The 72,089-nt window shown below is 36.5% G+C and overlaps 3 protein-coding genes across 3 annotated transcripts; all 3 read right to left on the bottom strand.

Moving 5' to 3' along the window:
* Nucleotides 1-33,122: 33,122 nt before the first annotated feature.
* Nucleotides 33,123-33,920, bottom strand: LOC139431315 (piggyBac transposable element-derived protein 4-like). The gene has a single exon (XM_071198963.1). The coding sequence runs from the start codon at nt 33,918-33,920 to the stop codon at nt 33,123-33,125; it is 798 nt and encodes a 265-aa protein (XP_071055064.1).
* Nucleotides 33,921-39,704: 5,784 nt separating this feature from the next.
* Nucleotides 39,705-51,843, bottom strand: LOC139431314 (uncharacterized). The gene is made up of 3 exons (XM_071198962.1): nt 51,720-51,843; nt 42,475-43,194; nt 39,705-41,452 (listed from the first exon to the last, which is right to left on the bottom strand). Exons 1-3 carry the CDS (start codon nt 51,841-51,843, stop codon nt 39,705-39,707), a joined length of 2,592 nt encoding a protein of 863 aa, XP_071055063.1.
* Nucleotides 51,844-60,290: 8,447 nt separating this feature from the next.
* Nucleotides 60,291-61,452, bottom strand: LOC139431168 (uncharacterized). The gene is made up of 4 exons (XM_071198797.1): nt 61,006-61,452; nt 60,643-60,947; nt 60,493-60,584; nt 60,291-60,435 (listed from the first exon to the last, which is right to left on the bottom strand). Exons 1-4 carry the CDS (start codon nt 61,067-61,069, stop codon nt 60,318-60,320), a joined length of 579 nt encoding a protein of 192 aa, XP_071054898.1. The 5' UTR covers nt 61,070-61,452; the 3' UTR covers nt 60,291-60,317.
* Nucleotides 61,453-72,089: the final 10,637 nt, after the last annotated feature.

Genomic DNA, 72,089 nt, shown 5'->3' with positions numbered 1-72,089 from the left:
GGTGGGATTCCAAAAAGAAATTAATTTGGAATTCAAAAATCTACGAAGTTGATTCCAAAAAGAAATTAATTTGGAATTCAAAAATCTACGAAGTCGATTTGAAGAGGCAGCTAGTGTTAGAAGTTACCTTCGGGTCAATCTTATTCTTCGGAGTCAAGAAACCGAAGAACACAGCTGGAAAATTCGATTTCTACTAGACAAAGACACCTTGGTATTGTTGCGTATACTTAAAGAAAAATCACTTTATTCAAGAAACGTTGAAGTCGTCAAAAGAAAATTCATCATCACGAGAGGTTCCTGTCCAATCTCCGGATCGTCGCATCATCCCCTGGATCCATAATCAAGCGTCCGAGTTCGCCGACTCATCTCATCTGTCTCAGACGATATCCTTCGTCTTCATACCACATCGTAATCGTCAAGAAAGTGCACCTGTGAAGTGTCAGTTTTATTAAAGTGTCGTATCCAAGTCGTCAAAATCGTCGTGGATTACCTGAAAAATAAAAATTCCGGTAAGTCTCTCTTGTTTTTTTCAAACTCTTATGGCAGAAAGCGATTCTCATGTCTGACGACGAACAAGCCCCTGTAAACGTAAACATGCCTTTAAAATCCGAATTTGCATTCAAAATTATTCCCGAATTTTCAGGAAATAGGGATGAATTTCTTAAATTTATTTCTTGTTGTGACATAGTAGCGCGTTCCGCAGTAACTGCTAACGACAAACAATTATTGCTTCAGATTATTGAAAGTAAATTATCAGGAAAAATTTATAGTTTAATTAAATATAGCACGTACGATTCGTGGGAAACCCTAAAAGAGATTTTAAAAAATCAGTTTCTTGAAAGGAGAACCGTTGCTCAACTTCAGACAGAACTCGTCAATTGTCGACAGTATTCTAATGAGGATGTTAGAACATTTGCAAATAGGATAGAATCCCTTTATTCAGATTTAAATGAGGCCTGTGTACAAAGCGAAGATGAAGAAGCAGCAGCCACTATCACTAGTCTTAACGGCAAAACCGCGCTCATGGCGTTTCAAAATGGTCTTCTCGATCCCTTCAAATTAATCATAAAGGCTAGTAGGCATGATAAGTTAACAGACGCGATAGAAGCCGCGATTTTGGAGGAAAGATCTTCAAAATGGGGTCCGGGTCATTTCGTGTGCATATTGTAAAAAACCGGGACACCACATTAAAGATTGTAGGAAACGGCAATATAACAATGAACATCGTACAAAAACAATCAACTCTGTTCCGGGAAACGGGAGCGCACCTGGTCCGTCGGGCAGCATGACCGGGGCAAACTTAAAAATGTCTGCCTAAGCAGTAACCAGACACCGATAGAAAATTCCTCCGTATCGTATGTACAAAGTTCTTCGAATTTGTGCAGAAATTCCTGGAAATCATTTCATTCGTCTCACGTAAATTCTAAATCGTCTAATGCATATTCTAATTCGTCTAATTCATGTTCCAATTCGTATTTTAAATCGTCTACTTCGTGTACTAAATCGTATCCTGAATCGTCTGAATTGTATACTGAATCGTCTAAATCGTATCCTAAATCGTCGAAATCATGTTCTATATCGTCAAATTCATATGCTAATTCGTATCCTAAATCATTAAATGAATATTCTAAATCGTGTTCGAAGTTATTATCCTCAACTTCAAAATCCTCGCATAATATTTATCAAATCGAACTAAAGGAATCTTTAAAGTCACCTTGCGTAAATCTCAATAGTTCAGGATTCCAAGAAGGAAAAAGTAACTTTCTTTTAGATACCGGAAGCGAAATTTGTTTAATTAAACTTCAATTTATTAGTGATGATCAAGTGGTTTTCGTAGATAATAAAATTCAGTTAAAGGGTATTACGACAGACAGTCAACCAACGTTAGGGGTAGCACATATACAATTAAAATTGGCAGATAATTATTTCATTACACATCCTTTCCACGTCGTTCCTCGAAATTTTCCCATAATGAGTGAAGGTATTATTGGGCATGATTTTTTTGTTAAGTACAAAGCTCATCTTAATTATGAATTGAGTGAAATTTCGTTTACTTCTGGACATAAAGAATTTTTTTTAACTATTTCAAAACCAATGCAAATCAAAGTTCCTGCCAGATCAGAAATCACTGCAAGGTTACCTATTAAACTTACAACGGATAAATTGTGTGTAGCCAAGGAAATTAAACCAGGAATACACATTGGAAATTGTCTAATCCGATCTTATGAAGGTACTTGTTTCATAAATATTCTAAATTCTACCCAAAATGAAGTTACTCTTGACGATATTCCCTTGGATCTTTTTGAATTGTCCGAATTTCATGTTTTAAACTTTAATACGCATGTTAGTGGTAATCGTAAACAACATCTTGAGTCCATTCTCGACACATCTCATATGAATCCGGAAGAAAGAGGTTCCATTCTTGAAATTTGCAGCCAATTCGAGGACATCTTTCATTTACCTGGTGATAATTTAACGTACACAGAAGCAATCAGACATAAAATTCCTTTGCTTGATAATGTACCACCAGTTTTCGTTAAACCATATCGGATACCTGAGCATCAAAAAGCCGATATTAATAGAGAAGTGGATAAAATGTTACAAGACGGCATCATTCGTACATCCAGAAGTCCTTACAACAGTCCTTTATTGATTGTTCCAAAAAAGGCTGATTCGGAAGGAAATAAACGATATAGGATAGTAATTGATTTTCGTAAACTTAATGATCTTACAATTGCAGATGCTTTTTCTCTACCCAATATTTCTGAAATATTTGATTAGTTGGGGTCTTCAAAATATTTTTCAGTAGTAGACTTAGCAAGTGGATTCCATCAAATTCTTTTACACGAGGGCAGCAAGCCTTTGACAGCTTTTAGTACACCCACTGGACACTATGAATACAATCGATTACCAATGGGGCTAAAAGGATCACCAGCCACTTTTCAGCGACTTTTAAATTGTGTACTCAGCGGATTGCAGGGTATAAAATGTCTTGTTTACCTTGATGACATTGTTATTTATGGTCCTAATCTTCGAGAACATAATAAACGGCTGATTGATGTTTTTGAGCGATTGAGAGAAAACAATTTGAAACTTCAACCGGATAAATGTTCCTTTCTCCGCAAAGAAGTCGTGTATTTAGGCCATATTATCGGTCAGGAAGGCATAAAGCCTGATCCATCTAAGGTATCCTGTGTTACCGATTTTCCGGTACCAAATAACCAAAGGCAACTTAAAGGATTTCTAGGTCTAACCTCGTATTATCGTCGTTTCATTGCAAATTACTCCACGATTGCGCATCCTCTTACATTTTTACTACGTAATAATGTACCATTTAATTGGACACCTATATGCGACTCCGCTTTTCAGCAACTTAAGAAAAAATTGACAGAATATCCTATTCTTAAGTATCCAGATTTTTCTCAAGAGTTTAATTTAACCACAGACGCTAGCGGTATAGCCATTGGAGCCGTGTTGTCACAAGGCGATATCGGAAATGACCTCCCTGTAGCTTATGCCAGCCGGAAGTTAAATAAAGCGGAATGTAACTATTCCAAGATTGAACGAGAGCTTTTAGCAATCTGTTGGTCAGTGGAACACTTCCGACCGTATCTCTTTGGGAAAAAGTTCACAATATATACAGATCATCGTCCCCTCATTTACCTCTTTTCTATCAAGAATCCTAGTAGTCGTTTAACCAAGTTTAGATTGAAGTTAGAAGAATATCAATATGAAGTAAAATATAAACCTGGAAGATTTAATAATGTAGCCGACGCACTTAGTCGTCAAGTTTGTCTTACACAACCCGAATCACTCGAATCCAATGAATTTAATAAATCATATGAGGATTATCTTAATGATAGATCTAGCGGCATTATTTTCAATTCCAATGTACACGATGTTGATACTTCTATTTTAAGAGTTCCTAAGGAATTTAGTCCAGTTGTTCCCATCACACGAGATGTTCACAATGCGAGTAAACTTACTCAAGAGTGTTTTACAACATATGGAAAATTGAATGAGAATGTAATTACTGATCTTCCACTTCATAGCGTTCTCCCTTTGCTAAACAAAAATCGTCTAGTTCTATATCTTTTACTTGGTGATAGCGTATATCAGAAAATCACATACGAGCAAATATTAGAATGTCTTCTTAATTTAAGGAAAACTTGTATCCAAGAAAACATAAAATCTTTAGCATTGCCGAAACACTCATCTCATAAAGATCAGCTACAAAATGATATCATTCGTTCTATCGTTAGATATGTGTTTAAAGGTTCCGACATTAAGGTTCAAATTCACCATAATAAGATCATCGAATCACTCACAAAGGAAGAAACTCAACAAATTATGAAGGATTTACACATTACGCCAACAGGTGGTCATGAAGGAGTGTTAAGAACGTACAAGCGCATCAAGATGTACTATAGATGGCGAAATATGTATGCCGATATAAAAACCTTCATAAAATCGTGCGATCTCTGTCAGAAAAACAAACAAACGAGACCGACACAGTGTCCTATGCAGGTGACCACTACTGCAACTGAACCATTCCAAAAAGTTTTTCTAGATAACGTTGGCCCCTTAACAACAACATATTCTGGGCATAAATACCTATTAACTTTCCAAGATGATCTATCGAAATACGCCTTAGCAATTCCTTTACAAAATCAAGAGGCAGAAACAGTTGCCAAAGCATTCGTCACCAAGATAATTTGTGTGTATGGTATTCCTAAAACACTCGTTACTGATCAAGGAACAAATTTTTGTAGCGAAGTGTTCAAAAATGTTTGTAAGTTATTACACGTAGATCATATAAAATGTACAGCGTATCATCCCCAATCGAATGGAGCTTTAGAAAGAAGCCATCGCACATTAAAAGAATATTTACGAAATTTTATTTCCAGTGATCAAACAGATTGGGAGGAATTCATACCGTACGCTATGTTTACGTACAACACTACACCTCATCAATCTACTCAATTTACACCGTTCGAACTCTTATATGGTCATAAAGCTTCTTTACCATCCTCTATTGCTAAACATCCAGAAATTTCGTATAACTATGATGATTATGCTAACGAATTAAAATCCAGACTCCAAAATTGTCATAGTCGAGCTAGAGAAACTCTTATTAAAAACAAGGAAATATCTAAATCACAGTATGACCGGTCCATTAACAATTTAGAATTGAATGTAGGAGACCTAGTATGGTTACGAAATGAAACCACTGGGCCCGGTACAAGCAAAAAGTTAGCACCTTTATTTACAGGACCTTATCCAGTAGTATCAATTGATTCACCCGTTAATGTCACTATAAAAGTTAAAAAGAAACATGTTAAGGTTCGTAAAAATAGACTAAAGCTTTACCATGAATAGAATAATCGTAGTAAATAGATAAAATTTAATAAATTAGAATTAGGGTAAATCATGGGTATTCATTCATTAATCATTCGTTCCTTTTCTTCTGCCTTGCAGATAATGACCTCATTACTACTTCTTTTCGCGATTTTCTGCAAGTTCAGCAACGTACATTCCTTTGAAGGCCAAGACCACGAATACATCGTATCCTATTACAACTACAGCGCCGGTTTATATTACGAAGAAATTGCGCAGGTCAAGATTTACAATGCTAAATGGACTTTAATGACCTATTACGATTATCAAAATTATAAACAATTAGTTTCAACAATCTTAGATTATTACGATCATCTACTGCTCTTTTGTTCAAAAGCGTTGGAAAAAGATATTCTCCAACACGAATGTAAAGCATTAAAACCTGTTCTTTCTAACATCCGTGCTGAATTAATACAAACCGACAATATCATTAGCGAAACCGTTGATTCTAAAGTAACTAATCGTGTAAAGCGAGGTTATTTCAATATCGTAGGATCTCTTTCTAAACAATTATTTGGCACTCTAGATGAAAATGATGCCATATTTTTCGACAAACAAATAAGCACATTAAACACAAATCAAAATCATTTGCTGACATTAATAAAACAACAAACTTCTGTTTTCAACATGTCAATGCAAGCTTTTAATAAAACAGGGTTTGAAATGCGAAATAAAATGTACCTAATTGAAACCCAACTTTTAAGAATGAAAGAATATTTAATTAATCTTACTCATGGTAGTCAATATGAAAAGTTAAATGAATTTCAACTCTTGGTTAACTTATTTTCGTTGGTTCTTAATGAGGTATCTAAAGAGCAACTGAATTTATTACAAATCGTTACAATGTCACAAAAAGGAATTATTCATCCATTTGTTATGAATCCTGTTAAACTTATTGAAGAATTACAAAAGATTCAATCCTACTTACCTATAGGCACTACCTTTCCTTTCAACGTTTCCTTGGAAAATGCTCATATCCTAATGCAAATGCTGAAACCAAATATATATGTACTCAATGACAAAATAACATTCATACTTACCTTACCAATTATAGAGTCAAAAATTTACGATTTATATAAAATCTCTCCAATGCCTTCTATAATTAATCTTAAAAGAAAAACTTACCAGTTCATTGCACCTCAGAAGCCTTTTCTTGTAATTGATAACGTGCACCAATATTATTTTCTTTTTGATAATGAATTAGAGTCTTGTTTTAAAATTCAAAATCATTATATTTGTAAACAAACTACACCGTTACTGTTAACTCGTTCTCATCCCTCGTGCGAATCAGAGTTGTTCATATCTCATGGACACTCTATTCCAAAACTTTGTCAAATAAGAATCATTAACGTTAACGAACCTTTATTTATCCAACTTGAACAAACCCATACTTGGATATTTGTTACTCCCGAACAAGTAAAAGTAAATTTTGATTGCAAGGAAAATACAATTTTCACTTATATCAAAGGTTCAGGCATTTTACGGGCAGGTGGTGACTGCAAAGTATTTTTAAAATCTATTATTTTAGCTTAATCTATTTTTTTTCTATTTTTTAATCTATTATTCTTCTATTGTTAGAATCCTCTAGTACGTTTGGACCGAGGGTAATAAATACAATGTTCAAAGCAGATAACATATTCGTTTTAAATAAAATAACAATGTCTTCTGTTTGTACTTTTATTAAAAAATGGAAAAATGGATTGTTTGTTTTTAATTCTGAATTAAAAACAAACAATCCATTTTTTAATAAAAGTTCTAACAATGTAGAATACAATTTGTGATATTTAACCATTTTTTTTCAGTTGCTTTTTAACTCATTATTAATAAATATTTATATAATTATCCTAGCTTTTCTAATCAATTCTGAATTAAAAACAAACAATCCATTTTTTAATAAAAGTACAAACAGAAGACATTGTTATTTTATTTAATGCTTTAAAATGGAAAGAAATAACGAATACAACAATATTCGTTTTGGCATCACATCAATGTCTGGTAAACTGACTTCTGCTCATATGAAAAATTGGCTACAAAATGTATATTTCCCAACCACCGGACCCAAATCATTACTATTACTGGATTCTTGGAGTGGCCACTGTCAACAGGTCAAATTCAACCCCTGGATGTATTTGGTTTTAGAATATGGAATAATTTCATTAGAAGATTTTCTGATCAAATTATTCTCTATCAGTACGATGTCAATTTGCATCAGCGAGATAATATTTTAAAATTGCAATCCCTAACGCATAACCAGTTGTCTTCTCCGCGATTTATTAATGTTTTTAAATACGCGTGGCTTGCGTCTGGATATATAGAGGAGAGACCAGAACAGGTGAAAATCTCGTGGAGGTTTGCTTTTCCAATGAAAAACCTACGTGCGATATCTGTAGAGAAATAGGTGTTATAACTTGTGCATGGTGTAAACAATCGTTGTGTTTAAAACATTCTTTCCATGATTTTCATTATTGCCAACAATACATTGAATAAGAAAAGTAGAAAGAAAGAAATTAAATTAATAATGTAGAATACAATTTGTAATAGTCAACCATTTCTTTGCTAGTTACTTTTTAACTTATTATTAATAAATATTTGTATAACTACACTAACTTTTGTGTTATTTAAATAGAGGAAGGATAAAAAACGTTTTCTGTAGGATTATGAAAATTATTAGCGAAAATATATTTTCTACCCCAAACTTCTAACCCTTTTAAGTTCTTTCAAAAGTACTACTTAACGTATAAAAAATCATCGTCGTAAATTGCACCAAAATCGATTTTTTCGCAAAAAAATTTAATTTTTGGAGTGGTTAGGATAGTTAACCCCAGCCGCCCCTAAATGTCGTATAGGGTTTATTTTACTGCGTAAATCTTAATTTACATCTAATTTATGCTTTTCTTCAAAATATTGTTCAACAGTGTAACAGTTTATCACATTATTCTTAAGATAACCCCTTTATCTATCATACCCCGTAACTTTGCAGGGGATGGTCAGAGGCAAATAAGAAAAAACACGTCATTGCTATTTTTAAACGTACTATAAGGACACATAATATCGCCAAAATCGACAGGGTAGTTTTTAAAATATTCCAAAAAACTAGGGGTAGTTTACCTCTGAAGCCCTCAGATATATGTGTGATACATCAATGGAAAGCTCTTTGAAAATGAATATCAGTTTACATTTACCACATTTCGATAGCTACTTTCGTTTTCAGCCTATAAGCGAATATATATATTACGCCCCGATTTCCAACCCTTATAACTCGCCCCAGGGGCTTTATTAGCACGTATAAAAAAATACGTAAACCTTATTTTTGGCCATACTATCGCTGTACCAAATTTCAACAAAATCGGTGAGGGACAGTTCTGATACTTCCCTTTTAAGTTAATAAGTGATTATTAATGGTCTTACCAGTGGTGCATGTTTGCACCATCTCATATCTCAAAAACAAATTTTTTTTCAAACGCCTGTGTTACGCCATTGTTGAGCAGGATATTCATTGAAGTTTGTTATTTCTACTAAGCGTTCGCAGTTATTAACGCTTACTAAAGCGTTTGGTATTTCTACGTTAATTCGCAATGGTTTATTAAAAATGGTCCTTCCTTGTTAGTTGCAGGTATTATAACAATTTCTCTTGTTGGTTGTGGTACATTAATTATAGTTTTATTAAAATAAAATGGTATATTTGCACTTTTAGTCTGTAATGTTTTTGTTTGATAATCCAATTTAGCTCCCATCATTTCTAAATGATCGCTCCATCGAATTTTTCAAAAAAATCTATTGTATTGAAACAATAATTGTTTTCATAGTCATTAAAAGTTTTGAAGCTGGGTAAATTCAACTTATAATAATGTTTTGTTAATCCATGCATAGTTTTTACTACATATGGTTCATAATAAAAATACTCTTGAAAATAATTTTTTGCCAACTTTGAAGATATAGCCGAATGTGTTGCAGTATCGATTAAAATTTTGACATTATCTAATTCTGGTAACATGATGTAAGGTAATTTTGAAGAGTTTTGAAAATTTACTTCTACTACGATTATGATGTGGTGAGGCTGTTATAGGAAATTTTGTTTCAGAGCCTATTTCAGAAACTTCAGGACAAGAATTATGAGTTTCTTCATCTGTAATTTCTTCTTGTGTTGAATTAAAAATTTCATTTGATGGTGTTTGCAAGTAAGGATCGACGTATTGGTAGTACATTCCATTTTCTTCGTCATAAAAAAGATTTTCACCTTCAATGTTGTTTATTTTAGATGATTTATTTAATCGCTTGGGTTAAAGATGGCTATTTGAAGCGCCGCCGCGTACGCGAATGTATTTTTAATAACCTATTTACGCGACCTTTCAACCGTTCTGCAGCGGAAGTATTCCTTCATTCCTTCGTGATGTCACACGCGCATGTGTTGTTGGTTGCCTACCTCGTGTTAACCGGTCCGCCGGTTGAGTCCGTTCGGACCTGTCGGCCGACAAATCCGCTCGTGTATGGTAGTGAGAGACAAGTCCGAAGCGAGTCGTAATTCGGTGTGCGGTCCGCTTTTAAAACAAGCGGACCCACGACTCGACCCGGACCGATTGGCGACGGACATCTGGTGTATGGACAGGAGCGGACAGGTTGCGCGACTGTTTGCCGTTATTGTATTGCTTCAGTATTGGAATTGTTCGTAGAGATGTCTTTCGAAGATAATAACGATTTTTGGGAAGAGTTCATTAATATATATAGAGAAAATAGCTGCCTATGGGACGTTAAGAGCAAAAATTACAGAAATAAGCAAATGAAAAATGGTGCTTATGATCTCTTGGTTGCTAAATGCAAGGAATTATTTCCAAATGCGAGTCGGGATTTTGTTGTAAAAAAAGTATCGTCCCTGAGATCTTCATTTCGACGTCAGATGCGTAAAATGAGTGAAAAAAAAAGCGGGTGTGGAGCAGACGAATTACCTATTACTACTTTGTGGTATTTCGATCACCTTAGTTTTGTTCTGGACCAAGAAGAAGTACGTACAGCGGTTTCATCATTGGATAATGTTGATGAAGAAAATGTAACGGCAAATTCGGTAAAGTATCTTTATTTATTTATTTTTTTTAATTTACTTACATTTATAACTAAATACTTAAATATTGATACAGTAACTGCAAACGAAGTACCTATAAAATTTAATGAACAAACTTACGTTGAAATTCAACTACACCTTCATTATTATAATATTCTTTGTATTTGTCACGCACGTGTTTGGCGCTAGTGGGTGCAGTTCTTTGCCTAGTAACATCTACAGATTAAAATTACAATACATTAAAATTGGGTTTATATTCACTAAGACATAATCGCATAGATGCCATCAAGTGGTTGTCAGTTAGATTGCTTCTAAATTTTGATTTAATGAATTTCATTTGTGAAAATGCTGCTTCGCATAAATATGTCGAACCAAAAAATGCAAATATCCTCAATGCCACAGATTTTAATAACGGATATTTTTCTTCGGATACTAAATTCCAAAACGAATTTTCATGTGTGCGTCCTTTTAAGACGATATTCGATTTTATTGTTAAAACTTCTGATTCTACGTCTGTTGAATTTAGTTGGAAGTTATCAGCTAAATTTGAAGAAATATCTTCGATGTCATATTCTCCAAACGGAAATAAAATAAATTCAAAAATAACTTGAAAGCGACTGAGATTAGAAAAACGTCTTCCAAATTCTTGATTAATATTTTCTATTTCACAACAAAACTGTTGAATGTTGCATTGACCACTAATTTTAATCTGTGTTTCTAAATGTGGAAAATTCTTTAAGTTATTTTTTTTTAATTGTGAAATGTATAATTTCAATTTTGCTTTAAAAGCATTTATTGAACTCACTAATTGAATAATATTTTTTCCTTTTCCTTGTAATTCTAAAGTTAGTGAGTTATAATGACCCATAAAATCAGTTAGAAACGCCAACTTTTGTACCCAAAGTGGATCTTCCAGCTGTCGATGTTTTTCTCCCAACGAATTTAAAAATTCTATTTCGGGCAATAGCTCTAAAAATCGTTCCAAAAAACATCCTCGACTAAGCCATCTAACGTTGGAAAAAAGAACTAAATCTTCATATTCCGAATCATTATCCTCTAACTGATTACGGAACAATCGCCTTCTTAAACTCCGTGCTCTTATAGAATTAGCAATTTTTACTGCAACATCCATAACATCGTTAACATCCAACACTTTTGCACATAAAGCTTTATTATGAATGATGCAGTGGAATGATATAAAATCGGGAAATTGTTCGTTTTGTCGACAAAGGGCTAAAAATCCATTTTTTCGGTCAACCATACAGGGTGCTCCATCGGTTGATATAGAAACCAACTTATGTAGAGGCAATTTTGTTTTCTCAGTAAATGTAACAAACGTTGTAAATATGTCTTCACCTCGTGTTGTTCCTTTCATCGGAAGTATTATTAAAAATTCCTCTTTTATCGAAATATCGGAAAATATCATTCTTATAAAGACAATTAATTGTGCAGTATCAACGGCATCAGTGGATTCGTCAAACTGTAATGAGAAGAAACTGCAGCTATGTATGTCCTCTTCCAATTGTTGAATTACATTCTCATTCATATCTTCAATTCGTCGCGTTACAGTTCGACGAGAAAGTTGTAAATCTTTAATTGCATTAAGAATTTCGTTTTTATTTTTAAAGTTACAAAATAATTTTTCACTCGCCTCAAGGAAAGCTTCTTTAAAAATTTCACCATCCTGATAAGGTTTTTTATGTTTTGCCAAAACGTAGTAAATGGCATACGATGCTTCAGTTGCCAACTTAGATTGTTGCGTAGTAGAATGAAATAAAAGTTGCTGTGCTGCTAATTGACCTTTTAGACGTACATTCTTAAATTCATTTGTTGTATTGTATAATAATAAATTTAAAAACTTATAGTATTTGAAAAACTTTTGTGATCTCCTGCCGATCTCTTCGCGATCGACTGTTTGCCCACCTCTGTCTTAGTGTATAAAGTTTTAAGATTCTAGTTAACTGAGTTCAACATTTAAGTGTATAAAATTTTAAGACTATTGAAGTAATTTAAGACATTCTGTCAGTTCTACGCACTTCTAGTTAACCGAGTTCAACGTTTTAGTGCATAAAATTTTAAGATTATTTTAAGTAATTTAATAAACCTGAAAAACAAAAATTATTTTTTCAAATAAAATTATTTTTTTTTAAACATTAGTTTTATTTAATTTTCTAAAATAATATTTTCACATTAAAAACTTTATCTTCATCAACGGTCATTGTTATTCATCTTTAAATTAATTGATTGGTGTAACTAAAAATAAAATTATAAATGTTAAAATAAATAATTAAATGTTACATCACAAATAACTTACAAGAGACATAAGAAATGGGAGTCTGTTTAACTATCTTTAAGAAGCTCTCCGGGCAGGGGGCGTTATATATAATTTTTCGAGGACCGAATTCATCTCTTCTAGGTCTGTTAGAATGATCGTCGGCTACAATTAATATATAAATTTTATTAAAATTTAAATATAAATTTACCACAAAAAATTTAAAAATATTAAATTAAAATTTATATATAAATTTACCACAAAAAAATTTAAAAATATTACTCACATGGTTTATGTATGATTCGCATAGGGCAATTATCATTTCCCATGGGGCAAGAACTAAGCTTGTAATATTTAAACAAGTTATTAATCACACAGATGTTAATCACACGTAACCAAAGCGTTGATTGAAATAATAACTCAAAGATTTATACTGTATTACAGAAAAGTTATCGTAAATTATGAAATAAGGAAAAAAAAAGGAATTATCAACCGGTAGTATTGGTTTACCTAAAACCAATAACGTGATAAGTTCGATGAAATAAGAGAGAAAAACGTTTAAAATAAATAAAATCTAGCTTTATTAATTTATATAGTATTTATTATTATTATAATAAAAAAATAGGAATAAAAAGTTTAATAATCTTCGGGTATTTCTATACCCGAAGACTATACCTATATTTTTGATGGGATAATTGTAGTTATCAAAAATTTAAGTTGATCTAGTATAGATCACTATTAAGGATTTCAGTAGCCACCAGAGCGTCGGATGGGTAAAATAATAAATTTCTGTATCATCCGCATAAAAATGATATTTGCAATTCTTAATTTGTATGTAAAAAATTCTCTCAACTGTTTTTCGAGTACTCTTTCAAATATTTTGGAGCATGTTGGCAATATACTTATTGGACGCAAATCAGAATTAGCTTTAGGGGACTTATTTTTCGGTATAGGCACAACATTTGCTTCCTTCCACAATGACGGAAAGTACCCAGTCTCTAAGCACGCATTAATACTATGCGTTAAGAAAGGTTTAAAGTGAAGAAAATACTGTAATAACATAGGGTACGAGATTTTATCAGTACCGGCAAAATAGCTCTTTAACAAAGATATCTCTGACCATTAACTCCGTAACATTCTCAAAGGAAAAAACAAGATCGTTCGATTATTTGTATAATAGCTTATTAACTGCGCCGACGCACCAGTGTGAGGACCGCAGATAAAAAATAATCATTAGTAGCATTAGGATCTTGTAGATCCACTGCGATCGAGGACGGAAGAAGACCTCTAACTCTTCTTCTCTTTTCTCAACTTCCTCCTTAGTCATATCCTATAATCTCTCATTAAACATTCTTTCATACAGTTCTTGTGATACATATTCATCATCCGTGTTATATGGTTTTAAAAATTTTCGACTTCTATAGTAAATATGTCCATTTTTATCCAACTCAACTTTATAAGTTTTAGGTCGTTTATCATCTATCTCAATTACTTTTTATATTTTACCTGGTTCTCCCTGACCAAAAAGTACTATTACTTTGTCATTACTTTGAATCGGTTTTAACTTTTTAGTTGTTTTATCATAATAGTGTTTTTCTTGTCTAATTTTGAGTTTTTCCTTAAAATCTCTTTCTTAAATTTTCTTTACCTTTCTAGATCTTTGGGTATGCGAAACATACTTATATTTGTGCCAACAGTAGGGGAGACCGGGGCTAGTAGTCGCAAAATATCTTTTAAAATTTATATTTCAGCAAGTTCTTAAACTTACGTAGAAATAAGTATACTACTATATATTGTGACTTTTCTTTCACCAGCTTTTGGGAAAGGACGAACTTCTTCCAGCGATAACATGGGTACGGGCATAACAGATGTTGATGGACTAGCGATGGTATCTATTGTTTGTCGATGGGATGAAGAAGGTGAAGTCGTCACCACAGTTGTTGAGGTAGTAGCAGTGACTTTTGTTCTTAATTGATGCAAAGTAGAAGCTAATTGAAGCTAGCTGTTCAGGAAGTAAGGGGGGTTGTCAGGGTAGTTGGCTGCAATTTTCTACAAATGGTGCTGGTCGATCTGTGACATAGCTTGGATGGAAATCTGTCTCAGTGAAAATTTCTCTATTGAATGGGTAAGTTCCACTTACTCGAAATCCAGCCTTAATATTGATAGGTATAATTGCATATGGCTACGAATTTGCGACAATTCCAGGAATACCGTAAATAGATATAGTCGATCCAGGGTGATTTTTCATCTATGAAACACAAGCAGAATTTACAAATTTTTTGAGAGGGCCAAACACACTGCGGTCTAATGGCTGCAGTTTATGGGGGCAGTGAGGAGGGAATGATAACATTACCACCCCGTTGTCTTTGGCAAAATCTAATCCTGGAACCGAGAGATGGAATTCATGGTTGTCCAACAATGCGCATAAAAATCACTTTTGGCGGGAAGATCTCTTTGTCCTTTCTGGAATATTCTGTGCTACTGTTACTTGTAGGTAAGAAACGAGTATCCAACTTTTCCATTATCTTCCCAGGATCCTTATTTTCATCTTCGTTGAGGTCCATACCTTCCAGGAGTTCTCTAGCGTCTTCACCCAAACAACATAATAATACAGCAGCTTGAGTTTATTTTTCCATTTTATTACAACCCATTGCCTTTGCACACAATTAATAAGAATTTTTAAATTTTTTCCAATTTATACCCAAATCTTCTGAAATAACCATACACTGTAAAAAATAATTACATGTACAGGTTCTGGTAATATTTTGTCTTGGATGTTCATGTAAAAAATTACACACCAAATGTTAAATCAAATGTAATGTTAAAAATAAATACATAACTGAACTAGTAAGTTTTCCATTTGAAGATGATGTACATTTACTTCTTCGTCCAGGTAACGTCATGATTCAACATGTAAAAATGACGATATAATGCATGCAGATTTACCATGAAAATAAATAGTAGTCTTAGTAATAATTATAAAAATGTAGACATCGTTATGCAAGGTTTACAGGATTTCCCACCTGTGTACAGCTTGGCAAATTCAATCTGAGGGTAGTGACGCAGCAGGGTCCGTAATTATTGATTGTGTATTCCTTACACTTTTCATAGCAATCAAATTGCTATATTACAGTGCTTTGTCATCTTGTGATGTCAGAGAAGGGAGTATTTTTGGTTGGTATCAAAAGTGCACGGAATACGCACCTAATAACTACGGACCTTGCCGCGCCACAGCCTTCAGATTGAATTTTCCAAGCTGTAAACAGTAAACTTACAGTACCTCAAACATAAATGAGAAAAATAAAAGTCAAAAGATAAATATTATAGAAAACATTTATTTACATAATAGACGTAAAAAAGAAACAAAATTTAACTTACTCTTAGGATGATAACAGGTTTGACGTTACACCCCAGTGAGCGAAAGAAAGGCGTGTATGCCAAAAACTATATATCTAAATTAGATCCTTTTTGGCATCGGGTGTTGCCTCACCTCTGTTACTATGCTAAGGTTAAATGTAACTAAATTAAAATGAACGTAAAATCGTTTGTTAAATTTAACCCAAACGTAACTAAAATGAATTTAAAATCATTTTAGTTACTTTTACTAAGAAAATATTTATTAAAAAAATAAATACGTGGCGCCTACTTATTTATTTTTTAATGTGGGGTTATGGATGCTTACCTTTTAGAATAAGTTCATTATAAATGTTGTGTTCATCTTTAAGAAGAAGTATTATTCGATTTTCTCTGCGTAGGTCCCAAATTTTAAACAAATGAGCTGTCATTATTGATTGATTAGTTAGTCAATAAGCTAAATAAAATAATGGATAAGTAAAATGATAAGTAACTTTTAAAAACATTTAATGGGGTTGATTTAAAATAATAGAGAGGGAAAGTTTCTGAACAGCAATGAAAAAGTGACTCAATATTGATCAAGCTATTGTACCTTACGCTAATACAGTGATTGAAATCTGCATTTGTCCCTTCTAATAAACCGGTATTACAATTATATAAAACTTTAAACATGGTTCCAACAAAATTAATCTTTGCAAAATATTTATTAATTAGCATAAAATCTATACAACATATTTCATATAATCCATATTTATCCTTTTTATAGCAGACATTCATGCCCTTACAATATTTGACGCCGCTAAAAGTTACTTTTTTACTGATATAATACGGTTTTTCAGACAAAGAAATGTTCTCTCTTATAATTGTAACTATATGTTCCGGGTAAAGTGCTTCCTGAAATATACCACCATCATCACAAACTACTAAGCTTGAGTACGATTCAGTTTGAATAGTAAGTAATGTTTGAAGAAATTAATGTTTGTTACATAATGATTCTAAAACATTTTTAAAGTTTGGGCAACGTCTATAATTTTTTCGCGCCCAGCAGTCACTTTCCTCTAATAAATTTACATACTCATACAGTGCAAATGGCAATATATTGAGTAAATGCAACATTTGCGTTGCAGTTCCAGTAATTTTGTGTGAATTCTGTATCCTTGGTAAAAGAATATTATCATTTGAATCTAAAAACTCCTTCATGTTCAGTTTAGAATTTAATCATTTTTCATTTAATATGGTTTTGGATTTTACTCCAAAGTCTTTTGTACACAAGACCATCTGAAAAATCGGCATGGTTTTACACATCGACATTTTATTTTAGTAAGTACTTGTTCAAATGCATATTGGTTTTTGCACAATTGCGCAATAGTTTCCAAAATAGGAATATAATAAAAAAATGATTGATTTTTATCACTTTTAAGTATTTGTTTTTAATTATTTAATTATTTTTATTTCGTACAAGTAGGGAGCAAACACGGGACATACCCAAAAAATTTTGCTCCACAAAATTAATTACATTAAACAGCAATCAACATCGAGATATATTTACGTATATATAAAAACAGTAAAATAAAACTAAACTAAACATTGAACAATAATAATAAAAAGAAAAAACAAAATGAATTCAGAAACTAAAAGTAAATTAGAATAAGCATCATAATTTATCAAATTAATTATCAATTAATCATCAAATGGTTAGACGTCACAATAACGTTACGGACCAGAGATCTATACCTTCTACTGTACCCGAATAAATCTATACCGAGGCGGTCCACTATTCGCTCCATTCTAATAATTGGAGAGTTTCTGTATGCGACTGTGCGCGGCGTAGGAGCATAAAAAGGAAAATCATACCGCAGCTGCCGAGGAGGGACATGAAGGTCGACACGTGACAATAGATAAGGAGAATCGCAGAGACCATTTAACATCTTATATAGAAACAGGGCGTCGGTAAGCAATCTTCGCTGACAGAGGGTAAGCAAGAGAAATTTTAAAAATTTCTTCTGAATTTTCTCTAGTTTCTTAATATATGAAGAGTATATGGGATTCCAAATACTGCTTCCAAAGTTCAGCAAGCTATTAATAAAAGCATTGTAAATGTTAATGATAGCAAGAGGATCCGTAAAATCGACATAACATCGCATTACAAATCCTCAGCATTCTGTACGCTCTATTCACCACTCCGTCAATATGTAAATTAAAAGTCAACTTCTGATCAAGTGTGATACCAAGGTCCCGAACGGACGAGGATCGATGTAGGATATCATTACCAAGCAAATAGTTATGTATAATGTAATTCTGTTTCTGAGTGAGAGACGTTAAGAGACGTTAAGTGTAAGGTAGTTATCAAAGCAATACCTGTACAAATCATCAAGGTCGCCCTGCAGTTTGGCACAGTCGTTTAGACAACTTGAAAAAAACCCGCCAATCCGAACAACGAAAGTTCGTCCCGAGACATAGCAAGCAAACCAATCTAACAGAGAGCCCGCAACGCCAATACGCATTAATTTGTCACGTAACAAATTATGGTCAACCGTATATATCCAATCCGTATATATTGCATCCACCTGAACATTATTATCCATGGAAGACAAAAGGAGATCCGTATACTCAATCATGTTCGTTTCCACAGACCGACTCTGAAAGAAGCCATGTTGGTTTACATGAAGAATATTTTTTGACTGAAAAAATACTCTAGAGTATATCAGCTTTTCGAATACCTTACCAAACAACGGCAAGATGGATCTTGAGGAGTATAGATGGACTATATTGTTTAGAGTTTTCTAAGTCTTAAATATTTCGATGGTGGCTCATTTAGCTGATTTCCTATTTTACAATGTAATTACACTGATACTTCATATTGGCTCCGTTTTTAATGGCAGTGACCATTGGTTTCATATTGCTTGATTAATTTTCTGATTTCTATTTGTTTGTAAGTGTGAGTGGAAGAGAGGTTCGAGTTCGGAGGCGGCTCGAACCTGCACCACTTACACCCCATGCCCCAATGTCCCTATAATACTAACACATGATTAGTTGTTTTTTTCCCCTTTTTGAATTCTTGGATTTTTGTAAGAGAATTAATCAAGTTTTTTATTACTTACTACTTTTTATTACAATCAATAGAACTAGAAAAACAACTTTTATTCCCCAATTGACTAAGAAAATGGTGTCCATTCTACATTCTGACAATGTAAAGATTGCCAAATATAATTATAGACCTTTGCGACAGCTTTTCACCAACCTTAAGGACCCTACCCCTACCACTTTGAAGTCTAATGTCGTTTATAAAATTCCCTGTGGTGTATGTAATGCCGTATATGTGGGTACGACTTCACAGTATCTAAAGAAACGCCTCAGTCAACATGGAGTGGATTGCCGTAACCACATGGATAATAAGTCTGCCCTGGTCAACCACTACCTTTCCACGGGTCACAAGTTTGACTTCGGTGCAGGTTCGATACTTTGTCAAGAGCCCAACTATAAAAAAGGCTTTTCCTTGAAATGGTGTATATCAATCAAGAACAGTCATCTATCAACTCAAGGATTGACTCCCAAAACTTGAGTAGTATTTATAAATATCTTTTATCCAAGAATGGTCACCCCCCCATCCCTGAAGTTTCGGGGATTTTCTTTTAGCTTTGGTCTTTTTGAGTTCTTTTGAAATTCCCACTAGTTTTCGATTTATCGACCCCGTTTTGCGCTTGCGCGCCTTTCGGTAATATGGCGTACGTCTTTTTAGCGTGTTTGTGCGTTCCGTTAGCCCTTTAGAGTTTTTGGTTTTCTCCTGCTTTGTGGTTTGGTTTTCACCTGCTTTGTGCCTTTTGTTGGTTCTTTAACGCCCCCGTCGCCTGTTTTTGCAGTCTGTTTGCTGGTTGTTCAGCGGTCTTCAACCGTTGACATGCTCTTAACCCGGCATCCGACATGTGAATTTTTGTGACAATTTGTGACAGGTGGGGTGCTATATACCCCAACTCAAACAACGGTTTATTTGAATTTATTTGTTATTTCTGGGACTTATTTCTTAGATTTCTGGTGGGACTTGTTGTTGATATGATGTCAAATAACGATTAATTTAATTTATAGTAAAAAAAAATGTTTATTGTCCTACATTGGGTTTGTATGAAAAATGAAAGATAAATTTCGCGCAACCAGCATAAGTAAAGTAAATTAATTAATAATAATATTAAATAATAATACCATTTTATTCATATGCTGTGGAACTCAAGTCACTACAATTTTTACAATATGTTACCGCATGCTCGAGGCATATAAACTTATCACATGCTTCACAAACATATCTGGTTTTTCTATCTTTTGCACGAGGGCATTCTGAACATCTTCCTTGTTGATTTGGTTTTCTCTTCTTGGATAGAGGCTCAGAATCTTCTTCCTTCAGAAGTTTTCGAATATTTCCTCTAAGCTCTCTTGTCAGTCTAGGGTTAGACATTCTGCTTCTTTGATGTGCTTCTACTAGTTGAATGCCAAGCTTTTTCAGGAAATGTCTTCTGGCCATTTTAATACCATTGCTATTTTCCCTGTAAATAATTTGCGAATTAATTCCTGTCGTATTTAGGAGGGAATAAAACAATGTTAACGGCCAGCGACGGCTATGCCTTGAAACGTTATATGACGCAGACATCTCGTCGACAACATCAACTCCGCACTTAGTAAAGTTGTAAAATGATATAACTTCGGGCAATTTCTTATCTGTTTGATCAACGGCATCATCATGATGTAAGGAAGATAACAAGAGAACAACCTTTCCTTTTTTGGACAATAAGACACCAAAGTATTTCCCTCGTGGAACCCAAATAAGGTGGAACAAATGTCTCTATTTTTTACATTTAGAAAAGCTGGTGGTAAGTAGGGCTTGTTTTTTCTTATAGTTCCCACTGCAGTTAATTGATGTTTCTGTCGCAAACTTTGTAAAAGCTCCAGACTCGTATACCAATTATCGAAAGTAATGTTGCGGTTAGTTTTCGATACAGGAGCAACTAAACGATCTATTATATCCTTTGGCTTGTTGCTTACTCTAAATGGTCCTTGGGGTTGTTGACCCACATATACCTCCATATTTAGGACATAGTATGTTCGCGCGTCAACCAAAGCATGTACCTTTATCCCATATCGCGCAGGTTTATTGGGCATAAATTGCCTAAAGGAACATTTCCCTCGAAATGATTCAAGCTTTTCGTCAATCGTCAAATATTCCGATGGTGAATAGGCAGATTGACAGTTCTGTACGAATCTATCAAATATAGCTCTGATATGGGCGAGTTTATCTACATTGACCCTCTCGGCACGATTACTCTTGTTGTCGAAACGTAAACACGAAATCAAAAACTCACATCGTCTCTGGCTCATTGTAGCAGGAAATATGTCCATTCCAGTACCATCCGTATTCCAAAGTTCGTACAAATGGCGATGATTATTTCTGAAAACTCCCGATAAATATAGAAGGCCAAATATTGCTTTTATCTCTACCGCTGATGTTTGCCCGTAGTGAGGAGAATCTTTCCATTGCGCACATTTCTCCGTTATTCTTTCATTTGTCCTTTCAACTATGTCGGCAATCATCTGCTCGTCTATGAAAAGCGAGAAACATTCAAGAGGTGTCTTAGCCATGTTTGCAGGTTTTTTTACTCCAGGAAGGTGTATTATAATATTTTCGGCTCTAGTCCGAACTTTTTTATTGGGATGTTGTTTAGACCACTTAGTTCCGTCCTTTCCGAAAAAATATTTAGCTTGCGTTTGCTCTTCAGCTGGTTCCAGTTAATCCTCGGCATCTTGTTCCATATCGGGATAGTCACTACAGACGCTTACATTATCTATTTCTTCTTCCTCCGAATCATCATTGTTGATTACTTCATCATCACTTTCCATATCTTCCCAAAGAGCCAATAGGCGTTGTTGCTCTTTTTCATAATCGCCCATTATATTATTAAGTATATTAATTACTAAAATAGAGATAAAACAGTGTGCAACTAGACAAAATCCAAATCACCATTACTAAAAGTAAAATCACTTACCTTATGTAAGCAGCAAAATTATAAAATATTTATTATAAAACACAATGAAACCGTTTAAAAGTTTAAAGATCCGACAGGTGGGGTGTGATAAACCCAGACGACTTTGAAAAACGCCTACTCGATATTACGCCAACCGGTCAAGTGTACTGAGAAGCGATATGTATGGTTTAATGTATCACTTAAAGCTACTAGGACGCAGCACCCGATAGACCCGAAGTATTAATCCATACTGAACGTTTTTCATGCGTTGGGGTTTCATATACCCTATGTGTCGGGTGCCGGGTTAACCTCACTTTTTTTGGCGCTCTGCCCGTAAGTTTTATTGCGTCTAATTTTTTTATCATTGTTCATTTTTTGATTTATTGTAGATGTAATGTTCTGATGAAGGCCTAAACAAAGACCGAAAGCTTAACGTTATAAAAGGATAGTTTTCTTTTAATTCAGCGCTTTAGCTGCTATACCCGATATTAATTTCACTACAATTAAAAAAACAACTCCAGTCTGAGATTATTCTGGAGACTCCAGAATAACTCTTTAACATATCCTAAAACTAAAAGTATGTAAGCGTATTTGTAGCTATCTGAAATTAAAGTGGACTGTTTGAAAAAAGTTAAAACCACTCATATTTCTCGGAGGATTTGGCAGCTTTGAGAAGGTCTTGTTGGCCTTGAACGTAGCTATCAAACTCGATACAAGTTTTATTAAAATTATATTGGCAGATCAAAATATTTTGAACAGTTTCAACTGAGAGCCGGTTGCGTTCGTCAGTCCACTGGTTTGACATCATAGAAAACACTCTTTCCACGTTCGCATTGTGAGCTGGTATTGAAAAAACATATTCACACATTTTCAAAAAGTGGGAGTATTGGCTTTTGTCCATAGTATTGAAATACTTGATCCACTTTTCACTCGAGCTTAAATCCTTCCACTTACTTTCTTCTTTGTCTTTTAACAGTGTGATATTGTTTTTAAGACAAGAAAATTGGTCCAAAACTTCACTTTCTGGGAAGGATATTTTCTTGCCGGTAAAGTAAGCAAGGGTGTTTTCGATTTGTTTCCATTCAGGAACTGTGTCCAATGTGGTCCATTCAAATGTGGCCAAGTGCTGGAGGGACTCACTCCATTTTCTCAAATAACCATGGGCAGTTTGGAAAAAGTCCTTGCATTCTTCTAAGAACTTATCTCTGACAGTTTTATCTTCTTTGTCTACGATTTGTTTAGTTTTCAGGCCAATGAACAGGGATTCTTCTCGTTCCTTCACACTCTTCAAAGTCTCGTCCAATATTAATTTGACTTCAATCACAGAAATTTTTGAAGACTCAATTCTCTTTATTTTTCGGTGGAACAATGATAGCTGGTTGTGAAGGAACCAGAGATAGGCCTCACTCAGTGAGTTTGAGAAAAATCTACAAGCAATTTTGGAGACTTTTCCTGGCTTAGAAAATATGATTTCAAAGCTTCCCATAGGTTTAATATACGCTCAACAGCAGGTATGAGTGATACCCATCTTGTCCTTGAGTGGTACAGTAACTGTTTGTAAGTTATGCCAACAAACTCACAGAAACTTTTAAGTTCTTCAGTTCTGATGGTATAGATTGAGAAATAGTTGAACAGTTTGACAACTATTGTTTCAACATCTACAGCAAGGACATCAGCTGCACAAGAAACTGTATTGTGCAATATGTGTGCAGGACACCCAATTCCTTCTAGCTCTTTTTTCAAAACATCTTCCAGTTTGTGGAAAATGTTGTTCACTCTTCTGCGGTTCACCCCTCCGAAATTAGTATTTGTGTTATCACCACAAAACGAAGAGCACTTGTCTAGAGGAAGGTTTGCATCAGTTAGGCTTGTTAAACAATAGTTTGTTATTGTATCTGATGTTTCATCTTTTAATGAGGAAATTTTGATGATTTTACTTGTAATACATGAATCTTCTTTCAAATATTGAATGATTAGCGGAAAGATTTTTTCTGCTTTGTGGTTGCTAGCGTCGGTTGATATCCCATAAAATGGGATTTGTTCAAGTTCTGATACACAAGTACTAACTGAATGAGGAGCAAGTACGTTGTTAATTAGCGCTGTGGCTTTAGTACGTGCCGTAGATTGTTTGGCTGCAATTTTAGAATCTGAATACATTGTTGGATTCAGCTTATTTGAACAATCAACTGACTTGAACGAATGGTGATGTTTAACAATATGATATGCTGTGGTTAGCTCGGCAACAGCTACCAAAATATCTTCTTTGGAATTCTTCTTTACAAAGAAATCAGCGATCGGCTTAGAAGAGGTTGCGCCCTGCATACCTTTTTTATGTTTGTTTGTTTTTATGTGGTCTAATAAATCAGCTCTATCACCATGACTTATGGAAATATAGCCGTTGCAGAATGAACAGTATGCTTCTTCCTCATTTCTTCCCTTCTTAATAAAAATCCACTCTTTAGAATACTCATCGCGGAAGTGACACTTTCATTTCGGCATTGTTCACACCCACACGGAAAATGAATCACACAATCACACTGAATAAGCACAGTATAATAGTAAGCAGCTTTTAAAACGTGAAAACACCAACCATCACCTATCAGTATGAATGATGAACTGGTGTGGAGGTTGTTGTGTACAGTATGCTGTCTGCACGGCCGGGCGCCAGTAGTTGCCAACCTCACGCGTGAAATTTCCCTAAAATCTATTGAAAACTCCCCTACTTCTAGAACGGGACCTCATATTTTTAAAACCTGTACAATACCATGTCCCGAAGAGCTTTTTCGGGACACTGGGACTTTGATGACAAAACCAGTGATAGTCCCGGAAAACCGGGACGTATGGCAACCCTAGTAGGGTCCCGAAACCTGGTATAGACAATGAAGAAAAGAATGATCACCTCAGTATTACTTATTTATATTTTGTTTATATGGAGTTATGTTCGGCGGAAATATCCGTAAACGGAGCCTTACTATAATTGAAAATAGGAGAAGTTCGCTCAGTAACATTACCGGGTACCTGAAGCTCCAAAGAAAATTCAATAGTGGTATGAGCAACATGTTCGGCAATTAAGGGAGTCAATGACTTATGGAAATTATTTACTGTAACAAGTCGTGCGAATATGAATCTTCTAATATTAATCATCTAATTCACAGAGAGCAACAGCGTTAAGGAAATCGACCGAACGCTCGCTAACGGCTGGCGAAACAACACAGAGTCCAGCTTCATGAATAGTCGTTGAAATCACATTGAAATCACCACAAATTATAAATCTGTCATTGCGGTGTCGTTCTATTACATCAAGAAGTTCGGCGGTAAAAGCATTAAGAGCGTCAGAATCGTTAGGTGCAATATAAACACAACAGATGTGGATTTTATTTGTACCCTGACCCACGGTAACACACACTGCCTCAATATCGGAAAACCAACCCGTTTGAAGGACGCTAGGTATGGACTTAACCACACCAATCAAAACACCCCCATCACGAGTAGCCACTGCATTAGACCGGTCGCGCCTGTAAACCGAGTACAATTCCGGTAATACCTCGGCAGAGAAGATGCCCGGATGGAGCTACGTCTCAGTGAAACAAAGAACGTCCATATTATTGTTTAATACATTCTTAAACAAATGGGCAAGTTTCGTTCGCAGACCACATACATTTTGATAATAAAACGATAGATAATACATAGGGAAGGAAAAAGTGCAAACGTTATTAACATTAAATTGTGTAGATAAGCTAAACTAAACTAAAAGCGCGACAAATCCCTATCTGACTTTATATGTATTTAAAACTAAGTTTACAAAAGTTTAAAGTTGAAATTTAATATTTTATAATTGTGAATTAACTTGTTTATCTTAAATCTAAGTTTCGAATTTTACGAAGTGCGGCGATGTCGCGATGATAGCTTAGTCTCCTCTTTCGTAATTGCGCTTTGGATTATATACTTTTGGAAATGCTTATTCAGCATTTACTCTTGGAGGGCATCTTTTCCCTAGCCAGTCTCCTCACATTTGAAAAAAAGATCTTGTTAGTAGGTATTAAATATTCACTGACAAAGCAGCGGTCAACAACGTTATCGATCTTGAGACCAGAAACCAATTCAGAAGCTGCAGATTTCTTCTTTTGAATAGTAGCAGCGAGGAGAGAATCCCTTTTCATGCGACTACAGAACCGCACCACAATGGGCTTCGAGGAGGTGTTCTTCCTATCAAAATGCGGAACGCGGTGGATCGCATTTACGTCTCCCGGTGCTATGGTAAAACCAATATGATCACCTATATTCCCAAGAACCGTCAACAGGTTTTCATTATCCCTTTAAGGGACACCACTAACTTCAAGATTGTCTCTTCGAGAGTATTGTTCAGCAGCATCAAATCTGCCGGAGAGATCCGCAACTTGCTCTTGTAAACGGGAATTCTCAGTTGACAGCTTATCAATAATTTTAACCTTGTCATTCAGAGCAGCAATGGTTTTTTCAAACTCGGAAAAATGACTACTACAAAAATTTTCCGATTCCATTAGTTCATCGTATTTTATTTTCATCTCCGAACGCATATCCCGCATCATATCGTAAAGGGAGTCCAGAGTTACCGTAGATGGCCTACGCTGTGTACCTGATGGTGCTGATGACAACCTACAGGACACCTCATGAACTGGGGATCTCGTACGTTGCGGAGCTGGGGATCTACATACCGGACATTTCCAAGACGCTCCGGGCATCGAGAGAAGAGCGATCGACGATCCACATAAATCAGCGCATTTTGTGTGATACCAAGTAGAGCAAGCATCACACTGAACCCCCGGTGTCTTCCTCCCCACTCTCTGATGACACAGCCCACACGACGACATATTAGTAACCTGTTCTTAAGTTGTGGTGAACACGAAAAATGGATAGGAATCACACACAAAAGACGTACCGAAATAATAAAACGTTTATAAAAGATTTCCGTCGCACAATCGATGAAATAAATACGATAGAATAATTACCACTTATAACACGCAATTGTTTCGCGAAGCAAACCGAATTATTTACAATATTCCAATCAAAAATAGCACGCAAAGTACCGCAACAAAACAAACGTGTGCACCTCGATGCGACATTTAATAATACATTTAATAATTTTGCGGGTGAATGACAATTTTTCGCCTTCCACATAAAATATATCCTGAAATTTTAATAGTATCGCTCTTAAAGCTGCTTCTTCCTCTATGTTATAGTTGTTTCGTTGAATAATGTCTTTAATACGTGAATGAAATTTTTCCTTACCGACTTTATGTTTTTTCCCGATGTTAATATTTTCTTCTATATCGTAAATTGGTGTTGCCGCAGCTTGCATTAGTTCCTGATCCGTTTGAATCCTGTATGTCGTCATATTGTTTATTCTAACCAATGTTTTACCATTTTTTACCTTAACTATTGATGCGGGTGATAATAATATCCGATTACCTCCGATTTTGTAAGTTATGGGTGGCCTATAGGCATATCCATCCGTCATATTATTAATATTATATTCTATTATTTGAAAAACAGTGCGACAAAGGGGCCTTGGTCACTTGGTCGAACTGACATGACCCTCTTTAATTGGAACTGCCTTTTTATAATTTTTTCTATTTGTACATATATTATATCTTATCCGATTAATAAACATTATTATTATTATTTGCGAAGTTTCTGGTAATATTTTAAGCTCCGTTAGTTTGGTATAGTAGGGTAGTTTGACCTTTAGGGTTTTGAACATTTCGGATTCGGTATCCAATTGTCCTTTTAGTTTCTTTATTAGATCCATCCCTATCAATATATCATAAGATTGGGAAAAATCAAAGCAAAAAAATACATGATCCTTGTTTTCTTCTTTAAATATATAATATAAATATAAATATATAAATATATTGCAAAATTTTCGATAATGGAGTATTCTTGCATTTGGTCAAATATCTTACTACTAATTAAACTTTTTGAAGCGCCACTATCGATGAGAAGTCTAAAACCGTTAAATTTTAGATATGGTAGTTTACGATCAGTATTTACAGCGTAAGTTATTGTTATATTAGTTCTTGGTAGAGGCTGATTGACATAAAATTTAGATTATCCTTGTGATTTTGTTCTGTTGTTGCCTCTTCTACGTTTCTTTCGTCATTGATTACTTCTTCTTCGTATCCGCATGGTTCTGTCTCGTAATACTCACAGTAATCATAATTGCTCTCATTCTGTACATATTCTTCGCTCGATGTCTCCAGTTGTTCCATCATCACGTTAGCAGGCCACTGTCTCTTTGCAGGTCTTTGGATGGTTGATGCCGACCTTTTTATGGCTGATGTATCCACTTCCATGGGCGTTGGTATTGACGGGCGTTGGTACCAATGACCAGGCGAAGTCGCAAAACGTGGTTGCGGTCTGGGCATATTCGTTGCTGGAGGTATAAAATTCGGTCTTATTTGGGATGGCATCGTTGGTTTCGATACTTGCGGCATTAATCTATGCTGTGGTTGCATAAACAGTGCACGTTGCTGTTGTTTAAATTCCATCATTGGTTTGATAGGCGTGGTTATAGATTTCGGAATTGGGTTTGTTCTGAGCATTGCTCCTAATTTTCCCTTTTGCAAAATATTAAAATTTTCAATTTCCAGAGCATACATTCTTGCGTTAGTTCCTTATTGATGGCGTATATTCCACAGATGAAGGTTTGCAGTGCCAAGTTGTTATGTTCTTCCAGTTTGACATGCTTACGGTCAACGTCATTTTCTTCGAGATTGATTTTACTCAATAGCGCATAAAGTGTAGATTTTAGTCTGGCAGCGAAAGACGCAACATTTTCTCCCAACTTAGGCAGGGTGTTGTTGAGATCATATGCCATCACAGCTTCTGATCTTTTATCTTCAAAATTGTGCAATAAAATAGCCTTCAATTCTGGCCATGTATCGGGTTTTTTGTTTGCGTTCAACGCTTACTGTATTGTATTTTGTATTTCAGCTTTGTGTGTTTGAGGTTGTCGATAAGGTTTTACATCTACTGGCACAGCATCGAGAGGATCTCCTTCTAAATGAAAAACATCCGCAAACTTTGCACATATTTTTTGAATAGTTGTTTCTTCTTCTTTACTCAGATTTTTAGTGTTGATTAAGTTAAGTACTTTCTCTATTCGATTAACCGAAATATTTTGTTCTTGAAAATTATAAAAATCATAATTTGAAAGTACTTCGACAACTGGTTTAAAATTTGTAATTCGAACCTCTGTTTGTAAACCTCTTTGTCGTTATCGTTTAGTATTCTAACTGGAATTAAATTTTGTTGCTGTCTAGCGAAGATACCGGCTGTAAAAACTCCTTTGCAAATTTCAGTTGGTAAAGTTACACAATATATTTAATGATTTCGCACCGTGGTGGAATAATTGTATATTGTTTATGTTCCGATAATAACGGAATGCAAATTTTCTATGACTGATTTGTAAAGAGATTGTAAAAGTTGCATAGTTTAGATTAGCATTGTATTTTACTAAAAAGTCTAAGCCTATAATTCCATGAATAGAATCGTGAGAACAACCAATAACGTGAAATGGGTGGGATATCGTGTTATTCTGAAATTTAATTGACATTTTACATATCCCTTCCGTAAACATAGAACCACAGGTACCGTTTAGTTTAATTTTTTAAGAACTGTCTACATAAGAGTTAGTAACAAATTTTGAAAAAACTGCACTTATTGTAGCGCCTGTATCAATTAACAATCGTAATAATTGTCCTTCACATTCCACCTCTATGAAATTAGCGTCATTGACTTGTAATATTTTTCCCGACACATTATTGCTGACGAAAAAATGTGGCGGTGTTATTTTCTGTTTCCTGTGGCTCGTCTTGTTCTACCGTATAGATCCGATTGCCTACGCGAACATTACCCCGTTCGTTGCCTCTTCCGGCGCGTGTATAACTTCGAGTATTACCGTGATTGTTATTTTGATGTCTCAGATTTTGCTGATGATTATTATTAAATTTATGATTATAATGAGTATTATTTTGTGAATTTTCACTATTGCCGCGATTTCCACGATAGCCAAAATGTCCACGATAGCCACGACATTCACGGTTTTTTAAGTGAGCGGCAAGTTGACTGAGCACTCTTCTTCTTTGTTTATTTTGAAATGGTTTCATAGCCGGGGGGAGGATTGGGGGCTGACAGAGATTGAGATTTATATATGTATGCTTGTTATATGTAAGTATGATTCTTATTGGGTATTTTAAGTTTGTTAATTTTTTTTTTGCGCTTATAATCGGCTTGATTTCATTTAAATTTTATTTTTCAATTTTTGTCTTATTATTTTGCTGAGGGTCATTGAAAAACAGTGCGACAAAGGGGCCTTGGTCACTTGGTCGACCTGACATGACCCTCTTTAATCGGAACTGCCTTTTTATAATTTTTTCTATTTGTACATACAGTGCTAGCGTAAAGTAACCCCCCCCCTGTTTAACTTCTGAACAGATTGAGATATCAATATGAACAAAAAAACGTCAGTTTCTATATTTTATCAGCACAAATATTTTCTTATGGAAAATTTTGGTATCACTTTTAGTTTTTCCGGAAAATGGAACAGCTTTGTTTTTTTAAATGGAACACCCAGTATATTATGGTATCTTTCGAAAGAATAAAACAATACGAATTCAACGATACCTCACAATCAAATATCGGTTTATTAGTTTTTTACATAAAAATTAAACAAAATGCGGAATTTCGCCGGAAAAACCAACGTATCTTCGTTGACTACCTGTCGAGATACAATGGGCCAGATAAATGGTGGACGGTCAGTTAAAGGTCGGTCTACGCTCGGATTAAGCAGGGTTAAAATCAGCAATTCTTTTAGAATGTTTTTATGAAACAATCAATACAAGAAAAGGATAAAAAGAAAGTTCTTTTTAAAACTTCTAAGAAAAAATTGTCATAACAACAATTTTAAAGTTTGTAGGTACTTTGAAATTTTGTATTTAAGGCAGCATGCAAATATTTTCCTTCATTTCTATCTTTGAATTCTACCCGACCAAGTATAACCAAAGAAAGGCGAGATCAAAATGGCTAGAAGGAGTTTAGAGCACAATATCGAAGCAATTTTAATGTTCGCTCGTGCTGACAGAAATCTACATGAAACAGGGCGACAATTTAAGGAACGATTTCCTGAACATTCAATTAGTCGAAAATATTTAAGAGAGCTTGTGAATAAGTTTTTGGAAACTGGAAGCGTCGAAGACCGCAAAAGAACTGGTCGTCAGATATTAACAGAAGTATTTAATGTGCCCATGATGTCGTCTGCTGCTATCGCATCAACGTGTGATGTGTTAAATATTTCCGCGTCGTTGTTTGAAGACGTGGAAATACTTAAAGAAGAATAAATATCATCCATTTAAATAAAAATGCTTCATGAATTAACAGAAGATGACCCTGATATAGAAGAACAGAATTTTGTGAGCTAATGACAAATATGGTTGAACGAAATCGATTATACTTGAAACATATTTGTTTCAGTGATGAATGTACTTTCTTTTTGGGTGGAAAATTGCATCGGCGTGATGTTAATCCACATGAATATCGTGACGTTATCACTCAATTTCATTAGAAAGTAAATGTTTTTTTTTCAAGACTTTTGCAAATTGTACAACAGAATTCTGACGATTTTGAAATGGAACTAGTGTTTCATCAAGACGGAGCACCTCCACATTATGCGCCAATGGTACGAAATTATCTTGATAAAAATTTTAATGGACAACAAGATCACCAGATCTGACACCTTTAGATTTCTTTTTATGGGGTTATTTAAAATCCAAGGTATATGAAATTGAGGATTTAAAACAAAAAATTATTGACGTCTGCCAAAATATTGATCACATGTTAAGCCGTGTGAGAGAGGAAACACTACAAAGATGGTACCACTGCCTAGAAGTTCAAGGTAATCATATCGAACAATTTACTTAATATTTGATTCTTAATAAATACAAAATTCTTTTATTATTCAATAACAACACTAAGCAAATTTTTCAACCGTTACCTATACTAGCAAAATCTTTAATAAGAAAATTTCATTTCTTATATTGACTTTTTTTCTTTATAAATATTTTTTGATAAAATATGATTAATTCATAAATTTAATATACTTCCAAACAACTTTTATTTCATTTCTAAAAAAAATAAGTAATTGTACTTGCAATTTTAAATCCGTCTTAGCTCGAGCGTATACCGACCGTTAACATACCGTCCACCATTTACCTGGCCGATTGCATTTCGACAGGTAGTCGACGAAGATACGTTGGTTTTTCCGGCAAAATTCCGCATTTTGTTTAATTTTTATGCGAAAAACTAATAAACCGATATTTGATTGTGAGGTACCGTTGGATTCGTATTGTTTTCATCTTTCGGAAGATACCATAATATACTGGGTGTTCCATTTAAAAAAACAAAGTTGATCTATTTTCCGGAAAAACTAAAAGTGATGGCAAAATTTTCCATAAGAAAATATTTGTGCTGATAAAATATAGAAACTGACGTTTTTTTGTTCATAGTGATATCTCAATTTGTTCGGAAGTTAAACAGGGGGGGGTTACTTTACGCTAGCACTGTATATTATATCTTATCCGATTAATAAACATTATTATTATTATTATTATTATTTTCTCTCTAACTACCTCTAAAATGAAAAATGTGGGGGTCTTGCCCTAAACTATTCCTACTTTCATCAAGGGTTATAGCTTCCTTTAACCTTCCGTTAGGCGCATGATTATCTGTGACGCAGGTAGGCGCACCGAATCAGGCAGATTCCTTGGCCTTTTTAACGTATTTTTTCAATTTTATTATCCAAAGTCTGTAGCAAATGAAGCCATATTCCTTCTTCAACATTATATAAGCGATATTACGTACATTACCGGCATAAATAAAAGAAATAAGACACAAGTAATATAAAATGTGCATCAGCTTCGAAATGTACGTGTTTTGAAGTGGTAATAAATTACTAAAAGCAATTTGCAATTTATTTATTGTTAATTTTTAAACAAAGAAGTTAATCTGTATCACTCTTATGACTTTGAAGACACTTTTCACATATAAATTTAGCATGAATTCTAAGACATAAACTAGTACCGCATAATTCACATCTATGAACTCTCAACGATTTTTTCTTCTGTTGCTCGTAACATCGTTCGCAGCGTAGTCTTTTTCGAGTTTCACTAGGTTGTTCTTCCAAAACTGGCTTATATCTTTTTAATAATATTTTCAATTCTTTAGGCAGATTTATAATTTGAGCTCTACATTTTAGTTGCTCTTCTCCTAATTTTAGAGACAATTTTTTTAGAAAGTCTCGTCTTTGGTAGAATATTTTATTATTTCCTAAAAGTATTACTCTTGCGTTGATACCAGCTGTGTTCATCAAATGGTAAAAAATAACCATTGGCCATCTTCTTGTTGTTCGTCCAACGTGGTACGTACCACAAAGTTTATCCACTACATCTACTCTTGATTTGGTATCGTTATAAAATAAAATTACTTCTGGCTTTTTTACAAGCTCATTGAATAACTCGTTGGAACCCACATGCAGGCTAGATAAAAGTGTCACAGTTTTTCCTTTTTTTGGGCAATACGAAACAAGGGTTTCATTTTTAGTATAACCAAAGATACTGTTAAAGCAAACCATATTTTTAGGTGATATAAAATCTTGTGGCAGCTCTCTTCTGTTTTGGCGAATTGTGCCGACATAAGACAATTTCTCTTTTTCCAGATCTCGTACCAATTTTAGGCTGGTAAACCGATTGTCCGCAGTTACATTTCTTCCACTTTTATAAATAGGTTTGGCCAGTCTCATAACAACTGCATCTGCTCAATTGGATTCCATGAATGGTCCTTCTGGCTGTTTCCCACAGTAGATTTCCATATTTGGTGTATAAAATAATTTGGCATCTGCCAAGCAAAACAATTTTATCCCGTATTTATTAGGCTTCGATGGAATATATTGTTTGAAGGCGCATCTTCCTCGAAAGCCGGGCAACATTTCATCAACTGTAACATTTTCACCCAGATGGTAATGGATCTTGCAATTATTTATAAAAATATTGAAAAGTTCTCGAACAGCCGCCAATTTATTAATTTTACGTTGTTTTTCTCTGGTGTTTCTGTCATCGAATCTTAGACATCTAATGAGAAACCTAAAACGCTTTTCAGACATAACCATTCTAAAAATTTCAATGCCTAAACCGTCACTCCCCCAAAAATCACTAAGTCGTTGATATGCTCCTCGAAGTGTGCCCATCAAATACAATAAGCCTAAAAATGCTTTTATTTCTATTATATTTGTTGGTCGGCAATCTCTTTCAAAACGATCCCGTAAATGTTCCATGTACTGATTTGTGTGCTTCACTAATAATTCCAAAATAGAATCAGTAAAAAATAATCTCCTACAATCTTCCTCTGATTTTGCAGTTTTAGCACTTTGTCCGACAACACCCAGTAACCTGAGCACAATATTATGAGGACGTTTTTTTGTCAAACGAGGTGGTTTTTTATTCCACTGTGTTCCCTATAATAAAATTTCAACAATGCTAACAAAGTATTTATAACAATTTTGAACATACCAAGAAAATAATTTTCTTCGGAGTCTTCAATACCTTCATTATCACTAACATCATGGTCGGTATCGGAATTTTCTCTACATTCGACGTGATCGTCGGAATCTGAGTCATCGGTTTCATCAATAATTTCTTCTACCTCAGTTAGAAATTCATTTTCGTCATCAAGTAGACGATGAATTTCATCAATATCTTCCTGCTTCGATAAATCATAAAACCTTTTTTTATTCATATTGCACAAAATAGAGTTCAAACACTTTATTCTAAACGACTCGACAACATTCAAGACGGAAAAAATGAACAAAACGCACAAATTCAACTTTACAGTCGAAAACAATGAAATCGTATCATAGAATACGTGTGAGAAAAATCAATAATTATACCAATATGGGGTTTCTTACATGGACCTGGTAACGTCTCGACCTGGTCTACGTGTGTATAATATATGATATAGTGAGCGCGTCAAATCTACCCGGCATATTTTTTACACCGCTCTACTTTTATAACAATAGCACAGTCATAAATAAACTTGTTTCGATGAATACGCCATAGCTCAATATAGCAGCATTATTTGTTAAAAAAATATTTAATGGTAAATAAACCGGGAATCTTCTAGGCACCTATGCGCCTAACGGAAGGTCAACTATGCACAGTTTCTAGCTTTGACAATTGTTCTTAAATCATTATTTTTTAAGCCGTTACAAAACGCGTTTATTGCCAACGTTTCATTGTCGACTGATAACACATTTGTGTTTTCTCTGTTACCTTTCGCTTGCGCAATAGTTAAATTGTTCATACGGTTTTCAATTTCTGAACCAAAGTCGTTCAGTGATTTTGAGTGTTGACGCGCTTGGTGCAATTTTAGAGAAACTGTTGAGGCCGATTGTTAACTTAACAAATGAGTTTTTATGTCCTTTAGTAGGTCTGCTACCGTGTTATAACTTTCATTTAATTTAATTTTTGCGTTCTGGGATAAACGGGTTTTGATGACATATAAAATCAATTGAGTTTTACTTGGTTCGTAGAGAATAAAATTCAGTAGCATCAATCAAATGTTTAGTTGTGTCCTCCTTGCCATCCATTACTGGCAGTAATGATGACGCAATTTTAAGATCAAATTTGTCAGCCATGTTTATATTTATTACTTCAACAAATGTAACTAATTGATTTTTCCTATCAATCAATACTAACCTGGTACAATAGAGCCGTATTTCTAATCTTAATTTTATATTCATCTATAACCTTCTGAACTTTATCCTCTAAATTACGTATTTCTAACGTATAACTTGTTTCTAATTCTCCTAATTCTGCTTCTAATTGATCTAGTGTCCTAAGCTTTCTTAAAATTAAATCTAAATTTGCTCGCTGTTCTTTATTATCCTTTCCAACATTTGTTGCAAACTTCTCTAACTTTTCAGCTAACTCACTAAATCTATCTATCATACCTGTATTTACCCTATCATCTATACACTTGATTCTATCTGATCTAATCTATTTTCATGACTTATTGTTACTTCTTATCGTATTTTCTTAATTAAACATCTTTTACAATAGTTATCAAAACAACGTATCATACCGATTATAATGAAGATACCAATAACGACAGCACAGACTTCTAAAATGTCGTATTTTTTTCCATTTTCCACCGTTGTTCCTCCACTGTTTCCAGCTTGGGAAATGATAGCCTCCTCCTTAGTGTTGGTTGAACCCATTTTTCCGTTTTAATTTGTGTATTTTTTACAGAAAACGCAAATTAATGTTAATTTGACGAGGACAGTAACCCTCAATGTTCTTGCAGCTATCCAAATCACTACGATTAATTGTTGGACTATTTCTTCTGATCTCAGTGTATAATCTTCACCCGTATATGACATTTTCAACACTTTTTATTATCTTTTTTACACATAATATCACTAATTTTTAATGTCCAGGGCTGGCAGGATCGCCATGTAATGTCCTTACTTTACACATTTATTTTGAGTCTGCTTGGGTTTATCAGAGTTTGATTTAAACACAAAGTGGTAATTTTAAAACATATTCTATTTCCCTTTTACTATAATTACTCCTGTCGCGAGTTTGCCCGATGAGAGTTTGCTTAACACTCCTAATTCTATTCTATCTACTTATTCCTATAACCTACGTCGACGGCCGAATTGCTATCGTCAAAAATATATGATATTTTCTTTCTTTGGCATAAGATTTCATATGGTTTAATTTATAGAATCAGAAAGCTGCTGGCACTCCCGCATCCAGAATATCAACGCGTTATTGATTTCGTCCGGCAATAGAATGTCTGAAACCAAAGATAATTTAGTTCTTTTGAAAATATGAATGTACCATGCGGCAACGCGGAGCAGTCTATTGAGAGAGGAAAATCTTTCGTTTAAATCCTATCCGGTTGCGGAAGATTTGAAGTAGGTAGCGGGCGTCCCTCCACATTAGCGTTATCATCGGGAACTGGGCGAAGCGATGGCCACTGGGAAGAAGGAAGCTGCAACCATTCCGGACCCTTGGACTTTTCCAGCCGAATCGCCGCGAGATACGAATTCCGCCGAGTTGTCCTTGGTTGGCACGTACCGCCATTGAACCGGATGCAACTCCTGAATCTCAATAACTCGATTTCTTACGAAGTCCTTCCATCGTGATGAATGACTACATATCCAGGATAGGGCCACGGTGGAATCGCTCCAGAGATGTATCGGGTGACACAATTCGAGTGGCGGTATTGTGACCCTTTTTAGGGGCGCAACATTAGATTTTGAAATGAGCACAGAAACCAGAAACGCGCACTTCATCACCTCGTAGCACGTGAACGTATATATCTGCACCAAACGCATTAAATGATGCATCAGCGAAACTGTATAGCTCGACCGATACACACGAACTAGAGATACCGTGGTACACGTATTGTAAGAAGGTTATTAAAATGATTAAGAAACTTATTCCATTGATGTTGTAGATCAAGAGGTAAAGAATCATCCCAACCGACATTTCGCGTCCAAATTTCCTGCATAATGATTTTTGCAATTACGATAACTGGCGAAAGCCAACCGAGAGGATCGAACATCTTTGCAATAAAAGATAGAACGCGTTTGGTAGTAATTGGAAAATCGTTTTCCAAATGTTCGAAATGAAAGATAAACTCGTCGGAATCGTCATTCTCAACATTAAAAATCCCGGATTTCGAAAGTAAATCAGACGATAGATGGAAATGTGCGTCAGGGTTGTTTGAGACCCATTTTCTTGCGGTAAAACCGCCCGCCATCAAAACGCGATTAAGCTGAAAGATAAGCTCTTGCACTTCATCGATAGTATCTGAACCAGAGATAACGTCATCAACGTAAGTGTCTTTGAGGAGGACAGAACATCCTACCGGTAGAGTTTTACGATGCTCTTGGACAAGAACATGTAAACACCGAATGGCGAGATAGGGCGCACATGATAATCCGTATGTCACTTGTAATGTCTTTATTTCATAGATTTATTTTTGAGTCTGCTTAGGTTATTAGAGTTTAATTTAAACACAAAGTGTTAATTTTAAAACATATTTTATTCCCCTTTTTAATACAATTACTCCGGTCGCGAGTTTGCTAACACTTCCCACACTATTCTATCTACTTATTCCTATTACCTACGTCGACGGCCGAATTGCTGTCGTCAACAATATCTATTCTTTGGCGTAAGATTGCATATGGTTTAATTTATAGAATTTATAAAGATATTTTTCCATAACACGCTGTTGTAAGCGCGAAACTTTGCAAGTCATTATCTGAATTTTCCCGCCAAATTATTTGTTGAAATAGTTTGTCGCTGATCATGTTCGTGGATCAAAATCTGCCGATACATTTTTTCTAAGTCATTTAAACACCTTGATGCTGAAGAAACATTGTGGGCTTTCACATTAAGATTTTTAAATGGATTCGAATTCGCAAGAACCTTCTTATCTTGAGGATGCTTTTCGATAGCCTCGAGTGTATGAACACGATTTGTTAAAAAATCGGCTGGTTCGTCCATACATACAAGGATCGCGATAATGACTAATTGATTGTTCCTATATCTCTGAATCACACCCCGCGTCAATTTTGCTTTACCTAGTCTCTTTAAATTCTCAACGATCCGCGATTAATAATATTTTATAAGCACTCTCAAATTGTGCCGACGGATTATTATTATGTCCACCTTTTGAGCGGATAGCGCTAAAAAATAATTCTAAATGATTTTGGCTGAATTTATATGTTAATGAATACTTTAATAATTAGAAGAAAAGGAAATCAAAAAACCAGATTTTTGGCCTTAAAAGATGAATCATATGAATTTATTAAATTTTATGTGTTACAAGTGTTTTGACTTGGAGTCATCTTCGGACACTGTTCATTTAGAAACCGAAAACTGAACGAACGAAAACCGAAACTTTACTAAAGATATGAGTAAAAGTCTTACTTAGTGTCCTCGAAATAATGAAAGCTTGCAATAAACACTTTTGCTATATTTTTTCTTGAATTAAAGAACTTAATGAAAGAGTCGAAATGAAACACAAAACTTGAACTGAACTCTCTGTATTCTCGAAGAAGAATGTGTATTTTTGAAAACAAGTTTCGGAGGTCTAAAAATAAATCGCTCGATGAACCTCAAAAGGAAAGAAACATTATTACTTAATATTACTATGTACACAACTTAAATCTAACTATATACATCAATAAATGTCACTAAAAGAAATAAAATTTATTTGAATTGAAACTTTAAACATTCCGCCCGCCTTGCCGAACGGTCGGCAACTTATAAAACAAAAATTATAGAAAACGAATAGCGGGTATAGAAGGAAATCTGTTTACTGTCTACCTACACAGACTTGAAATGAATTGAACCGAACAGAACATAACTTCAAAAGAAAATTAGTTTTGTTTACGTTAAATAATGAATGAAATTGAAAACTATCTTCAAGTTAAAGAAAATACATACTAAACTGTAATGAAACAAATAAATTGGAAATAAACTTGAAACAAATACAAAATGACAATTTTTTTTTATAATGAATTATCAACTGGTAGTACACTTAGTTTAATTATAGGACGAATCAGGGTAGTAGTTGGAGTTTTTATTGTTGCCACTCGAACGTGACCATCAACCCCAGGATGAAGTTCAACAATTCTTGCAAGCATCCATTTAGATGGAGGTAGTCGTTCATCCTTTACTAACACCAATTGTCCCACGATAGGTATATTTTGTTCATCAAACCATTTAGTCCTTACATTTACAGATTGTAAGTAAAATTTTTGCCATTTTGTCCAAAAGTCCTCAACCACGCGGCGAAGCAGTTGCCACCGGTTTAGTCGATTAATATTTTCTGTTAAAATTGAAGGCTCCGGAACAACTGTTAATGCTTCTCCGATCAGAAAATGAGCTGGTGTTAGAACTTCGTAGCTATTTGGGTCATCAGACATTGCACTCAGAGGACGTGAATTTAAAACCGCCTCAATTTGAATTAGAACTGTGCTAAACTCCTCGTAAGTGAGTAACGATGATCCAACTACTTTCCGAAGGTGAGTCTTTACTGATTTAATGCCAGCCTCCCACTTGCCACCAAAATGGGGAGACACTGGAGGGTTGAATTTCCAACTTGTACCATCACCAATCAGCAAATTGGCCATTCTTCTAAACTCTCCAGATGCAGCTGAGAATAAAGATCTTAATTCACTGTCCGCTCCAACCAAATTACTACCGCAATCACTGTACAAGCAGTTGCATATCCCACGACGACCAGTAAAACGCTTGTAGGCAGCAATAAATCCGGAAGTTGAATAGTCAGTAGCAACCTCGAGGTGAATAGCGGAACTTACGGAACGTCCACGGATTGTGCGGAGAAAGAAAGGCCCTGCATAGTCTACTCCAGTGTGCAAGAAGGGTCTGGATGGCGTTATTCTCGGAGAAGGAAGCTGACCCATTAATTGGCGTGTAGTTTCCGCTCGTTGTTGGGCGCAGATCATGCACTGATGGATGAACTTTCGAACTGGCACACGACCGCCAATGATCCAAAATTGACGTCGCAAGGAAGACAATGTCAGTTGAGTGCCTCCATGCAACGTCAATCGATGATGACTATCGATGATGAGGGTGGTAAGTCTTGAATCACAAGGAAGAATGATAGGATGCTTTTCGTCAAAGTCCAAGTTGGAGAAACGAAGACGACCTGTCACTCGTAGAAATCCATCACCATCTATAAAAGGTACTAAACGAAATAACGGGCTTGATCGGTGAAGAGAACGTCCTTCTTTAATTGTGGTAAGTTCATTTCCGAACGCGCTAAGCTGGCACTCGCGCACCCAAAACATTAATGCGTTTTTGATCTCACTGGGTGATAGAATGTCTAATTTAGATCTGTTAAAAATTCGTCTGCACCAGGCAGTAACTCTTAAAAGTTTCTTTAAAGAAGAAAACTTATATTTTAAGTCCCAATCATTGCCGGACTGAGTTGTTGCGTGTGAAGTTGGCTTCAAACGCAGCTCACGATTCACATCAGTTGATTGTGATGGACGAAGAAGAGGCCATTGTGAAAGATGAGCCGATAACCAGGACGGTCCAGACCACCAAGTCGTTTCCCGTTGAAGTAGCTGCATGTTCATCCCTCTTGAAGCGAAGTCAGCTGGATTGTCGTGACCGGGAACATGATGCCATGTCGCTTGAGCCAGGTCCTGAATCTGAACCACTCTATTTCGAACAAAATCCTTCCATTTAGAAGGATGGCTACAAATCCACGACAGGGCAATAGTCGAATCTGTAAAAAAAATGAACCGGCAAATGGTGGAGAGCCAAAACAGTCAGAACTTTTTTGACTAACCGAACAAGTGGTACCGCGGCGCACAATTCTAGACGCGGAATTGTAATACTTTTTAGTGGAGCCACTTTAGTTTTTGAGAGAAGAAGAGTAACTCGCACTCGCTCGCGATTAAGGACTCGCAAATAAACAACCGCACCAAACGCACTAACGGACGCGTCCGCAAAACCGTGTACTTCGACCGACTCACTCCCGCCATCAACACCCAACCAACGAGGCACTCGAATTACCGGTGTCTCGCGAAAACTATTGATAAAGGATTTCCAATTTTCCGCTAAATCGTCAGTCAAAAGATCATCCCAATCTAGATTTCGCGTCCAGAGGTGTTGCATTAAAATTTTTACCGTAACAATGAAAGGGGAAAGCCACCCGAGCGGATTAAACAATTTAACAATAAACGACAAAACTGACCGCTTGGTGATTTTGCTATCCGCGTAATCAATATTTAAACGAAACACGAATTCATAGCGAGAAGATCTGAATGCAAAGAACAGAGTGCTTCAGGCAAATTGGATATCCATTTTCTTGCCTTAAAACATCTGGAAGTTAAAACATTATTAAGTTCGAAGATTAGTTCTTGGACTTGATTGAGATCATTAGCACCGGACAGTATATCGTCGACGTACGTATCGTTTTGAAGTGCGTCTGCACCACGAGGCTGACTATCTGGTTTTTCGATACACAATTGCCGTATACAACCTATCGCCATGTATGGCGCACAAGAAAGCCCGTAAGTTACGGTAGTTAGTTCGTAACTTTTTAAGTCATCTGTTGGATTTTCGCGCCAAATTATGCGTTGAAAAGGTTGATCGTTTTCATGTACGAGAATCTGGCGATACATTTTCTCAATGTCTCAAGATATTCGCGCATGAATTGGCTATATTGCGTTCTAATGTTTTCGTCGCGAGCAAATCTAATTTCGCTACGATTAAAGGCTTTTTTTGCAACATTGAACGAATTACCCAGTTCGGTAGTTGACTTCCGGAATGGTAAGCGCACTAAAAAACGTCCAGTTTGATCCCGCGAATGAGTTCGAATAAAGTGACTCTCGCAGTCGCGCTCATCATTTGAAATGCAAGGAGTATTCATAGTATCCTCCTCCTGTTTCCAAAAACACTGAATAAGCTCTAGAAATTCTCTGTCAATCGAACATTGAAAACCGTAAGCATTTCGAATAGAAGATGATTGATCAGAAATCACACCGGAAAGAATCCACCCGAACTGAGTCTTTTGAGCAATTAAAGTACCGTCACCGTTCCGTCGCACGCCTTCTTGCAACACTTTTGAATATAAACCGACACCGAGAATTAATTCGATTTTTCTGAATGATGTAAATTCTGGATCAGCTAATGGGATATCATTAAATTCTACAGGCAATTGTGTCGAATGTTCTTTGGGTAGATATGCTGTAAGTTTTGGGAGTATCAACGCTTCCTCCGTAAACGATATCAATGAATCAATTACAGAGTACAACCGAACTGAAACAACACCATTCGAAATGCTAGTTTGTTGTGAACCAATTCCAGATATGGGAACATTAGCTGATCTTCGTGAAAGTTTAAGACGCTGTACCAACGATTCGCTTATGAAGGAAATCTCCGAACCCGGATCGATAAGAGCGCGAACAATGATCGTATCACCCCGAGGAGATGAAACTCGAACTAATGCCGTAGCTAGCAAAACTGTAGTGTGAATGTGATGTGAATTAATAATATGACGATGTTGTAGGTTGAGTTCTTATCATGTTTGATGTTTGTGGTGTAGATGATTGGGTTGCTTCTGAGTTTGATTGTGTGTTCGTTGTTTGAATGGATCGTATAACTGGTGGAGATTCGTGAAGAGTCGTGTGGTGAGGTTTCGGCAAATACGACATCTCTTTGCAACTCGACATCTTCGATAAGTATGAGGTTCCAAACAATTGAAACAGAGTCCTCGGTTTATGACGAATTCGGCACGTTGTGCAGCTGTTTTCGAGAGATAATTCTGACACGAAGCTATATAATGAACTGCACCACACAATGTACAACCGTTGGAAGGTGTAGATGCGTTATGAGCTTTAATATTGGAAGGCTTAGAAAAGAAGCCTTGTATCCTCCTAAATTGCTTAATAAACTTTTGTTCGGTGTTATGGCGGTAAATGGTGATGTTGTTAATCAGACTACTAATGCTACTGTCTCTCCGGTATATAAAAAATTAATTTACATTCCTGGTTTAACTCAAAAATTGGTAAAGATGTTCAAAAATCATTGTAATCTTGAAAATACTAAAAGAGTTGAACACTATTCACTTAAATCTCAATCGGTTTTTACTAACCTGAAGGATCCAACACCCTTACACTATACATCTGGAATCATATACAGTATTTCATGTGGTGGTTGTGGTGGTTGCTATGTGGGTCAAACGTCTCAATGGTTAAAAAAAAGAATCAGTAAACATAAAAGTCATATACGTTGTAATAAGAGATCATGTGCTCTTGCACAACACAGTTTAGACAATGGTCATGTTTTTGATTTTGACAATGTTAAAGTTCTAGATGTCAGTAATAATTATCACAACAGAATTTTCTTAGAGATGTTCCACATAGCAATTACCACCGGTACCGTGAACTACACAACGGATATAGATTCATTAAGTAATATTTATTCTTTAATTTTTAACTTTTGTAAAAATAAATTTAAAAATTCAGATGTATCATTGGTTGTATAGTTTTAAGATATATTTGGTTGCATAACTTAGTTATTAATTTTCGCGCGCTTTTCGCTTCACGAAAAGTTGCCGTATCACTTTTTATCTTAGTACGCTCGTGCGCTTGGTTGGGTTTAAGCGTTATGGTTTGTAACAACGTGGTTTGTTTTTTGTACGAAGAAAAATTAAGACATAATACTTTTGTATTTAATATTTTAGCCAGTTTCGTTACAATCCTAAGTTACTTTTGTACTTTGATAGTTTTGAAAAGATTTTGACTTAATATTTTTGTAGTGAGTTTCACTCCCTGAAGACAATTCAATATAGAATCGAAATATTGGAGTGATTAATTGATTGTCATTTTTTGATCCATTATCCTATCCTGGAACAACAATTACGCGTCGCTAACGGGATAAACAAATATCTCAAAAAATGACAACGTTCTAACTGACGGAAGACAGGTTTTTTAGGCAAAGAATTAATTTTTTTGATGTTGCTCATGCTGTCAGGAAAACAGATATCAACTTGTAACTTCTTTTCACATTTTGATAACTGTTGCATTCGTCTTCTACTATGTTTTAAAATCCTCTCCGCAGAGTGACAAAGTGAGCGACAGAGCGACCCGGCCAACCAATGTAATCACGGATATAAATGGAGAGTGCGATGTGTTTGAATTTAACCAATGGAAATACAATATGATACTTTTAGCATTTTTCAATGGGAAAATTCAAAAATTATTCCATTATTATGATAAACTTTATGTTAATAAACTATTTTTTATTATATTTTTTTATTAAGCAATTAACAAATTTTGCAAATATTAAAATTTCATTAATTTTTTTACATCTCTATTCTAAATCTTTAAAAAATATGGTACATTTAGCTTACCATAGACGGTAATTATGGTACAAGGTACTCGACCGGGAATTCTCATAATTATGGTATGATTGGCAACGCTAGTGTAGACTCACGGTCACAGACTTTCTGAGGGGCCCGGGAGAAGGACGTTCGGAAACAAGAACGCTCGTGCGAAACAAGGTGTGCTTATATTCTAGTAGGCCAAACCCCTTATGGCGGCTGTACACTCTCGCGCGAGTGCTCTCGCGATGTCTCGTCGAGAGCTCTCGCGCGAGAGGTCGAGGGACGAGCGCGACCCTGTACACTCTCGTTTATTCAGTACGCTTTGCGAACACCGAGAAGATGGACGCGTTACAAGTTACGGCTGCTGTAACCCTATGCGCTATCAGTTATTATAATTACGTGCACATATATCATACGAAAAAAATTAAAAGGAAATGGCGTAAACGGAGATGGTGGATGCTCACTATGGATCGAAATAGGACACTGTAAGTATATACATTAAAAGCTTGAAGGCTTGAAGTAATTTTCTCTGTTACGGCTACTTTATCTCTATTTTATTCTTGCAGGGCCACGATGGAAAGTCAGTTAGCTGAATTATTAGCAGAGCCTTCTGATGAATTTAGAAAATTTACGAGGATGTCGTCAACAGACTTCGAGTATTTATTGAACAAAGTGAAACTCATTATATCCAAACAAGATACTCAACTAAGGGACGCTATTCCAGCAAAAATACGTCTTGCCATTACATTAAGATTCTTGGCTTCTGGAGACAGCTTCGAGAGTCTTCATTATCTTCTTAAGATATCTAGTTCTCTGATATCGAGAATAGTACCTGAAGTATGTGCAGCATTGAATGAAGTGTTGAAAGACGAAATTAAGGTGGGTAAATAAAATATTTATAAATGTATTTCACCATTTATTAAACATACACTGTTGGAAATAATTCACGAGCATACCCAATATAATCTGAACGCGTGAAGATAAATCCATAATATTTACGGAGCACAACGGTTTACTGTAGACGAGTTTATTCAGCGAGTTTCGAGTTGTTCCGTCGCGGCATTGTTGACTGAGTCGCCCTTCCAAGTGGAACATTCCGTCGCTATGGAGACCGAAGTGGATGGAAAATACCGGTTGTTTTTAGTGTGGTGTGAGGGACCACATTGTTATCGTACTCTGTGCGCAACGGATGGGCGATCGCGTTACTTAAGAGAGTTTGAGCGAGGAATGTTTGTGGGTATGCACATTGAGGGTGTATAGTTCCGTAAAATTGCGCGTCGTCTCGAGCGGTCGTTATCGGCAGTGCAACGGGCATGGCGAGAATGGTCTGAGGTAGGACATAGGTACCTTCAGCCGCGGCCGGGACGGCCCTGCGCGACCCCTGCACACGAGGATCGCGCTCTTGTGCTCAGCGCTTTAGCATCGTGTGCGGCCTCCTCAAGGCCACTTGGAGCTGTTTGGCCACCGGTGGGGGAAGGCGCACTCACTACGCGAACTGTACGGCGGCGTTTGGTAGATAGTGGACTGCGCGCGCGTCTTGCAATACAGCGGATTCCAGTAACACCCGAGCACCGCAGCATACGTCACGAGTGGGTCGACGCTAAGCATTAGTGGGTTACCGAGTAGAGGGACATTTTGTTTTCCGACGAATCAAGATTCGAATTGAGCACCGGTGATGTGCGAATTTTAGTTCGTCGGAGACGTGGTGATCGTCTACTCGAGCAGTGCGTGCAAGAACGCCCTATCCACCGACAACCGAGCATTATGGTATGGGGTGCTATTACACATGGTGCAAACCATGACGGGTCAACGATACGTAGATGAGATGCTACGGTCCGTTGTGCTTCCCTATGTTCGGCGGCGCCCAGGTCTGCTATACATGCACGACAACGTCCGAATGCACATCGGGCGTATTGTACAGACCTTTGTGGAAGAGCACCGTATACGAATGCTTCCTAGGCCAGCTCGTTTTCCGGATCTGAATCCAATCGAACATGTTTGGGACATGACTGGTCGGAGACTTTAACGTTATCCGACTTCCCCGGCTAACGTTGAGGAGCTATGGAGGCGAGTTGAGGTGGCATGGTTGGCCATCCCGCTCGCTACAATACAGCGACTTATAGACTACATGCCACGACGTGTAGCGATGGTACGCGAAGCTTACGGAGGATACTCTCGCTATTGATGTTTCTCCTCCCAGCAGAGTTGTGCCGCTCTCCATGTGAGAGTAAGTTACACTACTTTACTACTACTTCCATACCAAATTTTATTCCGGTAGATACACGCGTTCAGATTATACAGGCTGTGCTCGTGAATTATTTCCAACAGTGTATTATATTGAATTATCACCATATTTCTTTTGTATTATTGCAGTAGTTCTCCACATAGTTCTCCCCACTTTCTCCAAATTTCAATTGCACTTTGCAATTACCTGTTTAAATATTTTGTACGTTTCCAAGTTCAACGTATTAGATTTTAAGTGATTTTATTATTTTAGAAGTGAAAAAGGTAGAGCTTGGTGGCGCCCTGTTACTATCTATACATATTGTTTTCTCAGTCGTTTTGGGTCGTTCCCCCACGACCCAATCTATAAAACTGAGCTATCGAGCCTTAGCATCTAATTTTGTCACACCGAAGGTTTTCGGCGCGTAAAAAGAGTTATCGGAAACAATAGAGATAGAAAGTTCAAACATGGCTCAAAATGTCGTATAACGTCACCAAATCACGTTTTGGGCACATTTTGTTTTTTAGCTCTAAAGTGTCCCAATGTGACATTTATCATCTGAATGTCACATATATGATCGACAGAGTTAACGGAACCAAGAGAGAAAGAAAGTTCAAACACGGCTCAAAACGTCGTATAACGCCACCAAATCACGTTTTGGGGACATTTTATTTCTTAGTTCTAACGTGTTCCAATATGACATTTGACACCTGAATGTCACATATATGGTCGACAGAGATATCGAAACTAAAAGAGATAGAAAGTTTAAACAGGGCTCAAAACGTCGTATAACGTCACCAAATCACGTTTTGGGCACATTTTGTTTTTTAGCTCTAACGTGTTCCAATATGACATTTACCATCTGAATGTCACATACAATATGGTCGACAGAGTTAACGGAACCAAAAGAGATAGAAAGTTCAAACATGGCTCAAAACGTCGTATAACGTCACCTAATCACGTTTTGGGCACATTTTGTTTTTTAGCTCTAACGTGTTCCAATATGACATTTACCATCTGAATGTCACATATATGGTCGACAGAGATATCGGAACCAAAAGAGATAAAAAGTTCAAACACGGCTCAAAACGTTGTATAACGCCACCAAATCACGTGTTGGGGACATTTTATTTCTTAGTTCTAACGTGTTCCAATGTGACATTTGTCACCTGAATGTCACATATATGGTCGACAGAGTTAACGGAGTCAACGTATTAGATTTTAGAAGTGATTTTATTATTTTAGAAGTGAAAAAGGTAGAGCTTGGTGGCGCCCTGTTACTATCTATACATATTGTTTTCTCACTCTTTTTGGGTCGTACCCCCACGACCCAATCTATAAGACTGAGCTATCGAGCCTTAGCATTTAATTTTGTCACACCGAAGGTTTTCGGCGCGTAAAAAGAGTTATCGGAAACAATAGAGGTAGAAAGTTCAAACTTGGCTGAAAACGTCGTATAACGCCACCAAATCACGTTTTGGTCACATTTTGTTTTTTATCTCCAACGTGCTCCAATATGACATTTACCATCTGAATGTCACATATACGATCGACAGAGTTATCGGAACCAAAAGATATAGAAAGTTCAAACATGGCTCAAAACGTCGTATAACGTCATCAAATCACGTTTTGGGACATTTTGTTTTTTATCTCCAACGTCTCCAATATGACATTTACCATCTGAATGTCACATATATGGTCAACAGAGTTATCGGAACCAAAAGATATAGAAAGTTCAAACATGGCTCAAAACGTCGTATAACGTCATCAAATCACGTTTTGGGACATTTTGTTTGTTATCTCCAACGTCTCCAATATGACATTTACCATCTGAATGTCACATATATGGTCAACAGAGTTAACGGAACCAAAAGAGATAGAAAGTTCAAACATGGCTTAAAACGTCGTATAACGTCACCAAATCACATTTTGGGTACATTTTGTGTTCTACCTGCAGCGTGCTCCAATATGACATGTACACTCGTGATCTTTTTAAATGAAAATTAAAGAATGATGGCTAGCTCGAAGTCGGGGAAGGTCGGGTTGGTTTACTTTGAAACCCTGCGCAAGGCTAAGGGGCCGGAGTAATCACGACGGCCAAAGCAGGTAGAGAAGGAGTAATTTAGAATTTGTCACTACGGGATTTTTAAATAGGTTTATTGTAATAGAAACCAGCTAAATATTCGATTAAATTATCGAAAATAGCATAATAAATTATTTGATGTATTATGTCTTATTAAAAAATGATTTTTGGAAAACAAATAAAAATTGTTCCTAATTTAAATCAATTAAAAGGTCTCTTTATTATTATTAATTTAAAAATAGTCTCTTTATTTCGAGGGTTGTAAAATGACACAAAGGCGGCATTTTTACTTATTTCCGGGAACGAGCGCAAGACAAAATATAAATAAAATAAAATAAAAAAATAGTTAACTGGTTTGTATAAATACTGACATTTATTATTAAACAAATCTTAATACTTTATAATGTTCAGGTGGTGTGTTTTGAAGCCGTATGTTTTCATTCAGATTTGGTAGAGATACGATAATTTAATTGGTTGAAATATAGAAAAAATTAAAACGGAGCAAAAAAACAAAAAACTTTTAGTGACAAAACGTTCTACGTTTTTTAACTTTTGATAAAAGAATTTTTGAATCACACTGTAATAATATTAATAATTAATCAGTATTAATATCTTAATATATTATCATCATAAAATTGATTTAAATTAGAAACAATAATTGAAACACATTAAATAATTGAAACTGCACAATCAATACAATCGGATCAATTGTTCGAAAATCATCTAAATTAAGTTTTACTGTAATAATATTATCATTTAATATTTTTTCTGTATTTATATTTTAATAGTTATCATCATAAAATTGATTTAAATTAGAAACAATTTTTATTTGTTTTCCAAAAATCATTTTTTAATAAAACATAATACATTAAATAATTTATTATGCTATTTTCGATAATTTAATCGAATATTTAGCTGGTTTCTATTACAATAAACCTATTTAAAAATCCCGTAGTGACAAATTCTAAATTACTCCTTCTCTACCTGCTTTGTCCGTCGTGATTACTCCGGCCCCTTAGCCTTGCGCAGGGTTTCAAAGTAAACCAACCCGACCTTCCTCGACTTCGAGCTAGCCATCCTTCTTTAATTTTCATTTAAAAAGATCACGAGTGTACCATCTGAATGTAATGTATATGCATACCCCTGGCACTTATTAACGTCGTGTTCGTACAAAGTGACGTCATTTTTAGTATTGGGCCGACGGGATAGATGGCGTTATATTGCATTATATTATGTAGATATCAACTTTATCTTGGCAGTTTAAATTAATAAATATTTTAGGATTTAAGTAGTCGTTTCGTCAATTCGTTTTTCTACTATTGTCTAAGTTGTTTGTCAAGTTGGTTAGTGTTTTGATGCGGCTTTGTGTTTGATAGTTTAGTTTTCGAATTTTGCAAGGTATTTTCCGTATATTACGAGCACTTTAGAAACTTTAAAAAAATTTACGAAATTTTATTCGTGGTAAGTACATTTGATATACTTTTTTTTATTTATTTCATATTATTATATTATGATCTCCAGATTCATAATAAATTTTTAAATATAAGTTGCCCTTAACCTTCCGGCAGGCGCGCCTATTTTTATTACACGAGCAGGCGCGTAGTGTACAATGTACACATAGGAAAATTTCTTCTTTTGGGGGAAATTTACATGTTAATTCACAAAAAAAAACAATACAGAGAATACCCGACCCTTTATTGTTATATTTTATGTGTTTACAATAACATAATAACATAATGAACAACTAATAAATCAATTATGAGTCAGAGTCTGAATGCATTTCACAAGTCGAGCAAGTTATCACAGTTTTTGAGTGTTTTTTACATATGAATTGCTTACATTTACAACATTTTTGTGTAGTATTTGTATTTGTACACAATTTACACTTCCCTCGTTTTTTAGATTGAGTTGGTTGTGTTTCCGACGTCCCGCACTCAGCGCCCATGTAGGATATTTGCAAAAACGCTCGAATATCCTTTGGCAGCGAAATTATTTGAGCTCTCATAATTAGTTGCTCTTTCATTAAAGCAAAAGCTAAATTACTTAAGAAAATTCTTCGACGACACTGATTTCCCGTAGAATGTTTTATCAAATACAATATTTGCGAGTTTATTCCCGCTATATTTAGTAGCGTAAAAAACAGGGCTAATGGCCATCGTCTAGTGACCCTCGAAATAGAGTAGGCAGCGCACATCTTATCAACGGTATCTACTGCTCCTTTTGTTTGATTATAACTTAAAATTATTTCGGGTTTATGAGATTCTTCGTCAACTTCCGGTAAGTCGTGCATCGTTGATAATAATGTAACGACTTTGTTTTTTCTTGGGACATAAGAGACTAATGCTCTGAGTCACTATCATGTTCACTTTGCACAATTTCTTCTTCTTCATCGGATATATCGCTATCGTCGATACTTTCCTTAGGTTCCTCTTCCAAAAAGTCTAACAAGCCATCTCTCAAATTATCATTTCCTGACATTCTGAATAAAAACAAAGAGATCATTCAGGTAAAAATTAACTAAATAAATCCTAAGTTTTCAGCGTTAATTTCGTGTTTTAAAAAGAAAGATTTCAAAATATTAACCTACTTTAATTAATTAACAATAACACGAACAGGCGCGTACGTGTATTTTGTACACAAACTCACTTAATCTCACTAATTTATTTTTTTTTGTAATTTCTAAGCCTCTCAAAAAAATTTCAACCGTAGCCTTCAAAAGACAAATTAACTCTAAAGGAATACCTGCTAAAGAAAGGTTTATTTCTCCGGAAATTACGTCATTCTATCCCTTAAACACAATTGTGTGTACTTTGTACACAAGCGCGCCCGCCGGAAGGTTAAGATTTATCACATTAGCCGCTATTTAATATTAGTAATGGGCCAAGCCGTTCGGAGCGCTGGTGCCGTATATAAAAATTTTACGTAAATCCTGTATATTTTTACATATTTGCATTTGTCTGTTTTGAAGGTTTATAAATAACTTTACTTTTTGCAATTTGATTCGGCCGTTCTCGAGTTATTCGATTTTTTCTAGAAAAATCTGCTCCAGCGGACATTTGTTCAAAAAATCATAGAACACTCGATTTTTGAGATATCTATTTAGGATTCAGAACATGCTTAAACAACATGATGGAGTATGTTTTGGTGCTAAGAACGGCTGTCTAGATCATTTGGTCACTTTACTATGACACGTTAACTTTTCGAAATTTGGAACTACCATAACTTCATTTTTTTAAATGGCACCCCCCATATTTTATTACTTAGTCGTCTTCGGCGTCTCATTTTACATCTTTTATACTCTATATGTCCTATGCCTAACATTAATAGTTTGAGAAATAATTAGGGTTGCAATGGTGTCAGCAATGCAAAACCTGCGTCATACCTGATACTGATTTAACTATTGATGAACAACTCGTTGGGTTTAGAGGTAGATGTACATTCGTTCAATATATGCCAAGTAAACCGACAAAATATGGACTTGAAATATTTTGGATGTGTGAATCTACGTCTGGTTATGCTTTGGATGGTTTAGTTTATGTTGGTCGCCAGCCCGGAGAACCTCCACATGAAAACCTGGGGCTTGAAGTCTTGTGCATGGCATTCATAATTCTGGTCGCAATCTCACGATAGACAATTTCTTCACTAGTGTTCCGCTAGCAACTTATCTGTGGGATAAAATATTACTGTTGTGGGTACACTACGTCAGAACAAGCGTGACATTCCGAAAGAAATGAAAGCCTCAAAAGATCGTGTAGTCTACTCTTCATTGTTTTGTTTTCAAAATAACGTATCCATGGTAAGTTGCGCACGTAAAAAGAACAAATGCGTAATTTTACTAAGCACCATGCACCACGACGCATCTATCAATGACGACGCTAAGAGGAAGCCTGAAATCATCTCTCATTATAAAAAAACAAAGGGCGGTGTTGACATCATGGATCAAATGGTGTCGACATAGACGTGCAAGAGGCAAAGTAAACGATGGCCCATGACATTTTTCTTCAACATCATTGATGTTGCAGCACTCAATGCATATATAGTCTTTACGAAGGAACATCCAAACTACAACATAGGAGTGACTCACAAACGCAGAATGTTTTTGAAAGATTTAGCGAAGGAACTAGTGATACCACATATGCAGAGAAGATCTACTAACCCTAACCTACGGCGTACTGTCCGGGAGTGTATGAGCAGATTTATTGATATATGTGGTCCGCCAGCCGCTCACACAAGTGCAAAAATTAAGAGAAAAAGATGCTCAGTATGTCCCGCAAGTATTGATCGTAAAAGCACAATGTTATGTATTACTTGTAAAAATAATATCTGTAATGAGCATAGTATTAGAATGTGCACTAAATGCTTCTCTAATCCCTAAAAACAATAAACAATAATGTTTTTTTTAACAATAATGTTCACTTTCATATTTAACCTCACGTTTGTAACGTACATATATATATATATATATAAATAAAGTTTTACTTCAATAACTTTGTTTCTGTTCTGACTACACTTGATTTTATATAACGGGTCTCAGAAGCCCGGATTATATAAATGACGATATTTTATTGGTTAAGTATCCTAGGGTTAATATTAATATCCTGCCTTTGCATCATGAACCTTTTTGAATTTTTAAACTTATAAGAAAAAGGGCAACTTTTGTTTTAATTCCCTTACACTGGTCAATTCTCAAGTATATCTACTGATGATAGCTTTATAAGCCGAAACTAGTTCCGAGCAAATAAAAACAAGCGAATGAGAGAGGTTGGTCTGTTTTCATTTTTCCTAATAAAACAATAAAGGACAAAAAATAAACAAAATGTGGGTAAGGGCTAAATTTGTTTTTACGAAAAATACAACCGTAATACTGTATAAGTTGTTTATTTTAAACATATAATTGAATTTAAATTTCACCATTTTAATTTTAACATGTGATGTTCCATACAATTTAAAATTTTATCATGTGACATTGAATATAATTCGGAATTGACTACTTGAAAGTTAACCTGTAAAATTTTTTAAAATGTTTAATATACAGTGCTAGCGTAAAGTAACCCCCCCCCTGTTTAACTTCCGAACAAATTGAGATATCACTATGAACAAAAAAACGTCAGTTTCTATATTTTATCAGCACAAATATTTTCTTATGGAAAATTTTGCCATCACTTTTAGTTTTTCCGGAAAATAGATCAACTTTGTTTTTTTAAATGGAACACCCAGTATATTATGATATCTTCCGAAAGATGAAAACAATACGAATCCAACGGTACCTCACAATCAAATATCGGTTTATTAGTTTTTCGCATAAAAATTAAACAAAATGCGGAATTTTGCCGGAAAAACCAACGTATCTTCGTCGACTACCTGTCGTAATGCAATCGGCCAGGTAAATGGTGGACAGTAGGTTTACGGTCGGTATACGCTCGAGCTAAGACGGATTTAAAATTGCAAGTTCAATTACTTATTTTTTTTAGAAATGAAATAAAAGTTGATTGGAAGTATATTAAATTTATGAATTAATCATATTTTATAAAAAAATATTTATAAAGAAAAAAAGTCAATATAAGAAATGAAATTTTCTTATTAAAGATTTTGCTAGTATAGGTAACGGTTGAAAAATTTGCTTAGTGTTGTTATTGAATAATAAAAGAATTTTTTATTTATTAAGAATCAACTATTAAGTAAATTGTTCGATATGATTACGTTGAACTTCTAGGCAGTGGTACCATCTTTGTAGTGTTTCCTCTCTCACACATGTGAGCTTAACATGTGATCAATATTTTGGCAGACGTCAATAATTTTTTGTTTTAAATCCTCAATACTACCCAACGGAATTTCATATACCTTGGATTTTAGATAACCCCATAAAAAGAAATCTAAAGGTGTCAGATCTGGTGATCTTGTTGTCCATTAAAATTTTTATCAAAATAATTTCGTACCATTGGCGCATAATGTGGAGGTGCTCCGTCTTGATGAAACACTAGTTCCATTTCAAAATCGTCAGAATTCTGTTGTACAATTTGCAAAAGTCTTGAAAAAAAAACATTTACTTTCTAATGAAATTGAGTGATAACGTCACGATATTCATGTGGATTAACATCACGCCGATGCAATTTTCCACCCAAAAAGAAAGTACATTCATCACTGAAACAAATATGTTTCAAGTATAATCGATTTCGTTCAACCATATTTGTCATTAGCTCACAAAATTCTGTTCTTCTATATCAGGGTCATCTTCTGTTAATTCATGAAGCATTTTTATTTAAAATGGGTGATATTTATTCATCTTTAAGTATTTCCACGTCGTCCAACAACGACGCGGAAATATTTAACACATCACACGTTGATGCGATAGCAGCAGACGACATCATGGGCACATTAAATACTTCTGTTAATATCTGACGACCAGTTCTTTTGCGGTCTTCGACGATTCCAGTTTCCAAAAACTTATTCACAAGCTCTCTTAAATATTTTCGACTAATTGGATGTTCAGGAAATCGTTCCTTAAATTGTCGCTCTGTGTCATGTAGATTTCTGTCAGCACGAGCGAATATTAAAATTGCTTCGATATTGTGCTCTAAACTCCTTCTAGCCATTTTGATCTCGCCTTTCTTTGGTTATACTTGGTCGGGTAGAATTCAAAGATAGAAATGAAGGAAAATATTTGCATGCTGCCTTAAATACAAAATTTCAAAGTACCTACAAACTTTAAAATTGTTGTTGTGACCATTTTTTCTTAGAAGTTTTAAAAAGAACTTTCTTTTTATCCTTTTCTTGTATTGATTGTTTCATAAAAACATTCTAAAAGAATTGCTGATTTTAACCCTGCTTAATCCGAGCGTAGACCGACCTTTAACTGACCGTCCACCATTTATCTGGCCCATTGTATCTCGACAGGTAGTCAACGAAGATACGTTGGTTTTTCCGGCGAAATTCCGCATTTTGTTTAATTTTTATGTAAAAAACTAATAAACCGATATTTGATTGTGAGGTATCGTTGAATTCGTATTGTTTTATTCTTTCGAAAGATACCATAATATACTGGGTGTTCCATTTAAAAAAACAAAGCTGTTCCATTTTTCGGAAAAACTAAAAGTGATACCAAAATTTTCCATAAGAAAATATTTGTGCTGATAAAATATAGAAACTGACGTTTTTTTGTTCATATTGATATCTCAATCTGTTCAGAAGTTAAACAGGGGGGGGGGTTACTTTACGCTAGCACTGTATGTATTTGATCTTAAAATTGTTATGTTCACTTAGTCATAGTTTCTGGAGATGATATTGTAGGCGGAACTAGTGAGACTGATAATTAAAATAATATTTAAATAATAATAAATTTTTATTATTTTATTTATTTATTTTCTTTTATTTAACTGAGATCACTTTTTTTTTATTTAATACATAATTTGAAAGTTTTAATTCAACTATGTTAGGTAATAAGCTTCCGGTATTTGTTTTGAAATACCGTATGACGTTTTCCCCGTAAGTTATTTATTTAACCCTAGATAAATAGTCTGCGTAAAATTGACGCATTTCAAGTTTCTGCTTTTTTATATAAATAAATAAATATAAATGCAGAAATTATGGTATTTATTTCATCTGTATATATAAATATGTAATAAAGATTGGTATATTCAAATCAATAAATAAAACTTGAGATTAAAGCTAGTTAAAGCTCATGAATCAATTTTACGCAAAAGTTCTACACCGTACTACGTACATCACAATATTTAACTTCATTAACTTAACTTTATTCAACTTACCACTGCTGTTACCGCTACTCACCACCCACCGCATGCCGGTATAACAGGTCCCTCTCCACTACACACCACAAGATGGCACCCTACCAAAGTTTCGCTGCCCACAAGCTTACACTAAAAACCACCAGGTGGCGCCCGACCCACCGTCTGCAGATTCCGACTCAAGTTTTCACTACCAACAGGTGGCGCGCGAATTTTCGCTGGCGGCGGAAGCGCGGAGAAGGCGCAATTTCCGGTCCAGAACTCTCATTTCTACACTACTATTTTTGATGCAAAATTATTAGGGTTAACAAAACATAAATATCGACGTGTTTTGGCTCATAACGATATCTCGAACTGTTTTTAAATTAGATAGAGGGGGTTACTTACAGCAGTAGAAAAATCAGCAACGATTAATATTTTTTACTCAGCCCATTCGGTAATCCTATCTTAATCCCAGAATACTAACGGTATGTTGTTTGCCCGTTAATATTAATACGTAAATTTTACATGGGTTATTATTCTAGGGTTAAACTCTGTAGCGTGCTGTGGCAGCAGCTCCATTTAAAAACATAAAATTGTATTTCATTTATTATTATTTTTATATTTGCACACAATTGTTTTTGAAGCAAAACATAACAGACGCAAAATAAAATGTCTGCCAAAAAGTTAATTTTATAATTTTATTATTATGTTGGCTAATACTTCATAGCCACATTTGGTGACCCCGATCAAAGCAACTCGCAACCTAGAAGATTCTTCCCCCAGTCCGATTAAACCAAGTCACAACCTGAAAATTATCCCTTCACCCCGACTAAACCAGCCCGGCAAATGAGATTCAACTGAAAAATTCAAGCATCACCAATTCAAGAATTAAGAAGAACCCAAGCAGAATCCATTCAACCGATTGAGCTACAGCGAACATACGCCCCGACGTCCTTCGCACTATATAACCAACTAAACGTTACCGTCGTCTAATCAGACTGCGCTACAGCGCTGTAAGTACTTTCACTTATTCACCTAAGAAAAAAAGATAGTAAAGAATTGCGGTGCGAGTGTAACGGCGTGTGTTGTCGCTCCGATTATAGTCTCGATTTTGACTGAGTCTTTAGGTGAAAGATATTTCAGTTCGGTGCCTATAGGAAAGTGTAGTGTTTTCCGTATATATTAAAAGGAAAAACTGCCGTTTACACGTGAACAAAAAGACGATTTAAAGGCAATTATTAAAGAGACAATTTCTGAGCTGTTGGGAGACGAGAAATTTATAAACTCGTTAGCGAAAAAAGTTGTTGAACGGTCGGGTCTGCGTGCGTTAAGCGAAAAGGTGACACAGACGGAAACTAAACTAAATGCTCTGGTAAAGGAAAATTGTGCTCTACGGGACGATTTAGATGCATTGGAACAGTATACGCGACGAAGTAACACACGAATTTTTGGCGTAAAATCTGGTAATAAAGAAGAAAACACGGAAGACTTGGACTGGTGTGAAGTTATCCATAAATCCCAGCAATAAACTTAAAACATTAATAATTCCGTAACCAATACGATTTGGGTAACCAAATTTCACACACAGGTCACTCTTACCCTCAAGAACAGCTAACCACCCCCATTTGGTTAAAAAAAAATTTTTCAACCCTCACCCCCGAAAAAGGGATGTTTTCGCCCTGATGGGCACCTTCGAATTAAACGAAATTCTACCACATAATAGAACACACTTCTAAGTATTTTTATCAATTTTCAAAACACCGTAAGCCCTAACGGTTTTCGAGAAAAAAAATCAGTATTATAAACCGCGGATGGGACTTTAGGGGTGAGTTTGACCCCGTTGGGCACCTCCAAAATTGACGAAATTTTAGGATGATTTAGAGGATGCCTTTAGCGATTGAAATCAACCATCCAAACACCGTAATGTATTACGGTTTCCGAGAAAAAAAATGTGTTATTAGACACTATAGGTATACAGCGCGGCGCGGACTTTGGGGGTGAATTTGACCCCGTTGGGCACCTCCAAAATTGACGAAATTTTAGGATGATTTAGAGGATGCCTTTAGCGATTGAAATCAACCATCCAAACACCGTAATGTATTACGGTTTCGGAGAAAAAAAATGTGTTATTAGACACTATAGGTATACAGCGCGGCGCGGACTTTGGGGGTGAATTTGACCCCGTTGGGCACCTCCAAAATTGACGAAATTTTAGGATGATTTAGAGGATGCCTTTAGCGATTGAAATCAACCATCCAAACACCGTAATGTATTACGGTTTCGGAGAAAAAAAATGTGTTATTAGACACTATAGGTATACAGCGCGGCGCGGACTTTGGGGGTGAATTTGACCCCGTTGGGCACCTCCAAAATTGACGAAATTTTAGGATGATTTAGAGGATGCCTTTAGCGATTGAAATCAACCATCCAAATACCGTAATGTATTACGGTTTCGGAGAAAAAAAATGTGTTATTAGACACTATAGGTATACAGCGCGGCGCGGACTTTGGGGGTGAATTTGACCCCGTTGGGCACCTCCAAAATTGACGAAATTTTAGGATGATTTAGAGGATGCCTTTAGCGATTGAAATCAACCATCCAAACACCGTAATGTATTACGGTTTCGGAGAAAAAAAATGTGTTATTAGACACTATAGGTATACAGCGCGGCGCGGACTTTGGGGGTGAATTTGACCCCGTTGGGCACCTCCAAAATTGACGAAATTTTAGGATGATTTAGAGGATGCCTTTAGCGATTGAAATCAACCATCCAAACACCGTAATGTATTACGGTTTCCGAGAAAAAAAATCTGTTATTAGACACTATCGGTATACAGCGCGGCGCGGACTTTGGGGGTGAATTTGACCCCGTTGGGCACCTCCAAAATTGACGAAATTTTAGGATGATTTAGAGGATGCCTTTAGCGATTGAAATCAACCATCCAAACACCGTAATGTATTACGGTTTCCGAGAAAAAAAATGTGTTATTAGACACTATAGGTATACAGCGCGGCGCGGACTTTGGGGGTGAATTTGACCCCGTTGGGCACCTCCAAAATTGACGAAATTTTAGGATGATTTAGAGGATGCCTTTAGCGATTGAAATCAACCATCCAAACACCGTAATGTATTACGGTTTCCGAGATTGTCTGAAATTTTAGGATGATTTGGAGAGTGGATTTTTGATAGAAAAAAAAACTTTTGATAAAGAATGAAATTTATTATATTAATGGTCTGTTTTACTTATAATTAAATTGTGTAATGGATTGAGAATATTATTATAATTAGTTGCTACCGCGTTCCAAACCGCTTCCAATCCTTGTTCATTTAAGTGAATGCCATCCCTGTGTAGAAATTTGTATTAAACACATAAGAAAAGAAAAATTTTCACGTTGTGTTACCCTTCCATCATGTTTCTGTTAACAATTGCTTCAATGTCGGTACAATTGATTTGCTTTTCAGCACAAAACCGTCGAATGTAATGATTGATTTCCTATAAAGGCATAGAGAGTATTTATTTATAGCATGACATAGAAATTATAATATCTTACGTTCACAGACTCGAAGTTTTTGCAGGGAGGAATTGTGCAAATTTGTATTCCTTTAGGATTTAAGGAAAGAAGGAAGCGGAAGAGGTGAGAATATTGGGACTTTAGTTGGGATGGTGATGTTTTGTGGAGTATATCGTTAGTTCCTATCATTATAACGATATGTCGTTCAACAATATCTCCACAAAACCAAGGGGAACATGTTTTTGGAATACACTTTGCGCGCCGCAAAAGTTTTAGTATTGTTTGACCGCCTACTGCTAAGTCGAGGAAATATTTTCCGTTGCTTGTCCGTTTTGATTGTCGTCCTAAAAATATACACCATTAGTAGGAATTAACTTCATATCTGTTAAAACAAATACTTACTTTGTATAGTACGTAGCATTCGGCAAAAATTACTATCGCCCAAAAACAGTAATTTCGTCGGCATCTTCGCTGGTCACTGGTTTTAACAAGAGATAAGCAGAACAACTGATCTCTGCAATAGCTGAGGAACCTTTATATATTATTAAGTTCTTACCTGTGTTACAGTAATATCGATGGCTATGATTGGTCAAAGCCGGTGTAAGTGTACTTACAATGCACTAACTCGTAAGCCACGTACCTGCTTAAGTGACCTTTTTACTGAAAAGAAGTTAAAAAGGAATTCCCTGTACATTTATTAACATCAAAAATAAGTTTCTGAATATCACTATTTCTTTATTAACTTCGCGCTTCTAAATGAAGACGTCGTTACCTCGCCAAATATTAATATATATATATTATATATTTAATTAAATATAACTATATTTGTAATTTATAATTTATATTATATATAAATATAATAACTATTACATTACTTGTTTAAAAAAAAGAATGAAATAAGATCTTTATTAATAAACAAAAGCAATAATTTTGTATAATTGTTTCTTTACGCGGGTTCGTCCGAATTATCTCACATGAAACGAGTTCGTCAAAGATTAAGAATAAACTAAACCAAATTTTTCTCTTGCAACCGTCCTATAGCGTTTTAGAGTAGAACCGGGCTTCGGCGACGGTAAGTCGTAAAGACAGATGTCGCATTACTTGCGTAAAACCGATCGATAAATTCAAAGCCTCTTCCCTCTTTGTTCTTCTCTTGCTACAGGCTCCCCCTCTGGTTCATCATTTTACGCCCTCGTTGGTGGACCAGCATTCTTCTTGGGTCGCCCTCTTCTTCTTTTTGGACGCTCAGGGTCCGGCACATCTTCGGCACCCTGTCTCCCCCTAAACGGGACCAGATCCTTGACATGGTAACATCCCACAATGGAATTAGGGTCACTAGCACTAACTAGGTCGTAGCTCGCTGAGGAATGCGCCCGTAGGATTTTATATGGACCGTCTCGTCTAGGTTCAAACTTGCCGCTTCTCCCCATCTTGGCATTGCTGAGGAGATGTGTCGTCACCATTACCAAATCACCCTCTTTATAAATGGGAGACTCTCTGCGTTTAATATCAGCATACCTTTTGGCATGATCTTGTCGTTGTTCTATTTTATCTCTAGCGTCGAGCAACGTATCTGCTAACTTTAATAATTGCGGAGTTATCTGGGGCACATAATTTTCTGCTTCCACAATCGCTCGCAGATCTCGTGTTATATCGCCAGGAGATCGAAGCTCTCTTCCAAACGTTATATAAGCTGGAGTCTTTCCAGTTGATAAACTGTTAGCCGTATTCATAGCGAAGCGTATACTGGGAAGTTTATCTACCCAATCGCAATGGTCCTCGCCAACTAGTATCGCTAGTTGTGTTTTCATATCTCTGTTTTTCCTTTCGACGGGATTGGACTCGGGGTGATATAACGGAGTAAATGTCTGCGTTATACCCAAACAGTATGCCATCTTTTGCATCACTGAACTAACGAATTGGACTCCATTATCTGACAACATTTTCCGAGGGGTTCCGTATCTTAGAACGATTTCGTCGACAAGTATCTTAGCGCAGCACTCGGCAGTGGCCTCAACAATTGGGAACAGCTCCACCCACCTTGAAGCTACGTCTTCAATAATCAGGATCCAACGGTGATTACTCGTCGTTGTAGGCAATGGACCAAACAAATCAACGGATATCACTTCGAATCTTTGCGACACCACAGGAGTTCTTAATAAACCAGCGGGCTTCAAGTTACTTGGTTTATATCGCTGACAGGCCAGGCAGCTCGAAATGTAATCACTTATCTGTCTTCTCATGCCAGGCCAATAGTACCGGGACGCTATTTTCTGGAACGTTTTGTCTACACCATAATGACCAGCAGTTGGTGCGTCGTGATTTTCGTATAGGATAAGCTTTCTCTCGCTCGCTGGTACCACCAGTTGCGGTTCATCGGTATCGGATTCAGGTACGAATCTATATAACACTCCGTCCACCATCGTATAACCTCGACTAGTCCAATTTGGCAAATCAGGACTGACCTTTTCAAATGCATTGATGATCTTAAGCACATCAGGATCATCAACTTGTTTTCTGCGTATTTCGGATGCCTTCTCTCTCGGTAGTTCAACTTCTACGTAACAAAGACACACATCGTTGGTGTCGGTTTCACAGGGGGGTCTCGATAATGTGTCAGCTACGGCGTTAGACTTTCCGGGTATGTATACAATTCTTATGTCATATGATTGCAATACCAACGCCCATCTTGCCAATCTTCCACTGGGTGATTTCAACGACATTAACCAACGTAGAGGCTGATGATCTGTCGCTATCATAACCTTCGAACCCTCTATGTATCCTCTAAATTTAGTCACAGCCCATACTAAAGCCAGAGCTTCACGCTCCGTTGTAGAATAATTCTTCTCTGACGTCGTTAATAAACGGCTGGCGTACTCCACTGGTCTTTCGTCTTCTGCTTCACCTTGCAATAATACTGCTCCGAGGGCGTATGCGCTGGCGTCGGTGCGTATGATGAAATAATCACTTTCATCTGCCTGTCTTAAGATTGGTGCTGACGTTAATAATGTTTTTAGCTCTTGGAAAGCTTTTCGTTGAGCGTCACCCCATTCCCATCTAGTGTTTTTCTTCGTAAGATCAGTTAATGGTTTAGCAGTCGCGGAAAAATTTTTGATGAACCTTCTGTACCAGGAACAAGTTTGAAGGAAGGTTCTCAAATGTTTCAGGTTAGTTGGCGGGGGCATATCCGTAATCGCGGATACCTTCTCTGGATCCGTCTTGATGCCACTGCTCGTCAGTACATGTCCAAGGAATTTAACTTCTTCACATGCCAATACACACTTTTTCCGATTCGCGTGCAGTGAAAACTTCCGTAGTCTCTCGAAAACGGCTCGTAAATGGTTTAAGTGTTCTTTGAAACTTTTAGAAACCACTATAATGTCATCAAGGTAGCACAACACGGTGATGTTCTTTAGGCCCGCACGAAAACGATCTATCAATCTCTGGAATGTCGCGCCGGCATTCTTCAGACCGAACGGCATTCTGTTAAACCGATAAGTTCCGAACGGTGTCACAAACGCGGTTTTGTCACGATCTTGTTCTCGCACACGCACTTGCCAGTAACCAGACCTTAGATCTAGTGTCGTCATGTATAATGTTTCACGTGCTAAATGTAAGAGGTCCTCGATTCGCGGCAACGGGTAACTATCACTGATTGTCACTGAGTTTAGTTTTCGATAATCTATACACACTCTACGGGAACCGTCCTTTTTTGGCACAAGTACCACCGGTGCAGCCCACGGTGATTCACATTCTTCGATAATATGATCGGATAACATCTTTTCCAACTCATGGCGCAGAATTTCTTTGTTCTGTGGGGACATTCGGTATGGTGGAACGGCGGTCGGTGCACAGTCACTCGTTTCGATACGGTGTTCTGCGAAAGGAGTTGGTTCTCCCCCTTGTCCAAAGATGTCTTCGAATTCCAACAAAAGTTGACTCAGACATTCTCGTTCTTCTTCCGTAAGTCTCGTTGCTTCATCCTGTCGAAGCCCACAAGGAACAGCTTCTGCTTCAGTTCGATCGATAGCTTCAATTGCAATGTTTGCAGTAGTTGAGGTTTTCTCATTGTCTTTATTGAGTTTCAAGAAAAACTGGTATTTTACTTCCGGTACATCGCGGAACCACCACTCGCCATGTGGTATGTCCAACACAATCCCTGCCAAGGAAAGGAAATCCGCTCCTAAAAGCGTTCTATTTGCTTTGGCATTTGGCAACACGATAAATCTTTGTCGTACCGTACGACTTTCAATGTTAACCTCGGCTTCGGTTTCCAATACTTCTTCAGTCTTAGCTTTTCCGTCGGCCAGAGTGAAACTGATTTTCTTAGGGGTGAATTTATAATTCGCTTCCTTCAACACTTCATAGAATTTCCAACCAGCCACACTGATTTGTGCTCCAGTATCTACAAAACCTACTCCCTTCTGGTTGCCTACTGTAATTAGCAGTAACGGTCTGCGATCGTCGTCCTCATTCGCCGAAATTTGATAAAAGGACAAATTTCCTAATGACGCAACGTTGACGTTCTTGTTAGCATTTTCTTTGCAGATGGGACATTTTGCGCGGATAACGCCTTCTTTACCGCATCCGTAACAGCGAAGGACGTTCCTTTCGACGGAGTCACTTGGTTTTGGATTAGCTTGGCTTTTATCACTTTCTTTGTTCTTGTTGGCCAAATCACGACACTCATCTTTAAGGTGTCCGAACCGTTTGCAATACGAGCAGCGTGGTCTGTTTCTATTCGGTTTCTGTTCAGTCACGGCACTTCCTGGTTTCTGCGCACTGCTTGTGCTACTTACGTCGTCGCGGTATTCGAGGATAAGTGTCTCGGCGTCGCGGGCTTTTTGGATGAGTTCGTCGAATGTATTTACGCACTCGCGAGAAACATGTTTACGAATCTTTTTGTTTAATAACCCGTAAACCATGTCTAACATCATTTCTTCCGGTATTTTGTACGGCATTTTTGCGATAATAGATCTAGCGCGGCACAAAAAAACATCGCACTTGACATCACCCTGTTCGTTATTAAACAAATCCCGAAAAAGTTTGTACGCGGGCTTTGTGATTCCGTACATCGCGCGCAGTTGTTTAATCGCGTCATTCCAATTCGTCACAGAGCTTTTTACACCTTGCCACCATATCGCGGCTTCTCCCGTCAATAAAAGAGGCAATCCGCGTAAAGCGTGATCATCAGAAACGTCTGTGCACTCTTTATATATCTGTACGGCGTCCACGAATGCTTCAACTGCATCATTGTTCTGATTACTGCCATCAAAACGCGCGGAACATCTCGCGAAACTACCCGACGGTGAAGGACTAGGCGCGGCGGGCGAAACTGTACGCGGCGTAAATTGTTCCAGCAATTGACGGTTAAATTCGAGTTGCGAACGTTGTACTGCTTCCAGCAACTCTGCGAATTCATTGGTAGACATCGTAGCAGTTGTCTTTGATTCTTCCACGTCGGAATCCGGGTTGGCGTCAGTTCTTTTCTTTGGAGGCATCACAAAACTCAAACTTTCACGTGAAATTCGGGCCGTTAGTTGGGCGCCACTTATTACATTACTTGTTTAAAAAAAAGAATGAAATAAGTCTTTATTAATAAACAAATAGCTACAAAGGCAATAATTTTGTATAATTGTTTCTTTACGCGGGTTCGTCCGAATTATCTCACACGAAACGAGTTCGTCAAAGATTAAGAATAAACTAAACTAAACTTCACTCTTGCAACCGTCCTATAGCGTTTTAGAGTAGAACCGGGCTTCGGCGACGGTAAGTCGTAAAGACAGATGTCGCATTACTTGCGTAAAACCGATCGATAAATTCAAAGCCTCTTCCCTCTTTGTTCTTCTCTTGCTACATAACTTATTTATACACAATATATTATATACACAAAAATATTAACGAAAATATCGAAGCAGATTGATTCTAAAAAGAACCGATAAAATATCCATAAAGCGCGAACTACAGCAAAATATATCAACTAGTGATCTCCGTCCCCAATAGAATAGTTTAAGCACATTTATAAGTTTACTCCTCACCCTTCTGGCAAAATCTAAAAAAAAACAAAGGCGCTCTAAAACAACGCCGAATAAGTCGGCAACTATTTTCCCGGAATGCACTTATAATGCAAAAAATATGGACATATTTTTTCCTTAATACCTGCGCCTTTTGTAACTGCACGTGGCGGAGTTCTTACCCTTTGTCAGTAACGACTAACTACAAAAAACGACTATAAAACTACAAAATGCCTTTCTTAACAAAATTTATTTTTTCCATGAAATATTAAGAGTTTCGCAGTTTTCATAATCTATTAAAATCGCTAAAGGCACCTGCTATCTGGTCTACATACGTGTACAATTTAATAACAAATTTTTTTCTCTGAAGCCGTTAAGGGTTACGGTGTCTTGACGGTCGATTTAAATCGCTAAAGGCATCCTCTAAATCATCCTAAAATTTCGTCAATTTTGGAGGTGCCCAACGGGGTCAAATTCACCCCCAAAGTCCGCGCCGCGCTGTATACCTATAGTGTCTAATAACAGATTTTTTTTCTCGGAAACCGTAATACATTACGGTGTTTGGATGGTTGATTTCAATCGCTAAAGGCATCCTCTAAATCATCCTAAAATTTCGTCAATTTTGGAGGTGCCCAACGGGGTCAAATTCACCCCCAAAGTCCGCGCCGCGCTGTATACCTATAGTGTCTAATAACAGATTTTTTTCTCGGAAACCGTAATACATTACGGTGTTTGGATGGTTGATTTCAATCGCTAAAGGCATCCTCTAAATCATCCTAAAATTTCGTCAATTTTGGAGGTGCCCAACGGGGTCAAATTCACCCCCAAAGTCCGCGCCGCGCTGTATACCTATAGTGTCTAATAACAATTTTTTTTTCTCGGAAAGCGTAATACATTACGGTGTTTGGATGGTTGATTTCAATCGCTAAAGGCATCCTCTAAATCATCCTAAAATTTCATCAATTTTGGAGGTGCCCAACGGGGTCAAATTCACCCCCAAAGTCCGCGCCGCGCTGTATACCTATAGTGTCTAATAACAATTTTTTTTTCTCGGAAAGCGTAATACATTACGGTGTTTGGATGGTTGATTTCAATCGCTAAAGGCATCCTCTAAATCATCCTAAAATTTCGTCAATTTTGGAGGTGCCCAACGGGGTCAAATTCACCCCCAAAGTCCGCGCCGCGCTGTATACCTATAGTGTCTAATAACACATTTTTTTTCTCGGAAACCGTAATACATTACGGTGTTTGGATGGTTGATTTCAATCGCTAAAGGCATCCTCTAAATCATCCTAAAATTTCGTCAATTTTGGAGGTGCCCAACGGGGTCAAATTCACCCCCAAAGTCCGCGCCGCGCTGTATACCTATAGTGTCTAATAACAATTTTTTTTTCTCGGAAACCGTAATACATTACGGTGTTTGGATGGTTGATTTCAATCGCTAAAGGCATCCTCTAAATCATCCTAAAATTTCATCAATTTTGGAGGTGCCCAACGGGGTCAAATTCACCCCCAAAGTCCGCGCCGCGCTGTATACCTATAGTGTCTAATAACAATTTTTTTTTCTCGGAAAGCGTAATACATTACGGTGTTTGGATGGTTGATTTCAATCGCTAAAGGCATCCTCTAAATCATCCTAAAATTTCATCAATTTTGGAGGTGCCCAACGGGGTCAAATTCACCCCCAAAGTCCGCGCCGCGCTGTATACCTATAGTGTCTAATAACAATTTTTTTTTCTCGGAAAGCGTAATACATTACGGTGTTTGGATGGTTGATTTCAATCGCTAAAGGCATCCTCTAAATCATCCTAAAATTTCGTCAATTTTGGAGGTGCCCAACGGGGTCAAATTCACCCCCAAAGTCCGCGCCGCGCTGTATACCTATAGTGTCTAATAACACATTTTTTTTCTCGGAAACCGTAATACATTACGGTGTTTGGATGGTTGATTTCAATCGCTAAAGGTATCCTCTAAATCATCCTAAAATTTCGTCAATTTTGGAGGTGCCCAACGGGGTCAAATTCACCCCCAAAGTCCGCGCCGCGCTGTATACCTATAGTGTCTAATAACAATTTTTTTTTCTCGGAAACCGTAATACATTACGGTGTTTGGATGGTTGATTTCAATCGCTAAAGGCATCCTCTAAATCATCCTAAAATTTCATCAATTTTGGAGGTGCCCAACGGGGTCAAATTCACCCCCAAAGTCCGCGCCGCGCTGTATACCTATAGTGTCTAATAACAATTTTTTTTTCTCGGAAAGCGTAATACATTACGGTGTTTGGATGGTTGATTTCAATCGCTAAAGGCATCCTCTAAATCATCCTAAAATTTCGTCAATTTTGGAGGTGCCCAACGGGGTCAAATTCACCCCCAAAGTCCGCGCCGCGCTGTATACCTATAGTGTCTAATAACACATTTTTTTTCTCGGAAACCGTAATACATTACGGTGTTTGGATGGTTGATTTCAATCGCTAAAGGCATCCTCTAAATCATCCTAAAATTTCATCAATTTTGGAGGTGCCCAACGGGGTCAAATTCACCCCCAAAGTCCGCGCCGCGCTGTATACCTATAGTGTCTAATAACAATTTTTTTTTCTCGGAAAGCGTAATACATTACGGTGTTTGGATGGTTGATTTCAATCGCTAAAGGCATCCTCTAAATCATCCTAAAATTTCGTCAATTTTGGAGGTGCCCAACGGGGTCAAATTCACCCCCAAAGTCCGCGCCGCGCTGTATACCTATAGTGTCTAATAACAATTTTTTTTTCTCGGAAAGCGTAATACATTACGGTGTTTGGATGGTTGATTTCAATCGCTAAAGGCATCCTCTAAATCATCCTAAAATTTCGTCAATTTTGGAGGTGCCCAACGGGGTCAAATTCACCCCCAAAGTCCGCGCCGCGCTGTATACCTATAGTGTCTAATAACAATTTTTTTTTCTCGGAAACCGTAATACATTACGGTGTTTGGATGGTTGATTTCAATCGCTAAAGGCATCCTCTAAATCATCCTAAAATTTCATCAATTTTGGAGGTGCCCAACGGGGTCAAATTCACCCCCAAAGTCCGCGCCGCGCTGTATACCTATAGTGTCTAATAACAATTTTTTTTTCTCGGAAAGCGTAATACATTACGGTGTTTGGATGGTTGATTTCAATCGCTAAAGGCATCCTCTAAATCATCCTAAAATTTCATCAATTTTGGAGGTGCCCAACGGGGTCAAATTCACCCCCAAAGTCCGCGCCGCGCTGTATACCTATAGTGTCTAATAACAATTTTTTTTTCTCGGAAAGCGTAATACATTACGGTGTTTGGATGGTTGATTTCAATCGCTAAAGGCATCCTCTAAATCATCCTAAAATTTCGTCAATTTTGGAGGTGCCCAACGGGGTCAAATTCACCCCCAAAGTCCGCGCCGCGCTGTATACCTATAGTGTCTAATAACACATTTTTTTTCTCGGAAACCGTAATACATTACGGTGTTTGGATGGTTGATTTCAATCGCTAAAGGCATCCTCTAAATCATCCTAAAATTTCGTCAATTTTGGAGGTGCCCAACGAGGTCAAATTCACCCCCAAAGTCCGCGCCGCGCTGTATACCTATAGTGTCTAATAACACATTTTTTTTCTCGGAAACCGCAATACATTACGGTGTTTGGATGGTTGATTTCAATCGCTAAAGGCATCCTCTAAATCATCCTAAAATTTCATCAATTTTGGAGGTGCCCAACGGGGTCAAATTCACCCCCAAAGTCCGCGCCGCGCTGTATACCTATAGTGTCTAATAACAATTTTTTTTTCTCGGAAACCGTAATACATTACGGTGTTTGGATGGTTGATTTCAATCGCTAAAGGCATCCTCTAAATCATCCTAAAATTTCGTCAATTTTGGAGGTGCCCAACGGGGTCAAATTCTCCCCCAAAGTCCGCGCCGCGCTGTATACCTATAGTGTCTAATAACAGATTTTTTTTCTCGGAAACCGTAATACATTACGGTGTTTGGATGATTGATTTCAATCGCTAAAGGCATCCTCTAAATCATCCTAAAATTTCATCAATTTTGGAGGTGCCCAACGGGGTCAAATTCTCCCCCAAAGTCCGCGCCGCGCTGTATACCTATAGTGTCTAATAACAGATTTTTTTCTCGGAAACCGTAATACATTACGGTGTTTGGATGGTTGATTTCAATCGCTAAAGGCATCCTCTAAATCATCCTAAAATTTCGTCAATTTTGGAGGTGCCCAACGGGGTCAAATTCTCCCCCAAAGTCCGCGCCGCGCTGTATACTTATAGTGTCTAATAACAGATTTTTTTTCTCGGAAACCGTAATACATTACGGTGTTTGGATGGTTGATTTCAATCGCTAAAGGCATCCTCTAAATCATCCTAAAATTTCGTCAATTTTGGAGGTGCCCAACGGGGTCAAATTCTCCCCCAAAGTCCGCGCCGCGCTGTATACCTATAGTGTCTAATAACAGATTTTTTTTCTCGGAAACCGTAATACATTACGGTGTTTGGATGGTTGATTTCAATCGCTAAAGGCATCCTCTAAATCATCCTAAAATTTCATCAATTTTGGAGGTGCCCAACGGGGTCAAATTCACCCCCAAAGTCCGCGCCGCGCTGTATACCTATAGTGTCTAATAACAATTTTTTTTTCTCGGAAACCGTAATACATTACGGTGTTTGGATGGTTGATTTCAATCGCTAAAGGCATCCTCTAAATCATCCTAAAATTTCGTCAATTTTGGAGGTGCCCAACGGGGTCAAATTCACCCCCAAAGTCCGCGCCGCGCTGTATACCTATAGTGTCTAATAACACATTTTTTTTCTCGGAAACCGTAATACATTACGGTGTTTGGATGGTTGATTTCAATCGCTAAAGGCATCCTCTAAATCATCCTAAAATTTCATCAATTTTGGAGGTGCCCAACGGGGTCAAATTCACCCCCAAAGTCCGCGCCGCGCTGTATACCTATAGTGTCTAATAACACATTTTTTTTCTCGGAAACCGTAATACATTACGGTGTTTGGATGGTTGATTTCAATCGCTAAAGGCATCCTCTAAATCATCCTAAAATTTCATCAATTTTGGAGGTGCCCAACGGGGTCAAATTCACCCCCAAAGTCCGCGCCGCGCTGTATACCTATAGTGTCTAATAACACATTTTTTTTCTCGGAAACCGTAATACATTACGGTGTTTGGATGGTTGATTTCAATCGCTAAAGGCATCCTCTAAATCATCCTAAAATTTCGTCAATTTTGGAGGTGCCCAACGAGGTCAAATTCACCCCCAAAGTCCGCGCCGCGCTGTATACCTATAGTGTCTAATAACACATTTTTTTTCTCGGAAACCGTAATACATTACGGTGTTTGGATGGTTGATTTCAATCGCTAAAGGCATCCTCTAAATCATCCTAAAATTTCATCAATTTTGGAGGTGCCCAACGGGGTCAAATTCACCCCCAAA

The sequence above is a fragment of the Onthophagus taurus genome, chromosome 8, assembly GCF_036711975.1.
Source record: "Onthophagus taurus isolate NC chromosome 8, IU_Otau_3.0, whole genome shotgun sequence".
NCBI lineage: Eukaryota > Metazoa > Arthropoda > Insecta > Coleoptera > Scarabaeidae > Onthophagus > Onthophagus taurus.
Note: the sequence above shows the minus strand (reverse complement) of the source record. Positions and strands in the feature narration are given on the sequence as shown.

What these genes read in the sequence shown, in the direction of transcription:
- LOC139431315 (XM_071198963.1), bottom strand. Translation starts at nt 33,920, where the DNA reads ATGAGACTGGCCAAACCTATTTATAAAAGTGGAAGAAATGTAACTGCG.
- LOC139431314 (XM_071198962.1), bottom strand. Translation starts at nt 51,843, where the DNA reads ATGTCAGGAAATGATAATTTGAGAGATGGCTTGTTAGACTTTTTGGAA. An exon ending in TGTGCAAAGTGAACATGATA is followed by an intron (nt 43,195 to 51,719) that starts GTGACTCAGAGC and finishes TTCACACTACAG; the next exon opens with TTTTGCTAGCTACGGCATTA. An exon ending in GAAGTCAACTACCGAACTGG is followed by an intron (nt 41,453 to 42,474) that starts GTAATTCGTTCA and finishes TTTTTTTTACAG; the next exon opens with ATTCGACTATTGCCCTGTCG.
- LOC139431168 (XM_071198797.1), bottom strand. Translation starts at nt 61,069, where the DNA reads ATGCCGACGAAATTACTGTTTTTGGGCGATAGTAATTTTTGCCGAATG. An exon ending in AAAACTTCGAGTCTGTGAAC is followed by an intron (nt 60,585 to 60,642) that starts GTAAGATATTAT and finishes ATGCCTTTATAG; the next exon opens with GAAATCAATCATTACATTCG. An exon ending in AACAGAAACATGATGGAAGG is followed by an intron (nt 60,436 to 60,492) that starts GTAACACAACGT and finishes ATTTCTACACAG; the next exon opens with GGATGGCATTCACTTAAATG.